This window comes from Neopsephotus bourkii, unplaced genomic scaffold, assembly GCF_033783945.1.
Source record: "Neopsephotus bourkii isolate Nb327-2 ecotype Australia unplaced genomic scaffold, CSIRO-AGI_Nbou_v1 NB_1589, whole genome shotgun sequence".
In the NCBI taxonomy this organism is placed as follows: Eukaryota; Metazoa; Chordata; class Aves; order Psittaciformes; family Psittacidae; genus Neopsephotus; species Neopsephotus bourkii.
This window is the reverse complement of record NW_026902065.1, coordinates 2,602,438-2,674,526: the sequence shown is the minus strand read 5'-3', so window position 1 is coordinate 2,674,526 and position 72,089 is coordinate 2,602,438. Positions and strand designations below refer to the sequence as shown.

At 43.0% G+C, this 72,089-nt stretch overlaps 1 protein-coding gene across 2 annotated transcripts; it reads right to left on the bottom strand.

The window, feature by feature from the left end:
- Positions 1-15,655: 15,655 nt before the first annotated feature.
- Positions 15,656-64,439, bottom strand: NUAK1 (NUAK family kinase 1). 2 transcript variants are annotated; one of them, XM_061371834.1, is made up of 7 exons: positions 64,074-64,439; positions 40,458-40,578; positions 29,449-29,600; positions 28,101-28,166; positions 21,138-21,257; positions 20,701-20,833; positions 15,656-19,672 (listed from the first exon to the last, which is right to left on the bottom strand). In XM_061371834.1, the coding sequence occupies exons 1-7, from the start codon at positions 64,371-64,373 to the stop codon at positions 18,519-18,521; spliced, it is 2,046 nt and encodes a 681-aa protein (XP_061227818.1). In that variant the 5' UTR covers positions 64,374-64,439; the 3' UTR covers positions 15,656-18,518. The 2 variants fall into 2 exon arrangements, with proteins under 2 accessions (XP_061227818.1, XP_061227819.1); XM_061371835.1 differs by lacking the exon at positions 64,074-64,439 and adding an exon at positions 50,838-50,901.
- Positions 64,440-72,089: the final 7,650 nt, after the last annotated feature.

Below are 72,089 nucleotides of genomic sequence, written 5' to 3'. Positions count from 1 at the left end.
TTACATTAAGGAGCAAATATCCCTGCAATATTACAGCCACATTTCCTGGAGTCTTAATTAAGTTGTATTTGTTCAGAGTAATCTTGACAATATAAAATTGAAGTATCACAGTATGTTAGAGATTGGAAGGGACCTCAAAAGATCATCTAGTCCAATCCCCCTGCCGGAGCAGGAACACCTAGATAAGGTTACACAGGAACGTGTCCAGGCGGGTCTTGAATGTCTCCAAAGAAGGAGATTCCACAACCTCCCTGGGCAGCCTGTTCCAGTGTTCCGTCACCCTCACTGAGAAGAAGTTTCTTCTCAGGTTTAAGTGGAACCTCTTGTGTTCCAATTTGTACCCATTTCCCCTTGTCCTTTCATTGTTTGCCACTGAGAAGAGCCTGGCTCCATCCTCGTGACACTCCCCCTTTATATATTTATATACACTAATAAGGTCACCCCTCAATCTCCTCTTCTCCAAACTATAGAGACCCAGCTCCCTCAGTCTTTCCTCATAAGGGAGATGCTCCACTCCCTTAATCATCTTAGTTGCCCTGCGCTGGACTCTCTCCAGCAGGTCCCTGTCCTTCTTAAACTGAGGAGAAGTAAGTTTAGCTTCACTCCCTTATTCATATTCCTTACTAGGTATGTATATGTTGGGGTTTCATATCTTTGTTCACACTAGAGTCTGACTTTACTTGTGTATATTTGTTACATAGCTGTGAAAAGGGGGACTAAAACTTTAGGTGATGAGAGGAAATAAATGCAGAGCTTTCTGCATCCAGAAGATATAGAATTACTGTTTTGGTGCAAATGATGGCAGGAGGTGAGGAGAATTTCTAAGTAATAGTAAGTCACTCAAAGGATCTAAAGTGCAGTGATGCTGGACACCCACAAGTCTGGGGTGGGAGCTACCTACTCCAGCCATATGCAGCCGAGGGCTCACTGTGGGGTCCTGCTGATCAGTATCGCTGGTGTTCTAGGTAAAGCCCTGAGCACTCTTTCTGCTGTTGATAAGAGTTTTCATGAGACACGGGTCCTGAGGCAAACCCCAGAAACGCCTGTGGAGCAGTGGTTCAGCCCTGCATGGCAGTAGGACACCTTAATGATGGCGCACACCAGCCCGAGGCAGAACTTGTTGGGAGGCACTCAGACACTGAACTCCTTGGCCAGGCCTGTGTGCCCCAGGCACTTCCACTGTGACTCCTGGGTCTACCCACAGCCCTCCCCATGTCTGCAGGTACCCCTCGGCACACCAGCCATGGCATTTTGCATGGCCCATGGTGCAGCTCCAAGGAGCCAGCAGCCATCAGCGCTGCGGCAGAGTACCTTATTTAACCTTGGTGAGGGAAACACCAGTGCTTTCCCCTCTCAGCATTTGTTTTCAGTTGCTAATCCAGGAAACACACGTCCTTTCTATTTACTTAGGAAAGAATGAATAATAACCACGTTTCTCCCCAGCTCCTTCCCCCTCTTCTCGCTCCCCACCACCACCCCGCTATTAAAATGGAAACCCCTGTGTTACAGACATTGCCGGGCTGCTAGAGCACTTAAGCAGCACTCTGTGAGCTGCAGCCATTTACTATGTGCGATTGTTTCTGCGAGACTTAATAATTCTACCATTGTTATTATAACACTGTGCACTAATACAAATGAGCTTGTAAATAGGGGTCCAACTAAAATAAAACTATTATAATCACAGCCCAGGCTGTAAATCACAGACTAGTGTATTCTGCTGTGGTTTGAGCCAGAGCCAGGCAATAGTCAAATAATCAAACTGCAGATGTTGGGATAGCAAATCTGCTTAAATTTAAACAGTGGCCAAGCTCCAAACAACAGGGTGGGGGCAGAAAAGGCTCTTTTGTACAATGTAGGAATTCTCAACCCCCCTTCCTTGTTAACTGGGTCTATAAAGTAACCAGACATGTTACCCAATAATAGTGCTGTAGAGCTGTTCCTCAGCAGCTTGCACATACCAGCACTGGCTTGCAGTCACAGGAGCCATGCAAAGTGCCTGCAGAGTGACTGATAATTAGCACTGGCTGCAAGGCTTGCGGGGGTGTCCCTCCCACCAGCCCTACAGCCACTGCCACTGGTGAGATCAAGCCCTCCAAGCCTTCCTGAGGGAGAAGCCCAAGGGTACCAAATAACATCCTGTATCATGAACTTGATCAGTTACCCCAAGAGTCAATGATATGGGATTACAACTTGACCCTCTTTAATTTCTTGAGCTTCTTGCTTTGACTAACTTCACCCCCTTGCCGGTCTCACCCTTGGATGACCCCATTTCCCCATGGTGCAGTCCAGGACACAGCTGCAATTGGGATTCTTGCTCATGGTGGGCACTTACCACCCCATGCCGGGCCAAGGGCTCATGTCCCTGCCCCGAGGCATCCTTGGTCAGGGCACACAGGGAGACCTGGCGACAAGCGGCACACTGAGGGTTTTGTCACTGAGCAAAGCAGCATGCGAGGGGCACTGGGGAGACTGTGGTGCAAATGTGGGGCAGCTGAGGAGCCCTATGAGGCTGTTACGCTCTGCCAGCTGTTTCCACAGCTGTGGGAGATGCAGCGCGGCTGCTTCTCCTCCTAGCCAGAAAGCAGGATCTGTGTCAGTAGTGCTCAGACACAGGCGATGTGTTTTCATTTGGAGAATACATACGCCTTGGCTATTGCCCCATGACATCTGAAACGATGTTATAAGCTTCTTTAGGAAAAGTATACGGTCATTTGTTTCTCTGACAGCCTAAGGCAAACAAGTTGGATGGGTCCCGTTCCTCACCACGTTGTCACATGTGGTCACAGGAGGACTGTTAAATGTGAGAACCTCCTTGATGTAATTTTAACTCACCATGAAGAAAATGTCTATGCTGTTTTTTTAATGTAATATTTAAGTGGCTGCTGGGCAACAAGTCGCAAGAAGGATCAATCACACAAACAGATGCATGTGAATACTTCTTTTAAGCAAGTAGCTCAAGAAATCATTGAGGGCATAAATCAGTGACGTCTCCAGGGGAAAACCAGCAAAATGAGCTCGCCAGCCTCAGATGAAGGCTGGACAGGACACAAACCAGCCATCCTCCCAAAGCTGCTTCTTCCCTGTGGCACTGACACAGCCGCTGTGAATATTAATGTTATTTCCCCAAAACCTTGTGACTAAATTCCACTAGCAGGACAATTTGCCCTTCCTGCTCAGGAAATATTTGCTGTTAAAGTGGCTCAAAGGCAACACGAACCAAGCATGTTCCAGCTCCAAACTGCAGGGACCCCAGAAGGGGATTTTGGTTATGAAAAGCTCATTCACTGATTTGAAACCTTTTCCTTACCGTTTGAGTTACCAACTTGGAAGAACCTTTTCTTTCTTCCATTTTTTCCCATTCTGGGTTCTTTTCAAAGGACAGTGTATCTCCTGGAGATGGAGAACTTTTTTTGGCCTGAATCTCCCTTCTGGAGGGAATACAATGTTAGAAGCAGAAAAATGTGCCACTCCAAGTACGTATTGCAAAATCAACACCTTGGTGTGCACTTCTCACATATCCATTCCGCTGGATCCAAATATCCACAGGTTTTCCTGCTCCTTTTGTCAAGGGCACCGTTTTTTAAAAATGCTATTCTTTCAGTCTCAGACTTACAGTAAGGCCATTGCTCAGAGGAAGCCTGAAGAGAAAGCCCGGTTTCCTTTGATGCATTCCTAAGTGTCTTGGTGAGAGGAATCGTTCTGGCATGCGAATCAACTCTGCTTCCTCTGCTTGTCAGAAAAACAGTGCAACCTTGTATTGCTGATATATGCCATGCTGCACGGGATGCGGTTGATTTCTTCTGCTGCTGGGGCTGCTTTACAGAGATCTGTTTCACAATGTGTGCAGTAACCAGATTAAAATCAATGCTGGAGGTTGTTGTGAACATTAAGCATTAAATAAACTCCAACATTGTACCGTAATTCCTCATGAATGATTAGATCATCCTGCTGGGAATGCTACCATTATACATAAGGCAAATGTCACTGAGTGCCTCATAAATTTAGTATACAAGTACTAAATATATTAGGTCTGATTCTCTGCTGCCTAGCTTCAGTTTATCCTAGTATGAGGTAAAAGAGTTACATCGGCATAAACGTGCAGTGAAACACTGGTTCCCTTCTCATTTTAAGGGATCAGCTGTTTCCACTGACTTTTGTACAACTGACTCTAAGTGGATCCACAGTTGCTCTACTTCAGCTATGCTGTCAGTTGTGGTAGATCATGCAGAGGAGCCAGACCCAGGAAAAAATATAGGCTGGTATTTCTGGCAGAGAAACTGCACCCCTAATAGTGAAGGTAGGTCTAGACTGCAAAGAATAATGTGCTCTGGAGCTGGGCTGACAAAATCAAATTAGCTGGTTTAGATCGAAAACCCCACGGATGCAAGGCAGGTTGGCTTTTGACACAGGATAGCTGGTAAAGTGTAAGTCAAGTCTACCACAGAGCTCACATTGAACAGGAGCTTCACACATGATCCAAACCCCAGATTTTCTCCAGTTCCCTGGCACTTCAACCCATATCAAAACTTCCCTGGGGAAGGGGAAGGTCCATTTGACACCATTTTGGTGTGTTGCTCAGCTCCACTTCCAAATACGGTGACTTTCCCTTGATGTTTCAGATTTTCCATGGGAAGAGTAATTTCCCTCAGAAAGAGCTTCCCTCCACCTCCTGTTTGTCAGGGTGGAAATAAACACCTCCTGCTTTGAAAACATTATTGGGAAACCCTTTACAATCATATCCTATTGTCAACAATACTGCTACTAGAGCAGAATGTGTCCTCTGAAGCTTCCTGGTCCTTGACTCTCTCACTTAAGGATTATTCCACACAATCCCCTTCGGCGTACGTTGTCCAAAGTATTTTTAATGAGGTGTTGACTAATTCCCTCGGGAAACTTTCCTGCAGTCTGACAGGTCTCATTGTTAACATTCTACCCAGCCTTAATTTTCCCTTACTAGACTTCGTCTCAAGCTATTTTCCTCTTTCCTTGGTGTATTTTGCATCTTTCAAATATTTGTAGGCAGTTATCATATCCCCTTTTTAGCTGTCTGTCAGCCAAGTTAAACATAATTAGCTTTTTTAATCTTCCTCCATAAATCCAGCTTGCTTTCTTGAAATCCAGTTCCCTTCTCCTACTTACGTGTCTTTTTGGTATGATGAAACTACATATTTTGTGGTTGTTTTTCACACGCTATCACTGATACCAGCAGGAAGAGACATCAGAAAATCAGACAGTAGATTGGGGATGGTTTCTATTCCAGGTTAACTTTCTGCTCTTCATAATAGTTTCACTGTCGAATAAGTAGGGTTTCTTTTGTGTATTTATATCAATCACTGTTTACAGATGTCAAACCCTGTGCAGTATTTTCAAAGCTAATTGCTGCAAGAGATTAAATAGGAACTTTGTGCACATTTTATGGGCAGACTGGCCACAGTAGAACACTCCTGGAAGATTAATTTACCTGTCAGGAAAATTTGTTACCTGATGGGGAAAAATGATGGTTTTCAAAAACAATTTAACAAATATTATCCAGGACTGGTTTTTGTTTGGCATGAGGGAAGAAAGTGCTCCAAAGTCCCAGTGGCCCAGCACTCACTCTCTGAGCATTGGCTACAGGATGCCAAAACTCCAAGTATGAGATCTGTGCAAATAAGAGGGGAGTATTTCTCAGTATACACATCCCATAGGAGCAGATGGAAACTTAACCAGAGAAATGTTTTGCACACCTATTGACTCTGGCCACAGGCGATATCTATTTACCCATTCAGTCATTGTTTAGTATATAGCCAGATCTTTGGGGAGAAAGGGGCAGGGGGCTAAGTGTACACAGTGGACATGCATTGAGTATTCATATTCTCCAACCATTTTTAAATTTCTCTTTGTGATCAAAAGACATCAAGGACTTAATAACATTTTCCATTTCAGACATGTTCCAGAGGGAGTCTGTCGAAATGCTAGAGAAATTCATCCATATGGAGAGTTTAAAGATGAACTGCCTTCAGGACTTGGGCTGCTCAGTTCTCAAGGTGACTCTGAAAATCTCAGTTTCATGTATCAGCAATAAATGACTGAAACAATTTCCTAAGGAATGCAATTGATTCTTCACCCACTGGAATGCTTGTACCAAGGTTGGTTATTTTCTAAATGATAAGCTGCAATTTAAACTGATGCATGTCATGTCTGGTAAACATAACTTCTGTTTAGCAAAAGGGGCAGATAAGAAGCTAATCCGTTGCTTGCCCTTCATCATATACTAACATCTCCTTCCTTCTTTATATGCTTATAGATTCGTAGATTTTCACTTTGTGTCCCTCAAATACCGTAGCTATGACAAAAATTGTGAGGAGGAATCTGACTAGTCAAAATGCCTTCAGGCAAAGTAGTAACTGAAGCAGAAAAATCCCCGCTGCAAGAAGATCCCTTGAAGCAGGGGTAGAAACGTGCTCAAGTATAGGCCTCCTTCAATATTAATATTCTTCCTGAGGGCAGAAGTCTTTGTTCTCCATGCCTCTTCACAGATTCCCAAGTCTCCCCTAAATGCAGCTGCAGAATGACTGATCAGTGTGGCTCCTGAAGTTTTTAATTTTTGGAATTTAGGCAAAATGCTTTAATTACAATTTGAAGGAAAGCTGAAGAAGAAAAGAGTCTCTTTTTTTTCCAGCAGCTTAGACTGTTTTCACAACTTTTCCTATGAGAATCTGTACTCAAAATCACTTAGACAGCAATTGTGCTATGCAGGTCTCCTGTTTCTCTGGTTTAGCTCACAAGAAGTTCATGAGGAATACAACTGTGGAAAGTTGAGAAAACAATCCAAGTCCAAGCAGATGAAAATTAAAAGAGAGGGAGCTGCTATTGTTATTACAATAGCTAAAAATGTCCTAAACAGCAGACTTCACTCACTGGCAGAAGCAAATCCTAGCTGATTTTCATTTCTTTTCCTGATGATGGCACTTCTTCTGCAAGATCTGCCCAACACCACTCGCCATAGTCATCATGAAAGTGGAACAGAAGCCTGAACGCCACTGTGAGACATCTGGTCTGAGTAATCATGACATCAAAGTTGTGCTTAGCTAAGGCCTGTGGTATAAATGTACATAAAAACTGCACAGCTGTGTGCATGCTATTGTACCCCCACAAGGAGTTCTCAACCTGCAGTGTGCTCCACGCAGACAGCAATGATCAAGAAGTATGGGGGGGCACACGGAAGATGAAGGCTACAGTTTTATTCCTTAGTTCATCTTTATTTAATAAAAATAATATTATAACATTACTCATTTTTATGAATAAGGAGAAAGCTGGATGAGCAGCCAGGAGCAGATGCTCAACTGAAAGACATACATCTGGATGCAGGCAAGCTGCCCTCCCCATCTGCTTTAGCTGGCGTAGCAGAGGCTGTTAGAGTGGCAGGTTACTGGCCTCTGTGGCAGAGGCTGTTAGAGTGCAGGGTCTGAGGTGTCCCTGTGTAACACTCTGTTCTTGTTCTGTTGCTCAGTAAAAAAGATAGCCTTTGTTCGGCCTAACAGGGATTCCCGCTGCAGAAACCCACTGCTTTGTCCCTCCAGCCCCTCCTTCCTTCCCATACTTTGAAAATGAATTGCCTGCCCCAGCAGAAGGTGTAGATTAGGGGAGCTGGTGAGAAAGAACCATGGGACATGATGTCCAGCTAAGAACTGTTCTCTGCAGTTGCCTGTGCAAACCTACAAACCAAATCAGCTTGGAAAAACTGGAGGAAAACCAGTGGTCCTGGTGTTCTGGCCCTCAATTAGCAATGAGCAACAGTGATCACCAAAATCATTCAGCTCAATGTGTGTGTGGAGCAGAAGGTGTTCAGGAGGGACAATGCAGCAGGGATCCAGGGGGTTTTCCTGGGAATGGTGGCACTTTTGGAGCAAGATCTGGGCTTCTGTTGGAGGCTGCTGCCAACATTCCTGACATGTGCCTGTGCTGGGACTTGCTCCATGGCTCAAGGGGTGACAAGGAAAGTCAGGATGGAAAGAGCTGAGGAGAGAGTCCCTGCAATATCCATTTGCTTTGAGCTCTGACTTTGCCTCTTTCCTTCCCTGCAAAGACTGTTTGCTTTACTTTGGCACTTGAAATCAAGCAGGTTAAAGGTCAGCGTTATTATTTTTGTTGGGGTTTTAAGAAGTGTAAACTGTAGCCTAAGGAGATTACCTATGCCATTTTGGAAAGACAAATCTGCATATAAACCCCACTCATTTTAGATGTAGGTGAGGATGACCTGTCCACTACAGCAGGGAAGATTTTATGGGCTATAAAACCAAAAAATGACAGAGACACTGGAGGTACTGGAACAACCTCACCAGCTTTTCTCACTAAGCTTGCTAATGGAATTCCTTCTGATTTTATAATTATATAAAAGAAGACCAGGGCTGCCATTATAGTCATGCCAAAGTATTCATTCCTTATGCAATAACTCCTATAATGATCCTACCAGAAACAGGAAGATTTTCTTCTGGGGCAAAGGGATAGGGTAGACCTTTGAGAGGCTATCAGCAGGAAAAGGAATAAAATACAACATCAAAATCCCTGGGGTTTTGCCGGTAACTTGAACAAGAGCAGAGCGAGGCTTATGCTGAATGCTTCTGAAAATCTCAGCTTTGATTTGTTAATGACCATTTGCATGATGGACTACTGCAAGCCATTTATCTGCGGAAATAAATACTCAAAATAGAAGAAAACAGGACATAGCCAGGCAAGATGTGGTTTGTACCAAAGCTTCAGATTTGCTGAAAGACACATACATAATATTCCTTAGAGTTATCTTTTTCTGGAAAACCACTGCTGAAGAGTTTTTGCCAGCCTCTTTTTGTTCATGTAAAAAAATAATACTGAAAACTGACCTTTGTGGATTTTCCTGGGTAGCATTTCACTGTCAGATAGAAAGCCATACCCCTGAGTCAGCAAGGAATGGGCAGGCCTACCTTTAAACATGTGAAAGTTATTTATAAGAGCAATTTACTGAATCAGGCCTCATATGAGAGAGATAAGGGGGGAAGATTTCATAAAAGGACTAAACTACAGGAAATTCCCCAGCAGAGCTATATTTAAAATGACACATATGCCCCCTTCCCACCCTCCCTTTACAATGAATTTATTAGTTGTAGCAAAACTCTTCTTTATAAAAGTGGTGGTGGTTTGCCAGAAGATGGACTTCATGTGGTTGCTGCCAATCTGGTCGTAGACTTATGTTAAGGGAGAGTATGAAATCCAAGCAAACACTCCAAATATCAGTACAGAACAGATTACTGGAAGTCTTTGCTATGCTAATAGCAAGTTGGACTCACAATTTCCTGAATACTGGCAAAGTCAAAGAAGCAACCACCAAGGCATGCAAGGCAGATTGAGTGCCTGCATCTGCTGTCTCCTCATAGGAACCACTCATTCTCTAAAACCCAAACCTTGCTAGGGTGTCCCAAGTGGACACTTGGGAGCTGTGGTACCTAAAACTTCTATAAACTCCTCGCCTGAACCTACATTGAATTAGCCCAACACAAGAACACATCTGTCTAACAAAAACTTGTTCTGCTGAAAGACAATGCCTGTAATTACTGGTAAGAAGACCACATTTGGTTATTTTTTGCAATTCTTCCCCATCCCTCAAAGCAAGCAGAAATAACCTTCCAACAATAGTCTATTTCTCCTTGGCTTGATCGGAACAAAGGCTTTCTATTCACATGCATGTGAAAGAGAGAGTGGGCATTTTTGTGGTGAAAGATCAAATCTCTCTTCTGAAATTTGCAGTGGATAAGGCTAATTGTAGCAGCTCTGAGGATTCGACTGTCCTTCCAGCCAACTAAATGCTTGTTTGGAGTGTTTAACAGGAGCGAAGAGTATATATATCACATCAGAGGACTGAATTAATCTAGAGCCTCCTGATGCTTCCAACACATTTCCTACCAGTGAGAAGTTAGTAGATCTGGGAATATATCACATGAACATGCAACATTCAATACAGGCAGCATGGGCAAGCTTGCATAAACCATGTAATTCCTGTTTCATTTCTCAGACTGACTTGAGCATTGTTTCTGTAATAGGAGGACCTTGCTTCAGCTTTTGACCAGGGCTTCTCCAGAAGTAATGGTTTAAGGGGGGAAGACATATAAACCCAATGCTGGAATTCTTGTCTCAGCAGTACCAGCTTCACCAAATGAAAAGCCAGATATCTCTGTGGTCAAGGGCTACAGTTTTCATTAAGGTGTAGTGAATGTGTTGACAAAAACAGCTTTTCTGCTGTGCAGAGCAATCAGGTTCTCTCACAACACGTGCGGTTTTGGAAGCATTTTTAGAGGCGGCCTCTGTATCAGGAGTGATTTTGCAGGTGTTGGGGGCCATGCTTATGTCAGAGGGCAAAATATGCAGATCTCCCTTTCTTTGCATGGCAGAACTTGAACAAAAGATGTCCCTGACAGCTCCATTCAAGCACATTATGGGATCTGACCCTTCTCTTGTGCTACAGTTGTCTTTGTAACAGGACTCCCTGGAGGGGCTTTCAGAGCTCTCCCTCTGCCTGTTCTCAAGCAGGATCCTATCCTCCATGCAATATTGCAGTTCTGCTGAAGCTGGTGACAAGGTACAAACTTGCAGCTCTTGCGGGCAAACCCAACTGCTTGTACTTGCAATGGGAAAAGTGATCAGGGAGGCTCCAGTAAATCTGCTTCAGTTTTAGAGTGGAACACCAGGAGGAAATTGGTTTATTCACTTATCTCCAGTGCAAGAAAAGGCTGTCCCTCTGCCCTTTCACCAAGAGGAAAAGTAGCCTCTACTCTGCCTCACTTTCAGTAATCTTCAATAGTTCTTTCTTCCAGAGTTACCTACCTAAGCCATTGCCAAATCAGGGCCTTAGAAAATAGAATTTTGGTGCTGGTAAAGTATGGTAACCACTGAAGTGATTTCTTCATAGACCAAGTGAATTTGTTCATGTACTACCTATTTGGGCTGTTTGTGCCTTCTCTATTAATGTCAAAGGAGGGTAACTTGTGTGTCCATCCAGGTATGGATTGATCTGTATGCTATTGCCACCAATCTGGTGGGATACACTGGGTTAAGACCACATTAGAAATATGACCAAAAGGCACTACTTCACTTCCCTAAGGAAATGGAAGATTTATTGAACTATACACAAGCTCTAGGTTGCTAGGAGCTTTGCAAGTGTCTTGTTTGTAAAGTGCTGAGGCTTGCTGTCCTCGAAGCAGTATCCCAAGTCATCCAATCCCAGGCAGCTCAAACTGGCTTCTCAGAAACATGTATTTCTAAAACCACATTTGAAAACCCAGAACTCTTCATACGAGGAAATCAATGATGAGCATGTGGGATCGGAAAACATTCCCACTGAATCCAACCAGAATTCCACGATAATATTAACATGCTTGTCCAGGATGGGTCAATATCATTTTGCACTATGTGGGGATACTTGACCATTGCCCATTGAGGCAACTTGACTGTTGCCTCTTTCCACTCTGACACCATTTTTTCCTGGGAGCACAAGGGGATTAACTACCTTGGGGTTTCTAAGGGATGGAGCTGACCGAACATTCCTTGTGGCACTGAGTTGTATGGGAATTTAGCAAATCTCTCTTCTCAGGCAGCAGATCCCTCATCTCAAGAAATCATCCGATTAAACTGTCAAGCTCTGGGACGTGCGGATGAAGAGAACACCAGAGTTTGAAGGAACATTTAAAGAAATATTTCTGATAATTCCCAGTGCAGCCGGGATGATGACACACACTCTGGTCCTAGCACAGTTGCCTGGCAGGGAGCTAGGGCTTTATATGTAAATATAAACACATATTTACATATTTCCACCATCTGGTAAGAATCTGTTTTCCCTTTGGTTCTATTTAAAGTATGTCTTGTCCTATTATCTCTGAGGCTGTAATTAGGAGGGGTCTCTTAATGAACTCTATATACTGCAGAGCCACAAGACAAACTCTTGCTCCTGCCTGGGTTTTCAGCCAGTTCTACAGCTGTTCCTTGCTTGTATTTCTGAGCGCAACAGCGTCTCCCCAGCTGATGAAAAAGGCACAGTTCTCTAAGTGGTTTCCCACTAGGTAGGTCATAATCTCACCACGATCTTCCAGGGATGCATATTCAGTTGGTCTAACCCATTTGTCCTGGCAGCCCAGCTTTGTAATCATTCCTAGGCATGGTGCATCCTTCAGAGAGAGCTATTTGCTCAAGGTCTTATCCACAGTTTCTGCATCCAGGAAGATGCTGCAAAAGCATCATAGCTGGAGAACTAGACTAAGCCTTCAGCATATAAAGCAGAGGTGACAACACAGACAGGGTTAGTGCTGCAAAAGCACAGTTCAACCCACCATCCTGACAGGATAATATGCAGTCTACAGGGCAAAACTAAAACAGGGCAGCAAACAAGATTTGGATTACATGAGAGACTGAAGGACATTACTCATGTTAAATAAAAACAGATAAAATGAAAGGGGAAAAGGCAAGATGAAAACTTCAAGGCAGGTTGATGCTAATGCTTCCACATGGTCTCTGAACAGCAAAGGCTTCAGGCTGGGTGTGCATTGTGAGAAAGCTCAGGCCTGAGTTTTCAGAGGAGCTCAGTGACTAAAACCCCTAAGTTCATGCTGGCAGTAGAGCTGTTTTGCTGAATGAAGAAGTAAGGTGATGTCCTGACCTGCAAGGGCACCTATGGCCAACAGGACTGATTTCCTTATTTACATGGAAGTCATCTACCTTATCCCTTCATGGCCTGGTGTACTTCTTCTCAGTGTGCGCTCTAAGCCCAGCCATGAATCAGGTTGAGGAGGCTTCTGGTGATGCATGAAATCCTCTTGTAAATTGTTTTTCCAAGGAACAGTTAAGCACCAGTGCAAATACATACAATGTCCTTAAAAGTGCAGGGTTCTGTATGGCGAATCAAAGGGTTTTCTGCACCGATGAAATTCCAGGAAATAGGGGGCAGGGAGCAAGAGCTAAAGAGAGATGGCCAGAAAGAAAATGTTCAGATCATTTATCCAAAAAAGTTGCTTCTCCAGCCAAATTACTCAGTCATTTATGAGAAAGATGTCTTGGTTTGGCAAAGAGGAAAAGACAGCTCCACCAGACAACAGTAATAATAATGATAAACACGCCTTAGTTGAACACTAAAAACCATTAATCCAGAGAAAACATGACTTGCTCTCTTCCATAGTAAAACTTCCGGTTGAAACCCTGAAGCCAGTAACCCTGGGACAGGTACCAGAGAGCCTGGACTGACGCTAGCAAACACCAGAGTTTCTCTTGGCTCAACAGAAGCATGTCTGCACATTTATCTCCAGAAGCATCTCATTAAAATGAGATGTGAATCACAGAGATAAGTGATTAACTGAAGAGATAAGCTTATCACATATACTGAATTTACATGAGTATTGGACTTCTGCCTTCATCAGACTGCTTATGACTTACCCTCTAGCTATAACTGAGGCTCTGGTGTTGCGAAGATTATTATTACTCATCCTTATGGAGTCAGTAGCAAATTTAGCTGTAAATACATTTGTCTGCAGTAGCTAAAAATGCCATCTCTTCACCTCAATTTAGCGTCTTACTTTCACAGTCCCTGAAGTCTCTAAATGGAGACCAGTCTCCTCTGTGAGAAGAGTCACACGAATCAAACACAACCTTCTGTGGCTAGAAATAGTGCTGAATCCCTTCGCTCTGAACTTGGCTTCTCATGCCAGCGCTAGGGGCTGGCTGTGGGCTTCATCTCTGAGGTGGTGACAGCACTGGCAGAGATCTGCCTCACGCTGTATCAGCACAAGTTCTCTCCCTCTCCACCAGTGACTTGGGGCTGGCGATCTTCAAGGAGTCTACAAGTTTTTGTGCTGGCCTCCAAGTGCTTTACTCATATATGGAAGTATCACTCACCATCAGGCAGTGCTGCTCAGTGAGCTGGCCCCTGGACTTCAGGGATCCCTGGTTATTATCATACAGCATGTATACACAGCCTTTGCAGCATCAGAAATCAAGATTATCAACTTTTAGAGGCAAAGAAAGGGAATGAACAAGACTGTGGCTCTATAAAAAACCACGACTACTTTTGTCACTCAACCATGTAGCTCCCAAGGCTCTTGTCTTGCTTCCTTGCTCCTGCCTTGCCCAGTCTGTAAGAATTTAACAGCTCCTGAGAAACAGTGGAATCCCCATGGTGCAAACTGGAAAGAAGACCAGGTCTGCCTACAGACTTACTATGTGACTTCAGCTAAGGCGTATCACCATACACTTATCTCCTTTAATAAATAGGAAAACGAGACGCCCTCCTCCCCACCCCACAGCATGCACTTTGAGAGCTGTACAAACATGTGCGTAATTACTCAGTGCTTGCCACATACACGCGCCATACCCAGACATCCAGAACTTTCTTCCTAAAAGTCACTATTTTTAAAACAAAACAAATGGTTTGCCCCCAACTTTGCTTTTTTTTCCTACTGTGTTAAAAAGAACAAAAAAAAAAAAGTTGTTTCATAATTGCTATTACAGAAGAGGCTTGCATTACAGTTTCCAGCACCCACACAGTTAAGACCTCATTCACCTCAGGTACAAGAACCCATGTGCTGACTTTGAATATATACCTTACAATTTCCGACTCAATTAACATACAGCAGCTAATCATTCCCTTTGTAATATATTAGTGGCTGTTTGCCTTTCTGCATCGTTGGCTTTTCCCCTTTATTCCCACTGGTTTGAAAGCGGTTGTCATGAATAAATCTAGCACCTACAGCCACGGCTTCCTGCTTTAGAAAGCTCAAGAGAGAGAAAATTAATTAGAAAAATGAAAGCCTTTTTTGCATGATATCCAAACCTTGGATCCTAATCCAAACCGCCTGTAATTTAAAAAGCAGAATATACACCACAGGTATCTTGGCTGGCTGCACCAAGGCTGAAGTTTAATGGTGTCTTGCTCAGAGCCAACGTTAGGACATTGCCAACCATTTACTTTAATTTAACGAGTCCCCAGCACACACAGCATACCTAACACCCAGTTTCCCTTATGATGCCCACCCCTTTTCCAAGAAAAACAACCTAAAGCCTTCTGGTTATCAAGGGGACTCCAAAAAAAAAAAAAAAGAAATTGACTCCCTTTTTCCCTCTCACCAGCTGATTATGCTGGCTGTTCTGAGCCATCTGACTGCGATCATCCCACGTTTGACAGTGGCCACTAGTCTTCTTTGCCCAAATAACCCCTAATTTATACCAACAGGAACATCAACATTGTCAATAAACTGTCCCTTTCCCTTCCAGAGAGGGGAAAGGACTGTGACCATTTATCCCTGGGCTACAGATGAGTTGTGCCATGCAGGGTCAGCCAGCCTGCTCTGTCTCACCTGCACAGCACACCTAGCCCACAAACCTCATCCTTCTCCAGCAGAAAAAACCCCAGTTGGCTATCCTTTTCCACCAAATACTTCTATAGCTGAAAGCTCTTGTGTGTTCTGCAGTGCCAAACGCTTCGTAGCACGGGAGTCTGTGGCCACCCACAGTATATTCAAATGCACAAACGAGCCAAGAAGCTTTGCATAAACAACTTGGTACAATGTGCTGAGATGCTGCTGTATTTCTGCATGACAAGCTCATTACCATTTGGCCTCAGCTTATGCTGATGTACAGTGGAAAAGAAAAGGGAGAGAGACTCTTCACAGTTACATTAATTTCCTTTTATTTAATAAAAAACAGTATCAGATTAAAAATACAAACACTTCGGGTGATTATCCAGCGTTTTCCCCTGTGTGCCTCATAGAGCTCAAACCAACCAAGGATTGGGAGGAAAAAAAAGAACAAAAACAAACAAAAAAAATAACACCAAACAATTTTGGCCGGAGCTGTAAAATAATGTTGCACCAATTAAATTACACCAAATATATTATTATACCTTTGAAATGGCTTTCAGACCAATAAATAAAAAAAAAAGAGACAAATTCAAATAAAAAAGTCAACTTTGTATTACAAAAAAATTAAATAAAAATCACAACACTAATAATAACAATGTGCAGTCAAGTTTGTTTTCTTTTTTCTTCTCTGCTAGGAATGATAACATGCCAGTAAACATGTAACATGCCAGTAACATGCCAGTAAATCCCTACGTAACATTTCCAGTTTGGCAGCAAGCAGTCACTCACTCATTCACATTTGTACACAAAGAAGCAGGCCTGGGCAAAAGCCTCAGGAGGTAGGAGCCTTTGGTGCTCCTCACTTCCCGGCCACGGCTGGCTGAGTTCCCTTCCCTTCATCCTAAAACCTCTCTAAATGCATTCACCAGATCTGCAGGGAAGGTGTCAATCAGCGCAACCCCACCAAAGTGATGCTCCATCATGCCAACAGGACAGCACTGATTTACACTAGCTGAGGATCTGGCTCTCATGGTCTTGGTCACCAGTTAAATGCCGTGGCTGCAAAGCAAATCATCCTTGTTTCAGACAGGCCATGGAGACTACATCCAGTTGTTTTAAAATGCACCACAGCAAACTTGTTAACTTAATACACTGCAAAATGGGGTGTTGATATGGGACGGGCTAAAAGAGCACATGCAGGGCCTGTGAGAAAATAGGACAGCTGAGTATCATACAGAGAGGTACACATCTGTAGAGAAAAGACCCGCAGTTGCCCTTCCTGAGCCAAAGTCCAATTGACTGCATGACAGTACGTCTCTCATAAATTTCATGGTATTGATGCTGTTTATTCCAGGGCCAAATTTGGTCCAGTGTTTCACAATTAGTAAAGGTACTCCATAGAGGCAGTTTCACTGATTTAAGGAGCTCATCTTTATGCTAGGCAGCCCAGCTGATTTTTAGGAGGCACCAGCAGACTTAAGTACCATGATATGCCGAATGAGGAATCTGCAAGTAAAATAGCTCCTTGCCCTAGACACCAGTCATTTATGGGGTTATCCCCAGCTCCCAGGGAGTCCCCAGAGGAACTCTATTCTGTTTCCTTGTGTCACTTAGGATTTGGGACACAGTGGGCCAAATTCTGCTTCCAGTTACAGGGTAGGAGTGAGAACAGAGCTTGCCCCTGGGCATATGTGTAGACATAAGTTTTGCAGCTGTGGATCATTTGACATCATAGGCTGAAACCTGCCACTGACTCACACCAGTACACCTCCAAGAAAGCCAGGGGCTATGTGCTCATGGAAATGAGACTGAAATGGGCCTTAAGATTCCAGTTTGCCCAGGCCTGTCAAACACACAGTGCCTTTCTGACATAGGCTTACATTCAGGTAATCCAGTAGACCCATGTGGTACCTTTATGGGAGTTGAAGCCTTCAGTCTGGATAGTGAGTTGTTTGAGAACACAAACCCATATCCTACTTATTTTTTTTTTCAAACTGGTATCATTGCACACGCAGTACCAGCTACACTATACAGAGAGAGGCCCACAGTTTAATGCTATGTTATCAAATCTACCATTATCATTTCATCGCTCAACTCTTTCCGTTCCATTACTACTAACTAGAAACATTTTCATTTGGAAAAAGGCATCTTCCCACTAACTTTCTGACCTCTATCCATTTCCTACATGCTACAATCTTTTCTTTACCTAACATCCTGGTTGCAAACTACCTGTTACCCTCAAATACTGTAAGGTGGTACCTTGCTGACAGCAACTGAACTCTAGATTGGAGGGTCAGTTAACCCTTAAGACCCTTTGTTAGATCCATCTTTGTCTGGGCATTCATCTGGCTGGCCATTTTGAGAGGCACAGACTGAACAGAGAGGCTGAAATGCCTTAAAAGGCCATTTAGCAGCTGATAACATACATCCATTCCTTCCAGTTCCCATTAACATTTCTGTGACTGTTTTTGCTGGTAGGAGTGGTAGTTGCAAACAATCTGAGGGCCTCCTGCTTGCTGAAGAGGGAGGGATCAGATCTGAAAGCCTGTTCCACTGCTTGTCCACATACACGTTGTGAGGTTATTCTAGGGTGAGTCTCTCAAATTATCTGTCTCAGAAAGCATTCAGAACCTCTCATGCCACCCTGGTGGAAGGGACCGTGGTGACCACCTAGCCAGGCCTCCTGCATAATGCTAGCCAAAGGCTCCCAATGTGCAATGACTGTATCCAGACAAATAACTTCAGGGAGAAACAACGGCTTTCTAAAAGACATTCAAATTTGACTTGAAGAATTCAGCTCATCTCTTGATAAAGCTAATCTAGTATCAATTACAAACCTCCCAGAACATGTGCCGCTCACTTCCAGTTTTAATTCTGTCTAGCCTTGACTTTGAGCTATGAAGTCTTGATGCTTTTGTCTGCTAGATCCTGATGTGCTTTCACCAAGTATACAAAGACCAAAGGTTTTTCTCTGGTCAGGTAGGTAATTTGAGGACACAACATTAGAGAAGTGTGAGATGGCTTTGGGGCTACTTTACTAGGAGTTCAGCTAAGATACAGCCAACTCCTTTGAAGCAAAATCTACCACTGTCAGCAGATCAGTGACCTGGCTTACTCCATCACAAAGGTACACAGAAATCTCTCTTCCCTCTTTTCATCTTCCCTCTGCTAGTTGAGTTTGTTGCAGATCTCTAGGGCTTTCTTGTAGACCTGAGTCACATCATCCATATCTGCGAGAAGGGAAAAACTGCTGTCCCCCAGACGGTTGCGATAACGCTTTAGATACTGTGGCCGTGGTCGGTTCTGAATTCCTTCGAAGTCTTGGATCTGGAGGAAATTTTCAGCAGAGACACAGCTCCGTATCCTCTGTCTGTTTGGCCTGTTCTCTTGCAAATCCAGCAAATCAAAGGAGTCACTGGACAAAATACTGTCATCACTAATCACGCTAGAGGGGCGACTGTAACTTCGAGGTAATACATCTCCAGGCAGGACCACCTCTTCCATAGCCTCCAGCGTTGGTGTATCAGGGCTAATCAAAGCAGATTCAGTGCTGCTGGTAGAATACTTGCTGTTATGTTTTAAGATGCCCTTACGCCTGCAGGAATGGCTATAAGACCCATTTCTGGATGACTCAGTGACCCCTGGAGAAGTGTCACTATTTACTGTCTCATCATTATTGTCCAAGAGTTCAGAAGATTCACTTCGTTCTGGAGAAGAGTAATAGCCAGACTCCCTCTGCTGAGTCTTCTTTAATATTCCTTTTTTTGGCATTAGTGAAGACTGCTTAGTGCCGTATTTACCCACTACCTCTCCCTCCACAACACTTTTAATGGCTATGCCAGTCCTACACAACTCTTGCTCCAGTTTAAAAGCAGAGGGTAACACTGGGCTGACCACTCCTTCAATGAAACCTGCACTGTGAGATCGATGTTCGCTGTTGCTCCTTTTCTTCAGGATGCCTTTAGGTCTCTTGGAGGTGGGTTTGGATGTATTTTCAGTTCCTCCTTCCTGGATGGACTGTGCAATGTCATTTTCCTTTTTTGACTTTTTCAGAGACCTTTGTCTCTCTAGTGTGACTTCAGGACCTTTGGGCTTAGAAAGGCACTTCATTTTGGTATCAGTCTCTGGTTGGAGGCCAGTAGAACGGTGATGCCAATCAATGAACCTTGCTAACAACGGGGACTCGGAGTCCCTCATGGCATCACAGTTGCAAACACTACTCTTATAGCCCCAGTTCACCCACCAGTGGTTGGCAATGTCTTCAATGGTTGCTCGACGTTCAGGGTTCACCATCAGCATCCATCTGATAAGACCACGAGCATCTATGGACAAAGAATGGAATATAACATATTAAGGTATGGACATTCTTAGTTCCGCAAGTTTAAAATCTAAGTGTGAAGCCAATCAAATGAGCAACAATAATGCTTCTTACAACAGGAAAAGGGAAAGAGGGCAAAGCTTTGGCCATCAGTCAACACCAGAAAATGGATTTGAATACTAGTTCTTATCAGAAGAATATGATTCACCCCAAGAAATGTACACTGGGTTATCAAATTAATACTCATACTGTATTAGTCAGTGATTAGTTCCATATTACTGAAAGAAGTCAGCAACCTATTGACTTTAATAATTGCAAATCTTAGAGGAAAACAAAGGGGAATAGGGATAGCGTAAATGATCTACACATTACTGCTTTCACACTTACTTTTTCCATAAACACTGTAGTCTTCTGTATATTTTAAAGGTATATTTTCAAATGATACAATATTTGTTTAAATATAACATATATACAAATTTTTAAGGCTGTACGGAGTCATTATAATCATGGACTTACTTGATGCTATTCTGTCAGGTGACTGCTTAATGTGTTAACCTCCAAGTAAAAGTAAATGTGAACACAGTGGCATCAATTCAGATTTTGGCTTGCCTTCTTGAATAAGAGACTGCATTGCTCTAACCATTCATGTTCTCTCTGCTAGTGATATACCACAGTGTAGCTAGCGAGGACTGATCTGTACCAGTATGTTGTATCAGTTTACAGCTTGTCTGAACAATTCCACTTGCAATAGCTAACAGACGTTTTCCACTATCATAGATCTGGTTAAAAGAGCCTGTTACAGCTTCCTCAAGGCAATAAAATCTATCTGCTACAAAACTTTAATTTCAAAAGGGCTTTTGGTAAATGCTGCACCCAGATAGAAATTGATAGCGAACAAAACCAATGGAGGAATGAGGTATTTTTTTTTCTTCGTCACTCTAATGACACCAAAACATGTCAGAAGGGGCCAGGCAAACCCTCCATTATGAACTCCTGTCAGCTCAATACGTTGCCCTCACTCCTTTTTTGTACCTGAGGTCTGTGTTGGCTCACGATACTCTCCACTGCTGATCTGCCTGATGAGATTTTTGTGATCGAAGCCATCAAAGGGCATTGTTCCATAAACCAGAGTGTAAAGCAATACACCAAGGGCCCAGCTGTCAACCTGAAATACAGAGGCAACCCATGTGAAGCCCAGGAAAGCTGATCCCCACCCTTCTCCTTGCCATTATCACCACAACAGCAGCATCACATCCAGCTGTGCCTACTAATGGGCAAACCTGTATCTAACATCTGACTAACCACAGACAAAGCACATGAAAGCAAATGAAGGGAGCTTGAGAACTCACAGTATAGGAGAGACCCAACCAAACCCACATGTGAAATAACACTAGCATTAAGACTAAACCTCAAGAACACCATCACCAAAGACATCCCCATACCACCACAGAAAAAGGGACCCTTCTTACCTCTGGGCCTCTGTAAGGTCGTCCATTAACTATTTCAGGGGAAGCATACAGTGGGCTTCCACAAAAGGTCTGCAGAAACTTGTCTTTGTGGTAAAGGTTGGAGAGACCAAAATCAGCAATCTGCAAAAAGAATTGCACAAGGCATCTGTAGTATTAATGTTATCTTAACGCAACAGAAAATCCTTTATCAGGAAAGACTTAGCTATATTTGTCCCTGCTGGAGGGCAGGGATCTCGACATGGAAAATCTCTCAGGTTCTATGGTCAACCCATTATTCTATGATTTTTTTACTTTTCTCTCTAAAGATCCTCCAGAGAAGGAGAAGGGTCCCTAGGTTAAATCCCCCAGATTAGGAACAAGAATGCTTTGGTTCCATTCCCAGACAGGTCACTGAGTGACTACACAACCATCAGTCAGTAATTTTATCCTGGATGAACTGCATATACTTGCAAAGACAATATTATACTGGGAGGCACTGGGCCTGCTGGCTACTGACTGCTCTTCACCTTCTACAGTCAGTAGGAAAGGAAAGAAAAGCAGAAAGTACTACCGTTCTTACCACACGCATGCAAGCCAAGAGCCAAGACCTTTAAATCCAACAGGAGGAGTGAAACACAAGTGTGACAGGAAACTGAGCTTTACAGAAGAAAGTGGTTTTTGAAATTATCTGGAATTTAGCTACAGTTGAAGGGGGAAAAGTGGGGAACTCTCTGAATCTTCCAGATTCAGGGACTCCAGCTGAGGAATCTGAGCTGTTAAGCACGTGAGATGTCTATCATGAGATAATAAACACAAGTCTGGTTCCTAACTGGAAACAATAGGCCCAAATCCGGCTTTCCCAACACAAACAAAACTTCCCCTGAGACTTTGGGAATTTTTCCTATGTAGGAATTGCAGGATCAGGTCCAAACATTTTGTTTACTTCAATTCTCTGGTTTTGTTCTTACAAAACAAAGGCTGAGGATAGCAACACTACTCCCACAACCTCTGCATTTCCTTTGTTTCTCTAGCACAAGGCAACATATCTCAATTTTTATCTTCTTTAAAACCCAAACACTTCTGATTCCCAGAGATACTTTTATTACTGCTCACTATTGACATAAGGTGTACATAAAAGACTAGCATTAAAAGCCCAGGCATTAAAGAAGTATTATAGCTGTAAGAGACAGGACTTCTCTCTGGGTTTTCTTCACCTTATTTGGTCTTTTATACCAGAAAGATATTAAATTCGAGAAATTATCACAAGATAAATATCAAGAAAATACAAATCGAACAGAAAAGGATTTACCAGCAGCATCATTCATTCCTGCTTTCTAAAATGCACCTCATCAGTGCCTCTAATACCTGTTTTAATTGCAATGTCTAGTGAACTCTTGGGAGACATAAAGTCTTTGTCTCTACTATCTAAACTCCTATAGACACACCTAAAAAATGTCACAGTTGAGACCAAAATGAACAAAGCTGGTGATGTATGGAGAGAAGTTCCCAATTTTCTTTCTCTAACCCAAAACAGAAATACTTTCATATTACAAATAAAAACATTTTAAAAAACTATCACTTTCACAGAATTTTTAAAGTCATAGACCAAATATGAGATTTCATGTTTTGCCTTATTTTATTTTGATGTTCTGCAGGTGTTCCACTGACAATTTGGACTCATGCTATCCTGCTCAAAGAGCATCTGACTCGTTTTCATTAAAGTTAATGTATCTCCCCATGTCCATTCATAGTTTGCATTCACTCAGTCCCTGAGACAGTGTATTATCAACCCGCAACAGAAAATTCAACCCTTAAATAAATGTGGTTTGTAAAAATCTTCATTGTATGGCTGGAATGTCATTGAAAACAGCTGGTGTACAATTGCAGTCTGCAAACATATTCTCATGGCTCAGATTGCACTTAATTGCCCTAAATTCCACTTTCTTATCAAATCACCCTGCCTGGCTTGCAGGAAGTTGGTTTTAAGCCTTATGAAGTGTGCCCTGTCAATCAGGGGAAGAATGGGATCATCTGAAGTGTTAAAAATTCCTGCTGGTCACAGAGTTTTATTTTAGTTCAGGATGCAGCTAAGACAAGGACAAACACTACACAGTGTGATTCCTTAAGAAAATACATTCCCTTAACACCATGGAATGTATAAAATGCGTGTGGATGTGCATGAATATATATATAGGGACACACATACCATTGTTCACACTAAGAAACTCTCAGACTTGGGCATTCATGTTTTCATTTTGACCATTCCGGAAAAGAGTATTTATGTTACAGTCCACTCCCATACTCACAGACTGATGTTTATCAGCTTTTCCCATTAAAACTGTCATGCCCCCCAAAACAAGATTAATAGAAGCCAACATTACTTCATGTTCTTGGCACTTAAATAGACCTAAGGCATCAAGTCAAAAAAACTTCCTAAATTAGGAGGAGCAAGGAAATTGACTTTTATTCCACTCGCTTCAGGAGGTGTATGTTTCATATTTACTGTTAACTATGATAAACCAGATGTAGTTTACCGTTTAAGTGTGGACTATAAATTCCATGCAGTTCACACTCATGGAAATTGTCAGTTTTATCCCACTTAAGAATCTGTCCCTCTGTACTGTAGACAGAGAAATAATTAGGTCTCTTAAAGCAAATGAAACGTATGTGCAGTCAGTGAGACTTCCAGCAAGGTAAATCCCAATTACATATACTTACTCTGTAAATATGAAACCCTCATGGGTTTTTAGTGGTTAGTCTGCTTGGTGTCCCCTTACCAGCCCAAGAGAAAGCGCAGTTACTAGGATTATGTTACTATTATACTTGCATTTTTCTCTCATTCTATCAATTTGGGGTTGATCATACAGTTTACGTCAACGTCTGCTAGACATCTCTTTTAGGTGCAATTCCTAGCCCAGGATCCTCCACAGCCCTGCTGTGAACAATGAGGCCCCCTTCATTGTGCCAGGTTACATGACAGAGGTATCCTTGTGGATAGGTTGGGAAACAAGGCAGGGACACAGTATTTGGATAGGCCAACGTGAAGCACTAATTCCCTGGCTGCAGCACTGGGCAGCAGTTTCTCTCCACCTCCCTGCATGCAGTTTTGGAGAGAGCTGAAGGGCTTGGGGATGTGAGGTCCTCATCATGCCAAATTGCATGAGCTATGGGTGAATGGAGGCAGCTACATCCTCACCCCACAGCTATTTCTTCTAGTAAGTTCATACCTACAATGAACCAAAATCTAGTATCTTCAGTCCTTTTTAAAACTAATGAAGAGAAAAAAGCACTACAAGAAGGCTTTCTGAAGACCACCAAAGGCAGATGCCTAAAGCCATCACGAATCTCTTCCCAAAAAGGGCTTTCTAACTCACCAACTCAGGGAAGCAATTTGGAGCTACTTTAGCCCTAGTGCTTGTCTGACCCTGCCACCTCCAGCTGTGTTAGGATTATGAACAATGATATCCTTTCGATGGGATGAAAATGACAGAGGCTGCTGTGCCACTGCAGGGTGGGGGCAGTAGCTGTACCCACCCCAGGGCAAGAAGGGGCAGCTCCGAGTTACCTGAGCTGGAGGATCAGTCACCAAGTGCAGAACAGAGTAAATTCTAAGGTGAACTGTGCTGTCAGCAGCTGGCACGTGAATGTGAGGAAGGAGAGGCTTGTACATGCTGCAGAAACCCTTACTTCATTGCCACATTATTTCTTTAAAGAACATGGCACCATGAGTAAGGTAAGAAAGCAAAGAACGCTCTTCTGCCCTAAAAGGCTGCAGTGTTTTAGGAAGGTTTAGCTCTAGGATTGTGCCCCAGTACTGACTTCCACAAACAGGGCAAGTCCCAGGAGAAGCATTCACACTCAGGGTTTCTGCTACACAGTTGGGTGCGTATCTGGGGAGCAAGACAATTTACTGTTTGATTAATTGGCTGGATGAATTCCTTGTACCCCATGGATCTGTGTGCATGTTCAGCCTCACAAGTGTTTAGAAGTCACTTTATTCACTTGTGTTTTGCTGCATTTAGGGGTTTCCAGTAATAGTTTGCAGGAAATATTACCACAAACACCAAGTCCCTGAAAAAACATAATTATATACCACAGAGCAGATTACTTTCTTCCCCTTATCACCTTCCACCTCTGGCCTGTGGACCTGCAGAACTCTTCAAATGCATAATTTTATGTCAGCTTCCAGACATTGGTGTTTCCGAGTTGCTGTACTCCAACATGACTCCATTTCCAAAGACTTTTTTTCTCACTACCATAACTCCATACACTTCTTCCTCATGACCTTCATATAATTAGCTAAGATTTAAGAATGGTTTCCAAGTTAGCATAGTATCATGTAAAATAGCTTGGGGCCATTTTCAGTCAGATAATAATTTCTAATGGATTACATGTTCCCTTCATTTCCTGTTCCAAAAGTATTACTTAAGTCACTATACACGGATCTAATTTTACAACATCTTATTTTTTCCTCACATTGCTATGACATGTTTGTGTATAGTCTAATGTACAGATCACTGGTTTCTTCAGAAACATGTATTTAATTGCAGATTGCACTCAAAACCAAAGGGATTCCTTTCATTTTCTCATTCTTAAAATCAAATTGCCAATGTTGTAAGTGCTTTGTAATCCACTGAATGAAATATAAATAATGGGACGGTACAGATAAGACTATCACTCCATTTCTAAAAAATGCCTTCCACTGAGTATTTGAAGCCATCAGTCAATACCAAACCCCAAAATGCATATTTCTTTTCTGCCTGAATAAACCATATACAAATACTGTCAGAATGAATACCTGATAATTTTACTCCTAATAAATAATTTACTATTCCATATGTGTTTCCTTGCCAACGGTTACTGTTTGGTGAAACAAAAAGAAGGAAGTAACATGGAAACGCCAGTTAACATACTCAGATCCTCAGTATCAGTGAAGTATTGGCAGTGTGCTTAACATCAAGTATTCAAAGCTGATCTTAGTCATGAGGTGTAAAAAACAGACAGCAGGGAGAAAAAGGAAAACAATACAAAAAGTCATCTCTTTAAGTAATCCAAATTCAAGCACTACTGATAGCAAGATGCACATGAAATACCAACTGCTTCCCAAGTCCTGTTTGGTTTCCAGCTTCATGAGACCCTTTGCAGAAACAGTTGTTAGAGGACAGCAAGGGAGCTTGCAGCCACCTACCCATGCCATTGCAGCCTTGCCCTCTCAAAGGTGTACCTTACAGTTGTCAGAGGAGAACCTAAGGAAAGGCTGGAAATACACAAAATACCTACAAGGCAGCTTAAACACAGTGGTTCAGGAAATAAAAGCCTTCAAGAAAAAGATGCCCAAATGACTGGATGCCCAAATGACTGGAAGGCATGTGGGCAGTCATGGCTATCTGAATTTCTTTCACAGCGGTGCCACACATTAGGGCAGCTGAAATGTATCTGTGGTTCTGAAGTCCGTGGGTCAGCTTCATGGCCTGGACCCAAACACAAAGCTACCTGTCCCTGCCCCATCCTCCCGCTCTACCCGTAGGATGATTAGACTCCCATAAAGAAGAGTGGGGAGGGAGTGGAGCCTTCTAACAAAGCACAGCTCCCTGGAGGCCTGGGAAAGTGATTGGTTTTGCATATGAGGACCACAGCGCGGAGATCCAGCCCACCGCAGCTAGCAAATTCCCCAAATTCCTCTTTTCTCTCAAGAATTCTCTGATTAGCTGGGAAGACAGCTTGGCGTGTAATGCGGAAAGAAAGGTCATTTTGCCTGCGGAAGTCTGTTTCGTATACAATGTCCTAGAAAGGCTACTTTTTTGTTTTCAGCGCTGCTGAGAACAGCTCAGGCTGCTGCAGCCAGTGTCCCGGCAGGGACAGGAGCAGGGAGGTTTGCTCTAACACTGGATGCTAACAGCAAAACGTCCAAGTATTGCATTGGATGGGCCTTCTGTAAAAGACTATTTTTAGAAACCACATATTTATGTGCCTTTAATCCACTAGTTGATCCAAGTTAGCTTCTGTCATCAGCATTACACAGATGGCAGCTACCATATGTTACTTTCCATTTCCATTGCACATCAGCTTAAAATGAAGACAATCTCTCCTGCATGCAGCGCAGAAGGCAGTGTTTGCAGCCGCATGTCTTTCAGTGAAGACAAAATGAAGATCCAGGCTATTTAGGTATCTGGCTATGCAGTGAGCTCCCTGATTACTTTGTTAATTAAAAAAAGGATGCCCAAGCATCAGCAGAAACTCCTCAGCATCCTTCCCTCTGCCTATAGATGAGTACACCGAGCCATCACATCTGGCTACACAGGGAGGAACAAAGAGGAAAGTGAAAGAGGTTCAGCTACCTGGAAACTACACTTATCTCTGTGTTATTTCTTTGTGCTACAGCTATTAAGAGAAAAAGACGACGAAGGGAAAAAAAGTCATTCCCATGCTTTCACTAGGGAGAAATGACATGGAAATGACATCACTGGCATCACTATCCAAAGCATACGTTTGTGTCTGGAGTTCCAAGGCCATTTCCTAATGAAGCACATGTGCTTTACTAGGTTTATTTTGAAACTCTATTTGCTTATTTTCCAGCCATGATCAAAAGGACATTCAGAGTGTTCTGTAGGAGGCACTTGAACCCTGTAGACCAGAAAAGTTTCTTCCTAGCCCCAGCAGCAGCCAGTAATAATATCATTCGTACAATAAACCTGACTACATGAAATGCTCTGCTATTTCCTACCAGTAAATAGATACTGCTCCGGGAATCGTGGACCTTGGGTGGCAGGACAGGGCCACTTCCCCCAGGTCACGCAAAGCTTTATTTAGCGTCTATGACCAGTGACCAGTGGTGCTCTTTCCCCAGCTTCCAAACCCCTGAGCCTCTTGCCAGAATCTGTTGCTTAGTAGTTGTTGCCATAACACTGGCTCTTCTAATTCTTTGGTTAAAAATGTTACAAAACATACAAAGCCATTCTGAGAAGCTGAGAAAAAGAATCTTACCTTAATATTAAAATTGTCATCAAGAAGGATGTTTTCCAATTTTAGGTCCCTGTGGACAACACCATTCTGAAAAAAAGGAAAAAAAAATAGGGGAGAACATGAGAAAATATTGGGCAAATTAAAGGTGAGCTGTCAGGGTGGTCTTTGCATCTACATTTCAGGACTGATTTCACTGTCATAACACTCACGGCCCAGTGACTAGTGACAGGCAATGCATTAGTCACTTGGTGTGTGGTTAAGGGAAGAATGACTGGAATCTGTCCTCCCACAAAGCCTCTAGAACAGCAGGGGGGTAGGGGAATGAAGGGCTGGGGGGTGTCTTTTTGGAACTTAATTCCAGCCTGAATCTTGCCCCCACTGCGTGAAAGCAATATATTCTTCCCAGGCACCAGAAAACAATATCTGTCAATGACGTTAGTCCTTACAAAAGCCCTCATTCCTCCAATGTGCAGCCATGTGGATTGTGGGGTTATAATCCTAAAGGACTGTATATGTTAAGGATGGCAGTGGACAAGCTGGGTTTAGGTCAGAGCCTTCTTTAAAGAAATTTGGGAAAGATGAACTGCACAGGAAAGAGAGCTGCAGCTTTTCAGCACTATAGTGAGGACTTTGAAAACCTCTCTTGTTGATCAGAATTCAAGTGGAGATTAAAGTGTTTAAGAATTCAAATAAAAAATGGTGCTAGCTGCTCAGTGCCTTTAGCCTCATGCAAGTTTTTGCTCTATGCAGTTGATTCAAAAGCAGGGACAAAAGGTCCACGATGACAGTCAGATACGTTGGGTTTAATTGCTTAATTTGTCATTCTAGTGTGTACCATGATGGATAAAGTCATTAGCAAAGCATCTTTCTAGTTCTCCTGCCACATCTGGAGAAGTTCCTTTCACCTATCCAAAATGAGCATATGCTAAAGCTCATATATGAACACCGTTCTCTTGGCTTTTTTCTTTCGTATATTTTATCTCCTAAAGTTGTTCACATGTATGTTCAAACTGCAAACTATCATTCATTGAATTTATTAATATTGTAGAAGTCCTATAGGATGCCTTTTCTAGTTAATGATGTTAATAGTTTTTTTAATGTCACAAGAATTATTTTAAAGGCAAAAAAGCAACGTAGGGCTAATGTAAGGGAGTGGCTCTTATCTGACATAACACAGGAAAACATCCTTAGTCTTTAAAAACAGGAAGCAAACAAGTGCAGCACTTTTAACGAAGATCTCCTGCCAAACTGATATAATCATATGCTGTGATATTTAATAATGAATGCTGTTGCCTCAGACAAACTTTGAAATATGTAAGTCACTAGCAGCCTTCAAACAACATGTTTTACTATCAGATCCTTTGCTCACCTTGTGGCAGTAATGTACAGCAGAGACTATTTGTCGAAAGAAGTGTCTTGTCTCTCTCTCGCTTAATCGCCGCCTCTCACTGATGTAATCATACAACTCTCCTTTGCTTGCATACTCCATGATGATCACAATCTTATCTTTATTTTCAAACACTGCACAGGATAAAAGAAAAGAAAAAATATCACAGTTGATTCAATATGCTTGAAAACTGACACGTTAAAAAGTGAAGAAGACTCGGGGTGACTGAGCATATCTTGTACCATCACTGCAGCCTGGAGAGATGCACTACCAACACCACCACAAAAACCAAGTTCCAAAGCTAATTTTTTCCAGAAGATTACGTTTCAGACCAAGAAAAGGAAGTTGAGGCTATCTTCACTTTCCTGTGGCTATATTAAAGAAGCTCTTTGCCTTTATAATATGGGATCACAGGGTGCCAAAATCAACTTGATCCTAATGAAGTAGATACTTGTGCCAGTGACACCTCAATACTAATCCCTGCTCCCAGTGGGACTACCTCTTACCAGTAGTCCTCTTGAGGCCAGAGGACAGAAGGAAACAGGAGCTCTCATAATTTGGAAAGGGTTAATAGAAGGCATAATAAAGTCAGTCTTCAATGACTGGTTCATACAGGGTTACCTGTACATAACCCAATACTTTATTTGCTTATAATGACATTGGTTGGCTTTCACCTACTGTCAAAACCCAAAAAAGTGAACTGATGTGATCTTCCAGCTCAGCTCTGTGCAGTATCATGGTGGGCATGGACACTTGAACTAGCAGAGGCTGCAATGTTTCTGGAGCTGAGCAACTCTTGTCAGTATGGTTCTTCACCCCATCTCATGCACCCAACTCATCCTCAAGCTTACTTATCTCCTGCCACCACCACATGTCCCATTGAATGCTGTAGATATGTCTTTGCCACTTGCGCAAAGCCAGCAACAATGTGCAACTCCCACGTAAGCAACAAAAGGAACATTCATCCATTACACATCACAATTTGACTGTTCTTTGGGCCTGAGGGTACTCTGTGTCACATGCTGTCAAGGTCCTCACTGGGAGTTGCAGATAACTAAACACTTAATCTAGTAAAGCAGGCTGTGAGTAGTCTCAAATTGCCATAGTGCCCTGGCTGCTAAACAGTTTTTCCCTTCTGACATTGAAAATCCACTGAGACCCACTGGAAACTTCCTGCACGTACCATAAATAACCACTGCCCATACTAAAATATGGTCATTTTCCTTTTCATTTTATCTGTGGCAGCAGCCTGCTGAGGCTAGGTCACGTTGGCAGCAAAGCATCTGCAAATTAATGAGGTTACAGCAGTTATTACAAATGGTTGTTAGTTTTGACCAGTCCTACTGGAATGATGCCTTCCTCTATCTCTTTAGCAAAGTTCAGTCAGTAGTTCTTAGTGGGGCTTTTATTTAAAAAAAACCACCAACAAATAACAAAACCAACATAAAAATAACCACCAAACCCAACTTCAGCTTTTGCAGTGAAATGTGAAGCTGCCTCTCTCAACACACAGATACTTGCTGTTCTTAGGCTTTGTGTCATGTCTTCTCACACCTTGTCACTCAACTCTACAAGCCACAGCCTCTGCAGTTCCCTCTAACACCCGTGAACACCAGCCAAACAGTTATGATAAAAGCAAAAGTGAACAGCCAGATAAAATTGGCTGCTGACTTGTCTGCTGGCCTCACTGTACCCCAAAGTAGAGGCTCCTGCCAGTGATTACATCCTATGTGCATCCTCATTAGCAATAAACTTTGGAAACTGGAAGAGCCACCTCTGGATGGATTATACTTATAGTATCCTCTCCAAGAATGACAGACTGATATTGTCTGGGAAAAACTGAACATGCCCTATGTCATATAGGGAAGTGCAGTGAATGTATTACCAATAAAGGAGCAAGGCACACATTCATTTCTCTAAGCTTGGAAGGGCTAGTTACACACAGGGCTGTTTGGGAAGGCAAAAAGAAATAGTTTCAGAAAGCTTACACAGATCACTAATAATGCTCTTATTTAGGAGATCTGATTTAAAAAAAAAAAAGCTGATTTGATGAGTTAGGGTTATATCATGCACATATAGATGAAGTTGCTACATGGCACCACTGACCTCAGTGGACTTTCATAGTGGTGCACGCTTTAAGCAGTACCAGCTGAGGACCACCATGAGCTCAAGGGGACAATCTGCCTCGCCAGAGGTGCACAGATGAGGGTATGGGGGTGAAAGGGACCTTGGCTCTTCCCACCCAGGCCCCTAACCACTGATGCCCTATCAGTGCTAATGATGACAGTAACAGCAGCATCAGCCCTGATACGATGGAGCATTCTTCCAGCCTGTGCTTTAATCAAAGTTTTGCCTCCATCACTCAGTCATAAGAGCTTTTTCAAGTCATCCTTGATGTTCTGAAGTTTTAAATGCAAAATCTATTTTTTTTCTGGTCTTAAAATTAGCATGTTATACAACTCCTGATCCAGACATATTTTCTTGCATTTCTACAGAAATGAAGTGGAAAGACATTTGGTTTGGAGGAATGTGCATTTAGAGGTACTTTCTATTTCAAATTTTCTCTTATGCCCTCTAGGAAATTGAATTTAAGAAAGGAGAAATTGCTGTTCCAAATGTTGAATTTTTGTCACAGAACAGCACTAGAATCAATGAGAACAGAAGCATCCTGGTAACTTGTATTCAGGTTTCAGTTTACTAGCACTCTCAGGACAGATTGGAACGTTCTTTTTCTTCATGAAGAAGCATGGGGAGGACACTACCCGTGGACTCAGATGACATTACAGAGGTCTCCTCAGCATCATCATAGCTGAATGATTACAGAATTAAACACCTATTTATTTCTTCACCAACCAGCAGAGGTGAACAGACAATCTTCTTTTTTCTCCAGGGAGGTGGAAGGTATATTTACAACTGCATCATCTCAGTTCAGAGCACCTCTATTGCTCACCTGAATCTCAAGAGGCGACCTGCAGTTCCTGTAGAGACGGAATTGAACAGTGGACAAAAATATCTTAAATGAGAGCTGCCACTGAAGGAGAAGGGAGTGAAAAGGCAGTGGGATTTATGTCTATAGACACACACAATCTTAAAGAGGAATTCAGTGGTCAAAACTATCAAGCACGTGACAGTGATATTCTGGCAGGTCTCAGACCATCAGCCACGTACACCTCAAATTTTCACAGTAGCAGTTAGGATTTCAGGCAGGTTTCACACAGACACTTCTGAATTTCCCTTCTGAGCACAGCACATAGTTTTATAAACACAGGCTTCAAGAAAGCATTGTGGCCAACAGCTGGGGGAAGAGAGGAGGGCATCAATTAAAGACTGGATTGACTTACTGCAATTAATAATGAGGTAATAAATATACTGCCCTGTTAACACCTGGGCTGTAACCTGCGAGCTGATGATGGACGGATTGCCTCCATATAGCTTCTGGGCCTGCTTGGCTCACTCTTTGGGTTGCTTTTTTTGCAGATGATTTATTACCTGCCATCCTACTGGATATTCATTCCGAAACTCACCCTCACCTAGAAGTATGCCTGAACCCTGGCTGTACCTACTACTGACAGAGAAGCACAGCTTCAGCAGGATGCTGCACCCCAGGAGCATCCCACAGCTTGCTACTGATGGGACAGCTGTGTCATACAAGCCTGCTCCTCAACCTGGACTAAGGTCAAGGGAAGGAGTGGGTTATGTATAAGAAAGATGAGGCTGATCTTGCTTCTTTCAAATCATCGATACTCTGCAAACAGCTGGCCAAATAAGATGAGTGGAGAACTGTCAGTATCAACACCCAGAAATGGTAGCAGGAGAGATGGTTTGTCAATCACAAATCAAGAGATAGGGGTTGCTTAGATACAAGGCATGAGCTCCACGTATTAGAGGAGACAGCAGCAGGAGAAATGCTTGCTACAAGCTGTGTGTCATTGATTTCTGAGCCACTGTGTTTATTTCCATGACTCTGCAAGCTGGATTACACTAAGCAGCAAGACCTCAATATGGTGGGAGGGCCACTGCACCACCTCAGCCATAGTGGTATCAAGTGGTGCAGGCCAGTGGTTTCAAAATGACAGCATTCCTTTGCAGACATGCAGGACGAAGTATTAACTTCTGAGACAGCTACACTTCCACCTGGCCACAGGGAAGAAGACATGGACAGATCTGTGGAAGCACATCAGGAACCAAGGAGTAGGCACAGGATGTGCCACGAGGTGCAAAGAACAACATGTCTATTCCCAGGAGATGAGCAAGAGTATTGTTAATGTACTAAAATGTGGGTCTCAGCAGTGTGGAGAAACAGCATTTTCAAGTGGGCTACAAGCTTGCTTGGGCTTAGTTTCTTCACCCCAAGAGCCTCAACAGAGACTAAGAGCAGCACCCTACCCAAGCAGCAATGGGTGCTTAAGATGCAGTGGTCAAAGAAAGATTTCTTGCAGCGTTTCTTTAAGCTCCCCCCTTAAACAAATGTGTTTGTTTGTTTATTTAAAGGGGAAAAAAAGACAGAAAGAAATTTCTGTACTTCTAGGCTGATAATTGAAACCAAATCTGCTGGCTTCAGAGCTCATTGAAGTATACATATGTGAAACTGGGAAAGAACTTCACTTCTCACTACCAAAGACATATCTGAGTCAAAGTACATTTTGTAACATCAACAATCTGTCTCTTTCACAGGCTGTTCTACTATAGCAATAATTCTTGGATATAATCTCTCCACTTATTTATATTTAGAGGCTGTGAAATGATGAACTCAGCTTCTATCTACAGCTTTCCGTTTTCCAGTGTTGGTTGTGTAGGGACCTCTTGCCAATCAGCATTCTTCTCTTCAACCCTACTGCTAAATCCTTACATTTAGCTACACCAAAGTTACTTCCACTGGAACTCTACAGTATGAGTTTGAGACTGGATGAATATACTCACTATCCTATCCCTCTTAAAATGCTAAATGGACTTCACCTTGAAAGTGTTGGAAGCCCGCATGGGCTTGCAAGCATGGGTCAGAAAGATTTAATAGTATGTTGTATACCTCTCTATTAGGACAGTTCACTTTGGACTCACTACCAAATTCAAAGAGCAAAACAAAGCAGAAGACTTTGCCCTCCCTCCAAGCTTGCAGGATGCTAAAGTCAGAGCGAGTGCCTGCTGAGGGGGGTGGATTTCCCCACATACACACGGTGGACTACCTCCTTGTGGGCTGTTTCCATTTGGTTTACATGTAACCTCAGGGTAAGGATTTTAGTTTGTTAGTTTAAGAGGGGCGGCCAATCTCTTCGCACTGGAACCATCTGAATTCTCTTCATGCCTTTGCTCTCTATCAGAGCAATCTCCTAAATTAGTTCCAGTATGTTGACATTCCTTCCATCTGGTGTCTTTCCATTCAGTGGTATTTTTATTACTCTCCTAACAGCCGCAGACAGAAGTACCTTTCCACTGCTACAAAATGCTCTTTTATTAAAGGTCAGCCAAATCAAAAGAACAAGCAAGTTTGTTTTTAATTTTGGAGATGCAGACTAAAATAACCTTTTCATTCAGAAAAGTCATGTTTGACCCAATTACCTCACTCCTGTAATAAGGCTCGAATTATTCTTCAAAAAGACATGCGAGGATTGAAAAGTGGGGATTTTTACCTTGGAAATCCAGCCCGATGCATCTTCTGTGTTCTTGACTGCTTTGAAAGCTTTACAGCCCCTTGGTGTATTTTTTAGTTTGTTGTTTGGGATTTTTTATTATTATTATCTTGTGACTGCTTTTTTTTAATAGTGCATACAGCAGACATTAAAACATCGAGTGTCCAGTGTAGAAAACCATGTGTTTTCTATATAAGCATATATATAGAATATGCTTAAGTAATATAGTGTACATATGCTTAATTACAATTGAAGATAGTGAGATATAAAGTATCTGTTTTAAAGCTACACTTGTGTTAAACTGTTTTCCTGAATTACGGCCTTCTCTTCTGCATATCTTCTTAAATTAAAGGAATGCAGTTAAGATCCTGCAATAATCATTTTAAATCAGACAGCATGCTAGAATTTACTCCCCAGTAAGGAGATTAAATCAGAATGAGAACCATTATCCTTGCTGAGGTTGTTTCTCGGGGAATAAGACTGGGGATATGGCAGATTTTGACAGTATACTCTTTATAAAAGAAAGAAAAATGACAGTTGCTAATTCAGCCACAATAACACGCTACACTAATTGTCTTTTATTTCAGCAAAGAATTAAAGAACTAATTCCCCCTTTTTTTTTTCCAAATGATGATTACAAACTGCTGAGGAACTTCAGACAAGCAAACATTTACATTGCAGTGGGAGGACTGTGTAAATAGAAAGATAAAAATAAATTTCATCATTGCTTGCAATCATTTTGGCATCTGAATTGGACCTGCCAGTGATCTCACACATTTCAGTTTAAGTCATGTCTAACAAAGCATTGATTCATGTCCCTGAATGACAGGAAATTCATAAAGGTGGGGCATGGTAACTAAAGAGTTAAGTTTGTTTTCACTTGTTTCATTACTATCGCCAGACTCTTGAAATATTACTTTATGTTCTTGGACGTTATCAACTGAAAACAATGGCAATAAAGCACTCAAAGGTCAAAAGCCTACATAATTAGAGGAAATCAATTAGAAATGTGGTTAAATAGTGTCACTGCTGAAGTACTTTTTCTTGGCTAAGTAATAAAAAAAATCATTCCAGCTTTCCAACTTTCATCGTTCTTGTTTAAAGCCCAGCTTTCCATGTGACGCCTTAAGGGACTTTTGACTTTTTCAGGTGTTTTGACCACAGAAAGGATGAAGTCATTAGGCACCAAAGTTTGTTTTGATTATGCCTGAAAACCAGGAGATAGCAGAGGCTGGGACAGAGGCCGGGATCGCCTCTCCAGCACATAACTCTGCTCTGCCCATGCTCAAACCTGCCAATGGTGTGAGCTGCCATCTCAGTTCGCAGCTGCCTGGCCCATTCAGGGATGCACATCGCAGATGATGGCAGAGGACACTTGCCTGAGCTGGCACTGCTGGAGGGGACACAGTTTGTTAGCAATGGCTCAAGTCCATGCACCTTGCCAGCTGCCACCCAGGCAGAATACTGGTAATGCCGCTGCTTTAGGTGATGACATGGTGACTTGATTGACACAGTTCAAGAAGCTCTTCACTGGAGGCAAGCCTACCAAGCGTGCACTGGCTTTTTGTTGCATGAAATCTGGCAAAGTGTAAGAGTGAACATGTATTTTCCAAGTAAGTATCCTGAAACACTATGCCACCGCTGTTACACTTGGATCTTCGTCCACTGCTTTTGGGATCTGAAAATACTGAAGAGCTGAACCAGTTTCCTCATTAACCAAATCATGCGACTCAAGTCATTGTGGACTGGTACATACATGATGGAGAATCTATGCTTTAAAAAAAGAGGGAGGGAGGAAGTTTCTCTTACATGGGAAATCCATTTTTTTGTGTGTTGTTGCTGCAAAGGGTCCAGTGCTCTTCTAAGCATCCTGGCCCAAATCCAGAAAAGCACTTCAGCACATGCTTTCCTTCCATTACTCATTCACATTAATGCCATCATGTTCCACGGGCACCAAATTGTAATCCTAATATTTACCCGTTTCTCAAGGAATATCTTCATTAAACTATTTCTACAAACATGTTAGCTAATGACATGTTCATTTTTAAGGGCATTTTGAAAATAGGTGGACTTTTCTGTATGGTTATGCTGATCAACGACAACTCTTCTAGCATGGAACCACTCACATAGCTACAGTATTTCACACTACAAAGACTCAAGAGCTCACTCTTTGAATGTACCAAGTGTAACCTCACTCTCATGATTGGTCCAACACATGTTTAAATGTTTGCAGAATCAGGCCTGATGCTCTTTCCCTGGTTTAAGTTGTATAAAGTATTGCCAGATGAGATAGATTTTGCACTCAGGCTACCCCTGGAAAAATATGTTAGCTCTCAAAGGCTTTATTATCAAATCCTGAAGTTTTCAAGGCAAAAAAGAAATAGGGCGGGGGACAGACAGAGAGATGAATGGAGAGAGGCATTATTCTAGAAATTAAAATTTATGTGCTGAAATCAGAACACTGCTAGCAAGGCCAGCTTCGTTTATCCAGTCCCTTTCAAGGAGTTTAAAGTCACTTGAAAGAGCACTTCCCTCAGAGCCGCACTCGACAGATTGCCAATTACAGCCCTGCTGAGAGGATGGAATTTCTTTGGAGTCACAACTGTACATATGCCCTCGCAGTAACAGGCAAGGTACGTTTGATTAGGTTACAAAAAAATACACCTAAACTGGAAAGCTCTGTTTCCACACATTTGAATTTGCTCAGTATGGTGAAAAAAGATAAGCTTCTGTTTACATCAAGTTGACAAATTCAGAGGTTAATTACTTTTAAGCACGCAGGTCAAAAGGATACCTAAACAAGGATTCTACTTAAGGAAAACACATGTTTGTAAATGAAATACAAAGAGCTTTCAAAGATACTACAGGGAGATACAGCATTGTCCATGCTATGTAGATCTGTGCAGCCTGGCACCTACAGAAAGCACTGTCACAGATGCAGTGGCAGTCTGAAAATCTACAGTGAAAATCAGTGAGAGAGGAGAAAATTACCTGTGTGGTGGCTTTGGTTTAAAAGTTAAGCATCTGATCTATGTTAATCAGCTAGACTCCATCTACAGCCAAGAGGAACCTCTAGCATGTCATTTATCCTACCTATGTGAAAAATATCTCCCACGAGGGAGCAAACGACCCTCTGTAGATGCTTATCTCTCTTGACTAGAGAGGGACACTAGACTTCTAGTGTACAACCACTGCCTAAATGTTGGATGGCTTAAATTTGGTGAGATTAAGCCCATTCCTGAGCACTGACTAACCTCAACATTTTGTGTCAGAAGATAGCAATATTATCACTCTATGCATCACTCAAGAGAAACAGCCACATGTTTAAAATATGACTTCAAGAGAATACAAATACTTCAGTCCTAGATGTAGTCCCTTAGCTTCGCTACAAGTATGCTTCAACTTAAAATGAAGCACACACTTAAGGATCCCTGAGCTCACATCTTTATCTCCGACTTGTACATAGCCACTCCTCTGGATTCAGCTGCACAACCACGTCTTCCCACTGCTACAATATCTAAGTTGCAGCATTGGCTGCTAAAGGCCAAATACTGACTTGGACTGCTTGGAAAGGCTGGATGAGCTGTATAACTGCTATAGCTCCACTCTATGTAACTCCTTCTAATGGACTACAGCCCAATCAAGAAGCTGACTTCCACTGCCCATCCCTTCAGGCCAGGAATTAAACATCAGAATCCACAAAAAGCTGCTCTGCTTTCTAGAAAAAGGAAACAAACCAGTAACAGAATGGAAAACTTCCCAGAATGAGAGAACAAGCCTCCAGGTTTGCTGCCACAAAGCAGTGCTGCAAGCAGATGGATTACAAGAGGACCACATTACCTGCAATAAGCACTCGCCCTCCTGCAGACAGGATGAGCCCTACATCGTGAAACTTAACTGGCTCTGCTGCAGAAGCACCGCTCCTCCCTCCATGGGGCCAAAGGGGAAAACTTTGCTCCCACAGGACTTCATTGTCTGCTTCTTAGAAATGCTGTAATCTTTCTAACTTTTACAAATGTTTTAACTCAGGAAAAACTATTTAAATTAAGGACGAGAAGGGCAATGGTCAAAGCACTGCAGCATGCTTAATCTTCCTTCTTTTTGAGTTCCCGTGAACATTTGAAATAACTTTTGTTCCATTTGCAACCCACATGCTGACACAGCATCCCTCCCCTTTTCTGTTCCCAGATCCTGTTATAAGTTTATTCAATAAAAAGACAGATATTCATCTCTTTTCAAGTACAAGAACATGCTTTTGAATAACTCAATATGTGATACTGTAACAGTACGCCAAGCCAGCCCTTGTTTTAATCAGTCGTACCAACTCTCAGAGTGGAGTTGCCATATACATATCATCACCTTGCATGTTTACCTCATAAGTATGTAAATACAAAGGGCTAAATTCAGGCTGCCCGTTCTGCATGCACGGGATAATGTGATCCACAGGGACAAGGCTACCTGACCCTGATCCCTCCGAACCTCTGGAATCCACACCCCACGTCCACCATGCAGCTGCCCTCGTTGCACCAACAGACCTCTTGGCTGGTGTCTTTTATCACGTACCCATCCTGAACACCTCAGCTAGAGCTGGGATGTTACTTGAGGAAGGAAGGAAGGAAGGAAGGAAGGAGGAGGAGATTTTACTATAGAGTGACACTCTATAAATACATAAACAAACAAACAGGCAAATGAGGGGTGAATGCCCCCCGCTTCCTGCTCCTTGCTGTAGGACCAGTGAGAAGCTTCCGGAGAAAGGAATTAGCAAGTTTCTCGGCTGTGTCCCAGGAAGAAAGGAGTTAGAGGGGGAAACAGGATAAGTAAACAGGAATGATAAGCCAGTGACTAGACTTACAGGAAAGCGGGCAGAGGTGGATAGGAAGCGGATGCTGGGATTCAGGGGGAAAAGCAACCATGACAGAACCAGCAAGACTCACTGGCAGGTAAAGGGGGCCCAAAGGTCTACAGCAGACAAGACTGGTCTTGTGCAGTCCAGGGAAAATAAAGCATACAAGGTCTGGTTTAGGGGCTGGGGACATAAATGGACACCAGGCTAGTGCGTGAGGGTGAAATTAAACTGAACTGTCCAATGGGACCAAGGAGATGAGGTGATACATGCAACGATTTCCCACCTGCCATGGACACAGCGCTTAAGCCACACATGAAGCTGTTCCTCCAGGCAAAGGGCTATGTATCTATGAAACACTGGTGGTTCAGCACGAATGTAGCACTCAAAACAGTCGCTTTGGTAAGGGATGGGTTACACTAGGTTAGGGGTTTGCTTGGTGCATGATCTCAAGAAACAGCAACATCAGGTCTGCAAGGAACATAACAGAGCAGTCAGGGAAGAGAATCGCATTCACTAACCTTCATATATGGTGATGATATGAGGGTGGCTGAGGGATGACATGATCTCAATCTCCCGTCTGATGTGAACCATATCTTGTTCATCCTTAATTTTGTCCTTACGAATGGATTTTATTGCAACCTATAAATTCAGGAAACCATGCATTATTCTTGGAACTGAACAAATGCATATAATCCATTAAGGAGAATTCAAAAAATAAATACAGATGTTAGATGTTGGCAGAATGTGGAATGACCAAAACAAAGCTTTAAAATACAAATCTCCATGCCCCAGCTCCTTCATTTTAAACCAATAAATACATGCTCATTACAGAAATGAGTGACATGAAATTTTAGGGTCTTCAGGTCCTAAGACTTCACTAAGGGAGAACGCAGCATCTTTTGGAAGGATCCCTGTGTTAGCTTAAGCACTTTCCATCCAAGGCAAATGGCAAATCTCCCAAAAGATTTTGATGGGAAATACATTTGCTTAAACATGACTGCATCCGACAATTTCAAGCAGAAGCTTTGGAAGCAATTTTTCTGAAATAAGGTTGAGATCTCTGATGGAACAGAGACAAGGAAACCAGGATACCAATTACAACTTTATACTTGTCCCTGTTAATACACAGAGGATCACATTAGCACAGGGTTGCTCCACGGTTCTCTAAAGCAAGCAAACCACTCTGGAGTTATGTCTTACTTAAAAATCAGAAGAAATAAATCTTTGAAATTCACATCTAAACTCGTCCTCATGTAAACCCAATGCTTTGGGTCCTACACAGCACTTATGTAATCACTGCAAAACCATATCCTTCCTGCCTCCTTCCTCAATCAGCAACCTTTTTTTCAAGCACATCGTGTGACTGGGTATCTTTCCAAAAGGCAGGGTGGGAACAGGGGAAGTGATAGCTGAACTTGCAATATAAATTAAAATCATAACAGCCCTTGTGAGTGTGTGCATGTGTGGTGCCTGTGAAAAAAGGGCTTATCTGAACAACACCATAAATAATTGCGGAGGTCAGCTCTTGCCCTGTAAGAAATGCAAAGCCAACACTGAGAGAAGCTGGTGGGATGGGGAAGGTGAGCGCATTGTGCATACTGAATGGCAGCATGGCCTTCATTATATTCAGTATTTACCCTGCTTTATTTCTGTAAGCAAGAGTTGAAGGAATATATTAGCGGCTAGTTTAAATCAATACATCTTTGAAAGGCATCACTGGCCTGCTGAGATGACCACCCTTTTACGGGTAAACAAAACTTTTGCCATTCTATGCAGCCAACTACTGGGGACTTCTCCCGGGAAAACATATGTAAATCTGTGATTTATGTGATTTCCTTAGTTCCTTAAGAACAACATAATTTTACTGCCTACTTCAGTAATTGCAAGTGGCACGGCTGGTATTGCTTTCATTATATGAGGTAGTATCAAGGATACTGAAGAAAGTACAAAAAATGTAAAATATTATAAAATAGAAATGTACATAAACAGGAGCTAGCTTAAAAGATCAGGTTTCCTACAAAGCCTTCAACTCTGAAAAGCAACATTGTTCAAAAAGCATTAAGCACAGGCCTGGTCCCCTTCAACTCCCAAGGACTTCAGGACATACTTAAAATTAAGGTAACGCTCAAGAGCTAGCCTTCTTTGGGACAACAGAACGAAAAGCAGAATTCCAAGGACAAAACAATTTGCATGTTAAAACCTAAACAATTCTTTTCTTCCTCTTGACCCAAGCATTTGGGATAGACATTTAAAAATTACCAACATAACTACGGTCGTATCTACTTGGCACGTGTTTCTAGAAAAGGTAATAAAATAGATTTTAATTGTATAAGTGATCAAGATAATCTCCAAGTACTTCTAGAGATGGAGAAGGCAACTAACACTAAAAACGAGGCTGGATTTTTTCCCCTTCCCATGTTTGCACTGGGAAAGGCTGCAAATGCAAATACACCCTGTATACAAGAAGAATGTGGGTGGCTCTTGGAGCAGCATGTGCATTCCTGCAAAAAAATAAATAGAGACATGGGTAAGAACACGTTCTCTATTAAAAGACAGTCTTGTACTTGGCTCTGAGGAAGACTGTAAGAAGGGTTTCATTGTCAAATATACAACAGGGAGCAAATTCTTCACCATTCATGACTGGTAAACTAATAACAGCACCCCAGAGGGCATGCCAATCTTCTACTAACTTGACTCTGCTTCACAGACAGGACTCTTGTACATTTACACTTAATTACTGCAAATGGCCTTTGTGGAATAATTACATATATGAAAACATACATTTTTTTATACAAAAATGTAAATATTTGTTTAGATTAATCTTCAAATGCAAAGAGATGTGTTGCCTGGGAACATATTTTTCAACAGCACCAGAGAGTTTACAGCCTCACAACCCACACTAAAAAGTGCTTAAGGCATGTAGAAGCCTTACTTTATACAGGCCATTCCCAAAATTTTCAGCAACTTTTGAAGATTGCACTTAAACTCTCCTGAAAACATCACTTCCCAGTTGCAGAGGTAGAATTCAGCAGGAATCATCAGTGACATCCAGGCTGCAAGACCTCAGGTTTTTAACATTCAAGACTTTCCCTTCCCTCCCTCAGCTACTTCAGATCACAGTGACCAGCGCTTGGAAACAAGGAAAAGTCAATTGGCATGTGTGAACTATCTCCAGTGGTGTCAATGGAGCCAGGGCAGCTGGTTCCTCTGAGGCATCCGTCTGCCTCCACTCAGACCATCCCCTGAGATCCTGGCAAACAGCAAGACTGCTGTGGAGGAGTCAGTGCACCTTAGTCAGGGCACAGCATGTTACCAGTACAAGCACTCTGTAGGAGGAAGGCTTCAGACACTTCAGGCATGTACTAATGAAAGAATGTAACTGTCTATTTGCATAGCACACGAGCATGCTCAAAGCAGAGTGCAGCCATTTATTAATTAAACCCTGGGAGGCTTTCAGGAGATGAAGAAATGGAATTGAAAGCTGATATAACTGCTAAAGGAAACATGGCCAGTAGCATCTCAGAAATTGCTGCCTGCCTCCCCCTCCCAAATCGTGTAACACACGACAGGACTGCCTGGCTCAACAAATTATTTGATTAATAAAGGCTGATTTCTGATACCTTTGCCTATGTCCAATTGCTATTTTTCCCCCTCAGAAAGAGCCTCAGGGAAGTGAAAAGTTTGAAAGCATCTCAATAAATACTTTTCACTCCACGCTGTCTGCCTGGTGGCCTGCACAATCCCCAAGTCAACAGGATCCACATATCAAAGCTTCTCAAGAGTGCACAGCCTTGCTGGTGACCTGGTCTGAAAGGCTAAACAGCAAGTGATTGCTACCAGCGGACTGTCACTGTCAGAGGTGGCATCCCAAAGCAGGATTAGTGGAACAGCAGGACAGTGCTGATTCCAGCTCTTCCTCTCTAAGAAAGGGATTTCTGGCAGCCAAGTCTCTTTCACCTGTTTCCATCTGCTCAGACCTTAACTTACTTGGGCTTAAGTCTACTGATATGAAAAAAAACAACACAAGCAAGAAAGCAGTCCAGTTTGGTCAGGGTTTTTTTGAAGTATTTCATGGAAACATTACTAGTCATTACCATAATTTAGGTATTTATTATATATTACACTGCTTTCATCTCTCTGAGCAACGTCAGATCCTTAGCTGTATGTTACGGTATCAGGCTGTAAACCAAGTTTCTCTTCCAGGTATTCTAAAGTATCCATAATGGAATTTCTTTCATTAAATGTATTTTAATTCAGAAATGTATTCCCAAAAATACATTTTCAAAGTGCACTTATGCTTTTATACCAGGCAGATCTGGCTCCAATTTTCCAAACTCCACTTGCAGGACTGCTGCCAGATATGGTACATGATGAACCTGAGCAACTTAAGCCTAATGAGAAACAATCCCAATCGAGAAATACCTTATGAAAGAACTTGTTTGTTCATTCTTCAGGTCTTTTTCTTTCTTCCTTGCCTGCTTACCTTCCTTGCTTTCCCTGAAAGCAACAGCTCCACTGTGTACAACATTTAAATTTATTAACGGTCACAGCCCATGAATCAAGAGCAGGGCAAACGCAACATGCTTTTTTATATCAGCTACATTAACTACTCCAAATATTCCAGCTCAGGATCTGCAGAGAAAGTGCTGTTAGTCCCTTTGGTACTCTCACAACACTGTACTTATACTTCTACCACACTTTCTCAATATATTTTACTGGTTTTAAGACTTAGATAATTTAATTATACTATTTTTATTAACTTTACTAGTGGAAGAATTTGTATTTTTCCTAGCTTCTTGTCTTAATGAGAATTTCAGATAACTCCAAGACCTTGCACTCAGACAGAGTAACATATCAGATTCTTAATAATGAAATCTAAACCCTTTCACCCCAACAAAACAGGTTCAACTTCACCCAAAACCCCTGCAGACACACTATCCAATCTGGAAAAACACTTTAGCACATGCCTAACTTCACACATGTGAGCAGGCTGTTGACTTTTGTGGGACAGCTCGCACATGTGAAGTTATGCGCATAAGCACCTAGGTCACAGCTCAAAACTTGGCCATACAAAGGTCTCTCTGGGGATCAATACTGGCTGTATGCACCAGTAAAATCCTTGGTATGTATTCTTCAGCTCTGATGGCAACATGGTCCCACACATGGGGCTAAAGGGGGAGAAAGGTGCACAAGAGATGGACTGAAACCACCTCCACCTGCACGGCCGGGTTCTGGTACCATCCTCTGCTCAGAAGCAGGGACAGAGGATGGCCTCTTCAAAACATATAGCACAGGGTTGAGAAAGCAGGGTGGGTATGAACCTCTAATATTGCCAGGCATTTCCAAATGCTCTGCACAAGCATAGTTCAGAAACACTGCTGCTCTGCCTTCCAGAAGCAGACAGGAAAGAGGGAGAACAGCTTTTGGCTTCCCATCCCTCAATGAGTCAGCTTGCAGAGTTTGCTGGGCAGAAGAGTGGAGAAATAAGCTGCTCTCTTCAAGGCTGCAGTAAATTACCTGTCTCCTTTTGCTGGAAAGAGGATTTATATTCACCCTCTGTGCTGGTGTAGAGAGATTACTAAGTGTTTTCCAACACACTTCATTCTTCTTTGCTTTTGTTTGGTATGAATAATTTGAATTGAACTATAACTACTTCAAAAGGATGACGGTTGCAGAGGATTCTGTACATTCAGTCCTATCTGTGAGAGAAATGTCTCTCCTCCTTTAATGAGCTTCTCGGCTGCTGGGCAGAGCAAAACGGGTGGAATTTTCTTTTTACAGAGGCAGATCAAAACCATCATGTAGAGAAAAATCTCTCAAAGCCTAAACAACTGGCAAAGGGTATGACAGGCGGTAGGTGCCCATTTCCATATCAAATCCCTGTCTCTGCTGAGTCACTGCTGGCATTACCATTCATGGGATGAGCAACAAAGCTGTATTTTCATCAAAGCATAAAGCTGTTTCTCTTGATTTCAACCAAGGAAGTCGGTTCATGCGTTTGTTTCCATTTAATGAACCTACATTTGCCTCATTTCCAGCTGAGATGTGGCAAGATTAGCCGCAGTGCAGAAAGTGACAGATTTTTAAGTCAGTCGGTGCTGTAACTGACGCTGACCACCTGAATGCCACAAACCACTGAACCCTCTCCAGCTATTTCTGCATGCAGTACATTCAGTACTGAAAACAATATTACACTCTTTATTATCTATCAGGGCTATTTTTAGGGCTGTGGTGAGATATGAGCGAACTGCTTCTTTCCACCGTGTGGGCTGTGACTTTCAAGCTGGTTCCAGCTCTTGTGCATACCACCAGTGCTTGGAGCAAATTCCAGTTGGCTCTTGCAATACTATAGTGGAGCATCAGAAAAGTGGTATCAGGACAGAGTGCAGTCTCCAAGAAAGGGAAACCAGCTTGCTGCTACTAAGAGATGTTTCAGGAATGCAGCTTGAAGAAAATTATTACAAACTATTTTCTTGGGGTGAAGAGGGAGGGGAGGGTTAAATACACATAAACCTCTCCTTTCCGAAAGCTGTGAAATGAAGCCATCCCCACCCAGCAATGGGAAGTGGGTGAGCCCAGCCAGTTTCACAGCTCTGCTTCCTTTCTTTGAGACTAAGGTGGGAAGTGCAACGTGCCAAGTGCCAACATGGGCGGGGAGGTAAAGAATAGGTGGATCAACCTATTCTAGGGGAGGAGAGAAAGTGAGAGCAGAGGATGTTTGGGGGTGGGGAGAGAAAAGGCACATTGTTCTTTCTCCGGGTCCACTAAGCTGAGCGAGAAAGAATAACGTCTGGCACTGTATTATGTTTTTTCCAGGGGAGTCTCTGCCTATGGCTCTTGGCCCAGACATCACCAACACAAGAGGAAGAGAAACAAAGCTCTGAAATTGGGTGGTCCCTGAGGTTGCTGCAATCAAATGATAAGGAGAAGGATGCTGATAATGCAGTTGCATTGAAATGGCACTTCCAGAGACTGCACAAAGGAGAGAAAGGAAAGGCAAGGGATGGGCTGAATAACTGTCTATCTGGTCTCTGGACCTTCCAGGTGGGAAGAAGAAGCCATGGATGGATACCCCTACAGGAAAGCTGGCATCCAAATGGTTCTGCAAAGGTATTCCCACCTCTTCTTGTAAGCATCTTCCACATTTGCTGGGGAAAAAAAAAAAAAAAAAAGCTATCTTTGAGACTCCAGTCCCTGGCCAAATGCAGTAATAGAGAGAATCACACAGGGCATGCAATTCTAAGAACAAGCTTTGCACGGTCATAGAAAACACTTCATGCACTCACTGAACAGCTGAATAAAAGGCCATTGTGAGTTTAAGCAAAATTAGCGCCTGGCCTTGTGCATGTTGCTAACACATCTCCAAGAGAGAAGGAGCAAGGTCGACACAGTGCCGCTGTTTTGGAGAGTGTTACTTTTCAGATCCAAAACGCCAGATCATTTCCATGGTGATACTGCCTGGGAGACAAGCATGCCAAAAAATCCTTACTAATTAATCAATGGCCCAACTCTCTTGTTTTGATATGTTGGCAAACTACGCAACAATCAGGGGTGTTGCTCGGAGCGGTAACTGGTGCCATCTGCATCCAGCGAGACTCTGATGATTTAAATCTCAGAGCTTCTGCCCATTACTCTTGTTCCATTGCATGTTTGTTCATTCATGTCATGGATGTTACCAAGGACAAAACGCTGTTTCTGTTGTTGAGAACTAGCAGCTGCACACATAAAGGGCAAGGACACATGTGCCACGATGCACCTTTCAAGTTCATTTGCTTTTAAGAGGCAAGGGTATACTTTACAGCTGCCTCACTCTGTATGGTAAAAGCATATAGCAAACACCTGCACCTCTCTGATTCATTCCCCTTTCCCCAATGTATCATATAAAAAAGATCCTATTTCTAAAACCAAAGCTGATTTACTGCCACTCTATCACTCACTACCTGTATAGAAACTCAGTCCTGCACCAAGGCATTAAAAGTTTCAAGTCAGTGCCAGCTCCTCTTGGAGAACCAGGGTACAACTACCTTGGTTTTAATTGTCCTCTTCTTATTCTGCTGAACATAGTTCCTATTATCATCTCAAAAACAATGATTCATCAAATGAAGAGGAATTAACTAATCACAAACACTCAGCAAAGGGGTTATGTCTTCTTTCTAGTTCCCCCTTTATTCACAAAGGAAAATGTCTGTGGAACCAAGTTTTAATAAACAGTAGAAGGCACCAAATGAACACATTTATGTTGTACATATACAAAGTGGGTGCCAGGAGGAACATGTACAACACCCTTCCTCTACTTCTTTCCTCACCCCCGTATACAGTGCCTGTTAACAGGATTTGTGAGCACATTTCCTGAGTAACTACTGCCTTACTGGAAAATTTACATCCCTTCATTGTTTGGTACCCCTACCCTCAGCTATGTCTATAAAGCCTGGCATATTTGTACCATGCGTCTCTGGCAGACCTTTCTTCATTTAGAGCTGAGAATCCTGGCCTTGAGTCACCCTTACTACCAGATAGAACTTACAGCTCTATATTAATCATTCCACGGCTGATTTACCACCAGGAATAAAAAAAGTCATTCATCTGGTTTATTCCAATAGCATCTAAAAACACATGCTAGCAATCTGGTTATTGATTTTTTATAATGGGGCAGTGAATCTTGAACACAGGGAGAAGGGAGGGCTAGAGAACTCAGAAATGGAGAGTCCACTGGTACATGTCAGAAACCTCCCAAAAAACTTCTCCTTTCCCAAAATAAAAGGATTTCATACAACATTACTGAAGTCCTACGTTGTAGGAATGTTCAGTTTTAGAAAGATCCTACAAGAAATCACCAATTGCAGCAATAACACAGTGTTTCCCATAGTGTCACCTCAAGTTGCCCCTTCTCTCCAATCCCCACTGTCCCAATAGCCCACTACTGCAAATCTGGTTTCATGCCAATCCTCCCTGACACACAGTGAAACAAGTTTGTCCTGGTAGCAGCAGAGATCGCAAAAGATTTGCTAAGAAGCAGAGACCTGACAAGACAAGGTTATTGAAGATGTTTGTAGTCATGGCCTGCCAGGACTGGATCCCAAGGCTGGCATCCTGAGAGAGTCCCTGTCATGTGCAGACTTCACCTTCCTAGAGAAAAGAGTAGAACTGCTTACATTTTTCCTAATTGACTTCTAAATGTAACTCCATAGCCTTCTGGATATCCAAAGACACAATATCTAACACTTTAAAACATTTATAACACAGCCTGCAAAAAAAAAAAAAAAAAAAAAAAAAAAAAAAAGGAGCTGCTTATGATCTAATTCTGAAGGCCTAAAGAAAAGATAAAAAATGGTCAAGTTGAAGTTTTGGGGCCATCATGCACAGATGGATGGAAGACCATCTCTTTTCCAAAGTCTAATAACTCACAAATATCCTATCCAACTACGTTGAAGCTTTCAAGGGAAGTTCATGTTTTGGCCCATAAGAAATTATATCTGGAAAGAAAGTGGGGTAGGGGATTTCCCCAAGGCAATGGAGGATCACAAGTGTAATTAATAGGAAAAAAAAAGTGCTTTACAACCTCAACTATGGATCTTTCCTCTTAATAGATGTTAACCAGCACTAAATGCCACATCCACTGAAAAGATGAAAACTGCATTTAGAGTTAACTTCTGGTGAAGTTGCCAAGCAGATGTTTATTTTTGGCTTCCACATTTACTAAAGCCAAATGCTATACTGAACTGGGATTTCACAAAGTCTAACTGCTTCTCTTCCAGGTTACAATTTTGTTGGAACCCGAAAGGAAAAAAAAAAAAAAAGAACAGGAGAAGGGGAAAAAAGGCAGGGGAGGAAAAAAAAAAAAAAAGCTGATTTTACTTTTAAGTAGGAAAAATCCTGGTAGCATCCATTTCTAACATGTCTGTTTATATCATAGTTTAAATAAGGTTAGAACTGTGCAATCATTATCGGTCAGTTTCCAAACACAGCACACAGCTCCATCCAACACATGTGCAAAAGAGGAAAAGTCACTGGAAGCGAATCCTGTGTCGGTCCCTCTTCTAACTTCTGCAAGTCTGTGCACAGACTGTTTAGCACTAATTAAATTACTGGCAAGTCAAGTCCAAGAGGAGTGAAAGTATTCACAAGCCCCAAGTTTACAGTTCTCGGTGTTACATGGGTATTAGAGATTCCCCCTCCAAAACCTGGAAGATAGATTTCACATTAATTTTGAAGCTTGATCTCACAGCTACCACAGCTGCTGATGCAGTACAAAATGCTAACCTGGGCAGCAGAGAGGAACTTTAATTCAGAGTTGGTTTTTTCATTGTGATTAAGCAGTGAACCACAGTGAAGTAATCCTCCAGAGTAGGAGTGCACATTGTTCAAGGCACTGATTTGGGGATGAAATGCAAAACCAAAGTCCTGGCTACTTCATTAGAACAAACCCTTTATGACTTCCTTAAGAAGAGCGGTATAAAGCCCTAGTGCCTGGATCTAGTTCCAGTTTGAAAATTACAGTCTCCTGTAATTCCTACCAATAATTTCAATTGGAAATGGGGTTATTCACACCCTCTAAGCAACTGCAAACTGTTGCAATGTGCTGCTGAGTAACTGCTAAATAATGGTAACTTCAGCAGTTACCAGAGTCCCTAAAGTGATTTTGCACATTTAAGTGAAAGGTGCTAGATCAGTGCAAGGCTGTAATTCCCATTAAAAGAGGAAGGGGGTTAGACATTGTTTGAACTCCTCCTTAAAACTAGTTTTTCTCCAAGAAGCCACCTGACAGTGCATTTTCATTCACTGGTACATCCTGCTTGAAGGAGATGTGGGTAAATACACGTGACTGTTTACTCTCTCTCTTTCACTGAAGTTTCTGTGAGTTCAAAGAAGCCTCAGAACCACTCTCAAGCTTTGCACACCTTCACAATGCCTCCTCTGCCAGAAATGTGAGGTCAGCTGGTACTGTGTGGATCTTCTAATTTTGCTCTCCTGGTCCTGTAGTCCTTTGAAGAAAAAAGGAAGTGCTACTTCACCATGAGAATTACAATAGTACAAGGAAAACTGTGGAAGAAACGTCCATACCTTCAGGCACCACAATGCTCATAAAAACTCAACATTATACTGCTTAAGCATCTCAAATTCTTAATTAACCCAGTGGAATTTTGAAATGTGGAGAGATTTTAAACTCAAGTTTATATAGTTTAGGCTTTCAGATTAACACTGATGAGCAGGGATTTGTTGCACACGGATGTGGGCCACAGAGATTGTATCACAGAAGTTACACAGATGTGTTTGAACAGCACAGTTGGAACAGTTAGTGGCACAGACCTATCAGAAGCACCTATATCTAGCATATTTTTCTAAACTGATTTAAGGTGGATCAAAATATAAACACCACTTTCTGGTAGAAATCTAGTGAACCATAAAGCCACATCCTATCTGGAAAAATACTTGGCAAACAAGAAGATTGGCAATCATGTATCAAAGCCTCACCCAGGTTATTTCACTCCAGGGCTTGTAGATCACTTTGCAATATTAAACTTGTTTTTGTAAAAGAACTACTTCAGTATTACATTGTTCTGCCTGGACATTACCTATTTAATGGTTCCTTTTTTGGAAGGGACCGTCCTAGAATTTATGACAGATCGTGGTGGAATTGCTACAGAGGGAGGAAAGGAGTTTGCTAACATTTCTTCCCCATCCGCCTCTGATATCCGAGAAATATTTATATCCCTGAAGGTAGAGGAACCTCCTGTTGCTCCCTTCTATTTATTGAAAGTAAATTACCAGGGCCACCCTAATATCTCAGTGGAGAGAGTAACACAGGAACAGGAACACTCTTGCTCCCTGCAGTCAGCTGGGCTTGGAGTAGATGTGAGAGGGTGAGGAATGAATTATGCTTTCCTACAATTAAGTGGCTGGCGATCAAGCAATTCTGCAGCCTTAAACACATAATTCAAGCTTTCCCTGCTAGACAGGGAGCTCACAACTGCAGGCAGTCGTTCTTAGCAGTTACAGGGAGGGTTAACTTTGGAGGGGAGAAACAGCAAAGCAATCTTTTTTCTAGATGGAAAGCTTTTGGCTAAGAACTCACCCAGACCCTGTGATCTCCAGAACTGTTGCCCCCTTCTTCAACACGCACAAACACCTTTTTTGGCACGTGTTTTGGCTGGAGTCAGCTGAACAAGGGAGAGTTAGCACTCAGATTTCTGGGATCCCCTTGCCAAAAGCTAAGCTGTTAGGTAGTGCAACAGCAGCAGCACAGGCTTCCCACTTCACCCTGCCAGTGACCTTCGCACAGACTTGGACATACCCCCTTCCTCAGAGTAAGGAGCAATTCCCTCTCACACTGCTCGATCCAGAAATTCATCTCAGCAAATACCACAAATCATGTCAGACCGAGCAGGACTGTTAAACCAGTGCTGCGCAATGTGAATTGCTGTCCACAAGGGACTGGAGCAAAAGACTGCCTAACCCACTTTGTTTAACTTTTTACTTAAACAATCCTGAAAGGGGAAGCTGCATTGCTACTCTGGAAATCACAACTTTAATCTCATTTGAACCACGCATTCCTCAGCTAAACTGCAGAAATAATTTAAGAACCAGCTCCCAAATAAGACATTTTTCAACATTTCCTACATTTCCTGGAAATATATTCCCTCCGATGCTGTGAAGTAAAAGCAGGCTTATTAACATAACCAGGTTAAAGTTCTTCCAGTAGCCCTAATACACTCTAATGTCAGGCTAATTTTATGCATTTCACCAGCTCTGCATCTTCACATTCCTCATGCAACACCACTGGAACATTGATCATTCCCATCTCAACCCCACAACCCATTTGCACATACTGCATTGCCCGTGGCAGGAATCAATAGTGCTTCGTTGAAAATAGAGCAAGCTTTGTTTCCCCTTAACAGTAACGGCTTCCTTAAGTTTGCTTTAATAAGCATGCCACAGCTCAGAGGTGCCAACATTTACTGGGTTGTTTAAACATTGTTTAGAGTTTTGCTGGGCAGATAAGAAGAATAACTTGGGTGTACAGTAAAACAAAGACATAGCTGTTTGTGCCAAACATTCAGTTTATGGCAATACTTCATAGGAATTATTCCCCATAACAACCGAACTGTCATATCCTACAACTACATCCCAGGCAACCTCCCAACTGAGCTCACTATGGCTGCTGTCTGATGTGCTCTACATACAAACACCCAGAACTACCCAGATGTTCTCTATGTAAAACATTTGGTTTGAAACACGCAGCGCTTCTTTCCAAAAAGCCATTACATTTGTTTAATGCACTCACACAGTTCAACTAAAATATCCTGGAGCAGACATTTGACTGCAACTCTACTCTACAAGCCCCATCTGCAAAGAGAAAAAAAAAGAAAAAATAAATGAGAATGCTTTACATGATTTATGCTGTCTTTATGATCAGCCAGTTCATAAAATACAAGCTCTGCTCTACAGACAATAACACAAATCGCTTTCAAGTGTATTGTTTAGTCCTTGCCTGTGTTAAACAAATATTTCAACTGAAACAAAGGGCCGATCTCTACTCTGTTTTACAACAGTGTTAATGTAACTGAGAGCAGCGTTTTACCCACGGACATCACAGGGGATGTGATTTTTTTTGTTGTTTTATGCTCGGAGTGAGTGAGTAATGACATCCAATAATGATAACCAGTTACATTCACGGCTGCAGAGTTTTCCTTTCATCCAAGAAAGGCTGGAAGGAGGTTAAAGTACAGCATGAAATCCTTCCCCCCACTGAATTCCTCGCGAGCAATGCACAACCCACAACGAGGCATTTCACAGGTCCCATTAGACCACGTTTTCATCATGAAATGCCAGACAGGATGGGAGAATACATTTGTTTTATCGAAACACAGAGGCAGGTAGAAAACTCTCAAGCTGTACACCAAAAAACCCCCCCGTTGCTGAAAAAGATGGCTAGCCCCTGGCTTGGGTGTAAATGCACTGCACAGTCTAGCCAAAGGTCCTTATTCCTCCCAGATTGTCAAGACACAACAGTGACCAAGCAGTGATCAGCGGCTGGTACACAGTAGTGACCAGGCTCCAAGACACAACAGATGGCTACCTATGGAAAGTCAGTACCACCAATTCAAAGTGTGACTACAGGCATGAAAAAGGACACTGATCTCACAAGCGACCTTCCTGAGATGGTTACACCTATACAAGGAACAATTTGCCTCAGTGCAGTGCTGGGGCTGTGGTTGACCCTGTCTCTTTCTCCCCACGGCTACAGACTTTCCAGATGAACCTCAAGGAAACCACTCACCCCCTGGGCATCTGAAGCACACCTAGCTCATGCAGGAGATGGAGCTTTAACACACAGATAACCATTTCATTATTTCAGCTCATTTAGGCACCCTGAAGAGAATAAAGGGGACAATCCGAACCATTCTATGACAAGGGGCCTGAAGGGTGCTATGCCTCATGTACAGGCCTAGAGTCTTCCCAGGAGAGCAGTGTGTGGAAGCCTCTCAGTTGTATCCCTGCACAGGCCAGCCAAGCCTGTATTTCCTCCAGCAGGCATCTTACAGGCATTTTTGTCTTGCCCTGGAGCACAGTTACATCATGCTCCAGGCCACATAGCCTTAGAGCATGCACCATCCAGGAAGGATGAGCTTTTCCCTCTTCTCTCAAAGGCTTTTTTTCAACCCCCACACCAACACAATCCACAGCATGACCCTGCCAAAACCACTGTGCCAGGTGCCCCCAGGCATCCCTGGCCACCTGAAGGACTGGGTGGCTTTCTCTCCTCCTTCCTGAGCCAAACTCCACTGGGGAAGCTTTGAGATTCAATTTGAGCAGAGTGTTATGGCAAAAATATACAATAAATGACAGCTCCAAACACATGCCTCAAAAGCTGTTTCTTTAACAAATGCTTTGCCATCTTCCCCTGTCAGACCTGTGCGTAAAAGATTTCATCTTTCTGCATCAATGACAAAAATGACAGTGATAAAAAATGGCTAAAAATGTAACAAAATACCATTGAACAAAGGAACATTTGTCTAGTTACCACATGACTCAAACAGGTATTTTTATCCAACCCTCATCGCTAACCTTAGTGATCAAAAAACATTCACGCTCAATTTTAAAGTAATACCTGTGGCTCAAATAAAGGGAAATATCATTCACCATCAGGTGTTTCATGGAGATTAGAAATAATAGCAGAGATGAAATGCCTTTTCGTGCATGGGAAACATGATATGGAGGCTTTGAGCACTCCATCAGCAACAGGACCCAAACAGTTCCGATTTACCCATCAATGGCTAAATTTAGTCTCCAAACTTGGCATGGTATCTTTCCACAGGAACAATTCATTTCCTCTTTTTCTTTCCTCTTTTTTAAGCCTAGTATCCCTCAACTGGTGTCTTTATTCCAAGGCAGTGGTGCTTGAGTCCAAATATGCTGACTCAGCTCCTCGGCACAGTAAGACCTTTGCATAATTGCAAGTCCCTCAAGCTGCCAGACCTCAGAACAAAGACACTTGGCTTCTCCAGCCTCTCTGCTTAAGTCGTCCCACATGCCAGCCGCTGGGTCAGGTTAGCCAAGGAGCTCTGGGATTACCACAGGCCCCCACTTCCCGGGAAGGCAAGGCAAGGCAACAGGGACACAATGGCTGACCAAGCAGTGCTTTGCCACAGAGGCTGACAGCCTCACGCAAGGTGCAGGAGACCCTCCCCTGCACCAGGCTGGCATCCCATGGAATCCAATTGCATGCCAGAGGTGTGGCTGATGCGAGCTGAGGAATGCTGACACAAGGAGAAGGGAAGGCCAAGGAGGCAACCAGAAATTAAGTTACATTAGTCACACGTTAACCTAAGCAACCTCAACTGTCTTCTTAACACTTGCAAACCACAAGACCTGAGTTTATTCTGCGATTCTACATTCGCCTACAACTAGCCAGGACAGTTTCAAACATGCCAGCCATGCCAGTCCCTTTTCCCATAGCTGCTGTGTGGCTGGGTTGCTTTGGGTTTTTTTTTTAATGAAAGGAACCACCCATTAAAGTATTTTATTTTCCTCCACTGGTGAAAGCAGAGCCTGAAAAGTTACGCTTGAGCAGGTCCCAGGCCTTGCATCCCATCATGGGCCAGTGGCTGCTTTAAGGAATAATGCCTCTTAAACCACCAGAGCTAGGAGCAAAGACCACCCGTCTTTGGAGTGTTAGGGAGCACTAAACATTTGCTCCATGCAGTAGTTTAACAGACTGAATTGAGGGCTGGTCCACGGTCTTTAGTTCAAAAGATAAAAAATACTGAACTGAAATGAATGTACTAAAATGGTACAAGAGCAAGGGACGGCTATAACCTTGCCACTTGCCTCTTTCCCCCTTTGCAACACACAGCAAAGGTTACAGGAGGGTTCTCCACATCTACTGAACATCTGGCATTTTTGGTATGGGTCCAGGATGTTTGATGGGTATGGCCAGACATGAAGTTATCGCACCCAGCCCTGTAGCGTTCAAAGGTCTAGGATCCCCTAATTTATACAACATACTCTGTTGCCTGCAAAGACACGGTGATACATATATTCTGTTTAAAAGCAGATACTTCTCAAATCATAACTTGCAGATGCTCGAAGTCTTTCATGTGGGTAAGACAAATGAGAGCCATAGAGACTGATTTTGTAGCCAGGGAGTACAGGAAGCAACAGCAGGAGAACACTATTGAAAGCCTGGATACACTTATGGCTTTAATGAATTGGTCATCAAATATAACAACACACATATGCAGTTTTTACCTTGCTTTGTAGTTCACTCCCCACCCCCCTCAGCTATCTAGCAAAGTGGAAATTATTTTGAGTTCAGTTTATTAAATGGACACACATGGTACTCACATCTGCTGGAAGATATCTGAGGGAGAAATACTGATAAATATAATTTGCATATTCAATCAGAGACCTTTTCATCTGAGACACTTCCTCTGACATGCCAACTATCCCAAGTACATCAACCCATCAGGCTAATGGCAAGAGTTTTTCTATAAAGTGGCCGGTGCATGCCTGGGCAGTTTATGGACAAATCCTGACTTACATAGGAAGCAAGAAGAGGCAAGTTCAATAACTTCTGTGGGTCAGATTCCCACACCAACATGCCCACCATTAACATGCAAACCATCAAAACTGTATGCCAGAGGCAGAAACTGGCAGCCTTCATCCCTCCTCACGATCATCTTGCACAACAGTGTCCTGCTGAAAGGAACATGGTACAGTAAGAGAATATGCTTTGGCATCATCATCCTGCTTCACAGAGATATAAGGTACATAAGCATGGTACAGGAGGAAGAGACTCAAGACAGGTAGATGCCCACATCAAAGCAAAGATCAGCCAATGTCTGAATCCCTGGAACACAAGGCTTGTAAATATGTCCCATATGTTCTGCATTTGGATTACCATGGCTGTACACACATTGACCTGCTGATGTTCAAGGTTTATATACCTGGAACTGGTTTCATGTTCTGCATTCTTCCTTGGCACTGTCATGGCCACCGCATCCTTCCTCACAGTTCCTCACTCCAGCAAAGACTTCCTAGTTATTTATTTACCAGACAAAACACAGACTAACTACGATTACAGTTCTGTAAAGAATAAACAATTGCTCACAAGAACTGCACATTCCACACGGTTTTATTCAACATGTATGACCCCAAACTACAATATATACAATAATTGCCTCCACATGGCAAACCCACATTGTGGTTCTTAAAAAATAATACTAATTTTTAGAACACATGCCACCAAAAAATGCAGTATATTTTAGCCATATCTAATGAAAGACTTTGTAAAGCAATTTCCATTCTGTTGTGTTCTCCAGCATATGGTCTATGAAACCACTTGTAATAACGCTTAGGCATTTTATAGTATTTTTAGCTGAAGGCTGCATTATAAACATTGGCTCAAATTCTGTTGTGCATTTCCCATTTAGATAGATCGCACTCGGTACACAGCAGGCCAAAATGTGTCCCATTAATTAGTCTAACTTCCCTATACTAAGTCGTATCTCTTCAGAAAAGGATATACTGAGGCACAGGGAAGTTAACTGATCTGCCCAAAGCTGTTCAATGAAGGGAAAAGGGAAGGGGAGAAAGAAGCAGTCTCTTGGAAACTTTTCATTCTTCACCTATAAGAAAGCCCAGCATCACTGAAGACATGATGTCCTCTCAAAGCTCAGAAAGAACACCCTGTTCTTTAATTTGGTAAAAGATTTGACATGACAAGCTAACGCATTCAGATGACCCCTGACTGGCTAGTCATTAATTCAGACTTTAATACCACTGAACTATACTCCCCTGAACAAATCTGCTTCGCCAACAAGAATTCCCAGTGCAGAAAACAAGTATTTTGTACTAGTGCCTTCCCCCTAATGATCTGCTTGCTGAAATCAGTTATTTTTGTCTGCAATCCTTTATGTTTAGGTCTTCTTTGGCATTTCAGCTACACAAATGTTTATCTGAAGACAGTAGCAGTACAAGTCCTCTGTAAGTAGTACTTACAACCAGGTAGTAATTCATCTTATAATAAGCCCACAATATTCACTGTGAATTACATCAGATGAAATCCAGTGTTTTTTTCTTTTCCCTTTTGAAACCAAAGTCTCAGAACACATCTAAAAATTAAGGGTGGTACAAATAACAAATTAGCAGCAAAACTGTTTCAGGCCCACATTATCTTTCCAACTTCTATTCATTCTGTAACTAGAATTTGCATGCATGCTTTGGCACAACTTTTACAGAGGATGACCTGAGTTTCACTAACATGCCTTCAGCACCATGAAAACATTGTTCAGATTTAATCACATTATGAGTCCCCAAAAGAACTCAGTATGCACACCTTAAGTAATTCAGGTTTTGGCAGTCTGTTTTGCAAGAATGTCTCTTCCACTGAGGAACCTCTGACCCCACATACGTGTGCTGTGGCAGAAGATGTGTATGCAGCACCTCACCACAGGCTGCACAGGTTCTGCTGGCAGCTACCAGCTCAGAAGCAGGGAGCGAGGCAGCACTCCCTGTGCGGGTCACAGTGCTGGCATGCAGAACAAAGCGAGAGGCAGCAGCACAAGTGGAGTACAAAGGGGCTGGGAACAGAGACCCAAGCTGAATGTCACCGAGGGACAAAGACCCACGGTAAAGAGAGTGCCCAGGAGGCAGGACAGACCAAGCTCTGCAGGAGGAGGCTGTCATCCTGAGGACCCTGATGTTATACACTCCACATGTCTGGAAAAATCAGGTATTAGATTGTGCACTCAAAACTAGCTGATACTTCTGATGATTTTGGCTTCAATTGGCAAGTTTTTCTTTCTCATGTATAAGACAGGGTAGTGATACAAGCCATTGTTACTATTATTCAAGTGTATTATCATAGCTGTGGAAGCCACATTCACGAATCAGGATCCTGCTGTGCAAAGTACTGTACATGCACTTTACATCACAGCAGTGTTGTGTAGATACTTCCACTGGTGTCTGCAACACAGGAAGATATCTTAATAAGAACAACAAAGAATCTAAAAAAAAATCCCAACCAGTTCTGCATCAGATTTGGACATTATACTGGAGAAGATGCATACTGAGTGATCAAGACAAAAATCAGTATTAACTAGTGACCCAGCTGCTAACTGAAGCAAAAGTTGTCAGGAAAAAGTTGAAATACAACATGTCATTAAAGAAAAGGGAATTCACATGCATAAGAGGGAAGAGAGAGATACCAGCAAAAGTAGACAAGAGAATTGGGACAAATGTCCCACCTGGCTTTCACTGTACTCAGTGACCCATGAGCATGGTTTTCTCTTGTTATTTGGAATCCCTGAAAACCACACCACAAACAAACAAATGGTTGTGTGGCCAACAAGGCCTCAATTACTGACATGAGCTGTCATTGTTGGTATTCATGTTTTGGTTTTGTCATGATACAGAGAAATACAATCAGCAAAACAAAGGTCCTCCTTTCATGTAGTCTCTTGTTGTTTCAGGGTTTCCAAGCCCCCTGTGCAACTCTCCAAAAGGATCATGAAGCAGAGCTGTCTTAAAGCAAAGATTTTCACTAGAGTTGTAAATAAAATATTTCTGTTGCTCAGAAGTTTGGTGGGTTTTTTACATGATTTTAACAGATTTTTACAGAAAGTAATTTAATTTGGCAACATCCTTCTACCTACTCTTCTATGCAGAAGAGATAAAGAACACACACCACCACACACAACATGCCTGCACTGATATGCACTGCATGCCTGTTTTTCATGTTGGGCTGCAGCTTGTCATCAGTTCCCAAATAATTAACTTTCTGGAGGAACAGCTGGAGGAGAATAGTGCTTCCTCCACCTGCTGGTGAGGAGGAAGAAAAGATGTCCTGGCGCTCAGGCAGAGAGAAGGAGGTGAAGGCGGACTGGAGGCCCCCTGCAGCTATTCCCTATCTCCTCTGAAGTGCAGCTTAAGGAGAGAAAGGGAGAAAAAGTTCCTGGCTTTTGCAAATGGCAAAATGTCTCCTAAGCACAGTGGCTAACCAAAAGGAAGTGGAGATAATACAGGGTGCTTCATGAGAGGTTGTAAGAAACCAGCAACATTATCAGGCTCCAGGTCCGCAGCAGCAGGGAGAGCAAACAACTCCCAGCAAAGCACCTCACAGGAGGGCACCCACAGGGAGCTGTAACAGCCAGGGTATGGAACTGCTGGGTTAAACTCTGCTGGGAGTGCTCCAGGTTTATCTGGTGTCTAACAGGGTTTATCTGATGTCTTCCATGTTTTAAAGAGCTACATGCTCCTCTATTAACATTAATTTAATACTAACACACTGTTGTATCCAGGCATCGCTTTCTGTATAATGGTAGGAAAAGACAGATAGCAAGACTGAAAATGCCTATTCATTATAAGGAGTATTTACCCCAGTGGAATCATTTACTTGAAGAATCCAGCAGCACCTACCAGCTTCATGTATCATGGATGGGATCAGCCAGAGGTGGTCAATACACAGCTTATCTAAGGCTGACATAAGTGTAACTGTGGATTTCTTGGCTAACAAACAGTGAATACATAGCACAAAAAGCTCAGTTCTTTGGTTTAACATGTGCAAGATGACAAGTGGAGAAAACACCCACAGAAATGTCAGCATGAGCATTACTTCACAGGCTTGCGATATCATCTCTTCATCCTTACACTTACTAACAGGTGCCTTAATTTAAAATACTGTAAGCTACACAGTGTATACTGAGCCAGTATTAATGAAGGAAATCTTACTGGCAATATCAGGCACCTCATTCGTCATGTAGCGGGCCATATTTTAACTGCTTCATGCAGCATGCAATGCTGTCTGCAGTCACTGTGGTAACTAATACACAAATTCACATAAGTTGTTTCCAATAACAAACTAAATGTATCATACTATCTACCTCAGAGCTTTCTGGCAGGAAGCTTTATGATCACTTTCCACTGAATTAAGAGGAAAGACAAAGAAACTATGATGATTTGAACAAACATGCAACCTGTTAATAAGTGCCAAAGACTACTTTTATTCAAGTCAAAATAAATCCTGCTATTGATTTCCAGTGGCACAAGACTAATGCATATGTGCACGTTGGATCAGTCTTCTCACCTTGGTTTTACTTCATTAACACAGATCTGCTAAGTTCTATTTCACTCCTGAGCTCTCCATTTATACAGATGACACCAAAACTGAAGTTTGTGCCTGGCTAATTATACAGGAAATCTTCAGGAAATGCCATACAGCTAAACAGATTGTTGACAGACAAGAGAAGCAGAAAGGCCAAATAGAATTGCTTGGACAAGGCTTATAACTGGGAACACAATGCCACTGCCAAGGTCCAGCTCTGCAATCTGTTACCATGCAGCTTGAAATACCTGTTTACCACTGAGTAAAGACAAAAATACTAGCTAAACCAGTAGCAGAATAGGAAGCAAATGAACTGGGCTAGAGCAACCTTGGGTCTCTCTCTTGCTACCTAGCTGCAAGTTGCAGAGATGATTTGCACTGGATGTGGTACAAGAGGGTGACAAATAACTTGGTCGCCTGTGTGCATCCCCTGCTGGGCATCCAGTGCAGCCTGCTCACCAACACTGCAAATGCTGCCCACTAACAAGAACTGCAGAGAGGAAAGAGGAGAGAAAGGTGGTGGTGAAGGGGAACCAAAGGAAAACTCTGCCCCTTTCTGATCATTCATCCTTGTCAGTGCTCTCATCTCACCCACGGAAAGCGATCAGTGCTCACCGCCAACAGCCAGACAGGGGAACTGTTAGAAAACAAGCAGCATTTTCCATTCACTTTGGTCTGGCTGGATTCCTGACAACTAGCTTTTACTCTGTAAGCAGACAAAACGTGGGTATTTTACATACACTCACAGATGTTAAAGGTCAAACACACATGTTGCACCAGAACTCACCTGCAGACTAGTTAATAATTATAAAGGGCCACACGCCAAGTCTTGTATTACTCCAGTATAAAATTCACAGCCCGGAAAGGATTTGTTTAGCTTCTACATGCCAGCTGATAGAGTGTAACATTTCTACGGTATTCTGATTTTCACCCTCTCCATTTCAAGATGGCATTAGCCATACACATTCACTTCAGACTGTACCATCTAAGTACTCTTAGCTGTGGAGCTGAAGCACTTGACGGCAAAATACAGAAAGACCTGGTGTGCTGTTAACTTGGAGGAGATATACATCTATGCTACCTCCTTTCCTCCTGTGAGGGCCCTTCCCAAATCTGCATCTCATATTTACAATAGTCACTTTTGCTTTAATTTATGAAGTCTTTTGAAAAAAAGGGGTTTTTAACATATTTGCTTATTTACTATGTTTGGTAGTGCAACTCAAAACTAACATACTTACAAAATAGCAGTTAGCATATAACCTAGCCCTGGAGCTTTTGTTAGCCTTGAATTGTAAAACAGCCAAGACAGCAAACTTTAAAAATCATGGACTTGGAGTGAGCATGTGCAGAGATGTCCATCTCTGGTTTCTCTTTAGCCAGCCCCCAAATGAGCTAATAAACTGAAAGCATACATGATATGACTCTACAACTTGGCTGAAACACGCATTTTCACTGTAGACACAAAGATATTTAGTTCCAAAGTAAAACATCCCTTACTGGCATCTGCAATTTCATTTTCTGTTTTACAGCGGCTCCTGCCTCTGGGTGCGTGTTGAGCTTCCAGGCAACAGAAAGGGAAAGATACATGAGGCAAAACCTATACCATCACTAGGGAAATGCCTTGCTTTTAAATGAAGTCTAGTAAAAACTCAATTAGTCTTTTTCAAACGAGAAGCAATGCTAAGACCTCTTTAGAAAACCATCTATTTCTCTGGGCGATCTTTAAAGCAACACCTGCCTCTCATTCGCTCACCCTCTGTGAACAGTTACGTATTTCAGTGAAGGAAAAATGACAATAAGCCTAACATGTACATTTCTTCAGTTGCATTTCTGCACCCTGCTGGAGCACTGTACCAATGAGGAAATGCTGAAGCTGAGTTACTGCTTGGACAACCTCCGGGCTGCTTGAAGTCTCTAGCCAGCCGGCACCGCTGAGCAGTGAAAGGGATCATAAAGACCAATGGGGCTGGGTTGCAGTCCCTGCAATTTTTTTAGGTGTCAGCAAAGTTCAGGTCACAAGAGGATGACTGAATCACGGCATTTTTAATGGGAGAACCAATGTCTTCCCTTCTGATGTTACTTTGGTTAGCTGGGGCATGTGACAGGTTCCACTGAATCACTGGGGAAAGATAACTTGGTCACAGTGGTCCCACATGTAAAAACAGAACAAAAACTATAAGCCACCCTATTATTCCAATAATTACGCATCCTTTTAAAACATACTGATGAGTTACTACAACACTACACCACTCCCCTCCCGCCCTCCCCCCCCAAAAAAAGCCACTAAGTTTCTCTATAGGATCTGGACTCCAAACAAAGCCCTGGCTGGACCCAAGCGGCTGTGGACACGGGTGGGATGCTCACACGCTCCCCGTGGTTGCCGCCTCACCGAGACACATACAGGGACAGGTCCCAGAGGGACTGCACGCAGTCCGCTCCATCCTGAAGTACGTGTTGGAAAGAAAAATATACACGCATGCACATCTATATATAAGAAAACGGCAAAGAGGAGCTCCTCCGGCTGCCTTACCACTCTGCCAGAAAACCTCTCAATGGCCCGCTTGACTTTGCCATAGGTGCCTTTGCCCAAGGTCTCCTGCAGCTCGTAGCGATGCTTCAGGTTGTGCTTGTGGTGATGCCGCTTCACCCCCTGCTGCTTCCTCGCCGCCGTTACCTCCGGAGACGGAGCCTCCCCGAGCGGCTCCTCCATGGCCGCTGCTGCCGCCGCTGCCTCACCGCCGCCGGCCGGCCCGGAGCCGCAGGAGGAGCCGCGGGGCTGCACGGGGCTGCTGCAGCTGCTGCCGCAGGCGGCCGCCTCGGCGCCCTCCATGTCCGGAGGCGACGGGCGCGGGATGCGAGCGCCCCGCCGGCCTCAAAGCTTCTGCCTCAGCCCCGCTCCCGCGCCGGCACCATGGGGCGCGGCGGGGCGGGGCGCGGAGGCAGCAGCGCCCCGCGCTCTCCTCCCCTTCCCCGCCGCCCGCCCCGGCGGCAGCAGCAGCGGCACAGCCGTTGGGGCGGACCCTCCGCTCCGCCCCGCCTCAGCTGGGCCGCCCCCAGCGCCGCTGCCCGGGAGGGGCAGGCCGGACCGGCGGGGGCGCTGTCCGACGGCGACCTTCTTTGTGCTCTGAGGGGCTGGGGTTCCGCGGACAGGCTGCCGGCCCGCTGGAAAGCGGCTCCTCAGCGGGTCTGGCCCTCGGCGTGGCAGTGAGGGAAGGGCGGCCTGCCCCCAGCCCAGGCTTGCTCCGCGGTTGAGCCCCCCGGCCTCTGAGGGCAGGGCTGAGGCGAGACTGAGGGTCGGCCCGGCTTTGTGGTTGCACCTGCAGAGCCTGGGTGTAAGTGTGGGTATGGGGTTAGCGGGCAGGGGCCTGCACCGCATTTGGGTTTGGGAGGTTTTTCAAGAAACCGTCTAATTTTCCCCGTTTGCCAAGCAGGCGAGGGTTTCCTGTAGGGTTTCCATGGAATTGGAACTGGTGGAAAAACACGGGCACACCCGGCTGCTGCTGATCCTTGGCATGGGCTGGTGTGGTTTGCCTGCTCCAGGAGGTTTTAGGCTGTATGGAAGCTGCCTGAGTACAAGTCCTGCAGTGATTGCCATGCAAATCTAGAGCAGAGGGACCCCATTACCATTACCCCAGGACTGCCAAGACCCCCACTAAACGATGTCACTGAGGACCTCATCTACACTTGCATAGGGTGGAATCATTTTGGCATGCTCCAGTGTGGCTAGTTTGCTTGACCAATGCAAAGACCTTCATGTGTGATTCCTGGCTTGGTGTGTCCTCCCCACTGACTGATTGTGAGCTCTGCAAGGATAATACACAGACTTTCTCAAATCCTGGGTTCACCTTCATGGTCACAGTGACGTCAAGACACAGAGTTTCAGTAACTCCCTGCTCCTTGCTACTGGAGTGTTAACACAGAAATTAGTCCATGTGCTCAGCTGATTTGACTGGTTGGCTGCTGCAAAGGCTCAGGCTTGTCAGAGATAGCTAACTTGGGAGCATCAAGGTGATGGGGTGATACCCAGCTGTGTCATTTGGTTCCTCCAGTTCACCAGGCTAGTGTGTAATGATGGACTTCCCCAAGATTTCTTTGCAATAGTGAACACACTGCTCTGAGGTTGCAGCCTCAGCCCCTCTGACTTGATGAACTTGAAAACTCTCTGTAATTACCACCTCCACAGCTTCGTTTTAGCATCAGCAGAAGTGCTCCACTGGCTCAAGGCAAGTCTGCCTAGTGCAGTTCCTGGAAGGAGCCAGCACCACAGGGCACAGGTTGAGGATGACAGAACAAATCCTGCAGTGATGAGAAGTAAAACCTTCTGTGATGAGTTCTTGAACTCTGGGACCCTGATACTGGCTTAAGCCCTGGAGCATGGAATTCCACATCTCTTTCATGGAGTGCACTGCAGACTGGCTATTCCAAAGCAGAAAGGGTAAAGGAAGCTTCACTCTGTTACTATAAAAAAGAAAGAGCACCTTGTCCTCCTGTAGGCCCTTCCTTCATTTTAACTTTGGAAAGGACAACAATTCTGTAGTATTGTAGGGTAATAAGACTACATAGGTAGCTTTCATGTTCTTCTTGTTTTATGTTATGAAGCACTATTGCATTCCCACCATCCAGCACAGAATAAAACAATGCCTGGGCTACCTGGACATGCAGGAGACGGAGATCTGCTACTGCATCAGCTGCCTTCTGTGCCCTCAGTTTGAAACCCACTTGTGTAGCTCTTCTCAAACTGGGGGAATGCCCCAAGAAACACCCACATGAAGCAATGAAGGGCAGACCTGCTGGAGGCAGGGATTGGTACAGGGATGGAATGGGGATGCAGCAGCACCAAGAGGCAGAAGGGAGCTAGGAAAAGGGCTGGTAACACGGAGAACAGGAGAGGTGCCCTTGACTGCTGGGAGAAGTAAAAAATCGTCCTGGCATGCGTTCACCACAGTGCAACTTCACTTAAATAGATTAAATCAGAGTCTCAATGTTGCTGAGTGCCAAGGGTACAGCAGTCTGTCAGGATGACAGTAACAACTGCCCGACAGTTTTGCATGTCCAGAGCAATCCTAGTCCCACCAAGATGAGAGGAGCCTGTGTCCTGCTCTGGTCTGCACTAGCTGCCTGTGCACTGGACTGTGTGAGCAGCTCAGAAAGGGCTTGGTCCTCCCAGAGGCAGCAGGGAAGAGTGTCCAGCTGCAGCTGTCTGGAAGTTGCCTTCAGGCTGGAACTATAGCCTATATCCAGGTCCTTTATACTTCTTGAATAGCCGAAAAACATGAATGCTAGTGATGAAAATAGGTTTCATTCTGTTATACTCCTGAGTGTTGTTAATGTTCGCAAAAGTGTTCTCTTCTAGATGCATGGAAGGAGACAAGACAGTTCAATAAGGAAATATGTCATGAATTATTGCTATATGTTGTGTTTGGAGAGATATAAGGCATAATAAAACACCGAAAGCTCCAAATTGAAAAATGCCAATTTTGCAATGGGATATAAGCACAGGTACCATGGAGCATTACAAAAAACACTTCTCCTTTTTAAAGTTCCATGCTCCTAAATGTGCAGCCAGAGGGCATTAACCAAATTAAATATGTAAATTAAAACTGGACACAAGAAACTTTCTGTGCTCATTGGTAATAGCAATGGGAATTAAAAATAATTATAAATATAGCAGTACAATATGATTGAGTTTGTCGCTCATATAGAGATATTTCTTTTTAATTTTTAGCATATTTGCAGTCAGTATTGTCAGTACAGGAATAAAAATCTCTAGAGCAAATAATACACCAGTGTCCTTCACAACAAGTATGAGAATACCAAGAAGTAAAAATAGCAGAAGAAAGATGAGACGATGTTAGAATGGAAATAGAAAATCTTAAATACTGACTTTAGTAGGCAATTTGCATTGTTCTAGCTGTTCCTGTCAGTGTAAAACATGCGGTGTTTCATCCTTTCTGAAATAAACATTTGGTGAGAATTTCAGCTCTCTGAGCTTACAGACATCACTAGGGAATTCTTCATTTCTGACAGTATTATTTTACGTAAATGCTTTTCCATATTCACAAAAAGGAATTATCTTCCCATTGAAACCAGCAGACTCCTGCTAGACAGCTCCAAAGGAAATAGGATTAGGCTCTAATTTGCAAAATGGCATTGGGGCATATGTTGTACCAAATCTGAGCTATACAGATAATCACAATAACAATAAAGCCACTGATTTCAGCAGGCTGACCTTCTTGAAGTCAGTGTTAGTTGGAAAACAATCTATAAAGATTGCAACATTGGGATTATAAATTCATCCCAAAATTCTGTATATTGCAGTGTAACCTGGTGAGATGGTATAATTTATACACAAACAGACTCTTCAGTGGTTGTGAAGTGTTCAACAGTGTTGTTGAACACTTGGCTTCCAGGGGGCTATTGGAGAACTGGAACACGTTTCACTGTAATGTAGAGGAAAGAGAAGAAATGAATACTAAAGGGATTCCTGGATGTAAGGGTCCATACTCTCTGATATTAATGTCCTGCTCTTTTAAGTTTCTGCTCTCTGCTGAACTCATGTCTGTATGTGGAGAAACATAGAAGCATAGACTTAATTAAGTTGCTTTGCTCATGCTTGATGATCAAGCTGAGCATAGGTGTACACATTTGCTGGGCCAAGCTGAAGTGCTCAGCATTGTCCAGTCTGCAAATCTGAAGATGATATAACTGCAAATATTTAGAAGGTGCTGGCAGGCGAAACCAGAGGCCATTCTCTCAATTGAACTTTCTCCTCTGTATAAGTACCTGCTGAGAGAGAGCTTTTTGTTCCGCTGAAGTGAGAGCATGTTAATGTGTTCCACTCAATGATAGGGATTATCCTTTAGAAAGAGGCAGCTGGCAGAGGCGGCTGCTTTCCTGCAGCAGGTATCTGCATATTATCTGCTCTGGCAGATCACACCCAGTTCTTGAAATTGCATGCTTTATGAAAATTACAGAAGTCACGCAAGTTCAGGATTAAGACTGTAATGCTGATTTTCTCTGTAGTGAGCCATATAAAAACTTTACCTTGACAAGCAGTTGTCTTTTGAGGTTTGTCTTGTTTGCATCGCACAGATGTCAGTTCACTATTAAAAGAATACTTCAATCAAGTAATGAATACCCACACCCTGGATTGGGATCCAGGGCTCAGATTCAGGGGTCATAACTTCCATCTAAACTCTTGTTATTTGCTTGCCTCAAGGCTTCTCAAGGTATCTGTGCAATAGGTGTCATTAAGCCTTCTGAATCTGGATCCTGGACCCACTACAGAGCTTTATGGGCAATGAAGAAGTTGAGGAATACTTTTAAGTCTGTTAGAGGACTCTGGAATTTAGGCTAGGGCTCTTTATAAGACTTTCAATAGGAGAGGAGCCATATGTCCATAAAACATCTTTTAAAATTCCATTTCCAAGCCTCAAGCCTTTCTTTCAAGCCTTTCTTTCAGTAGCTTCCACTGAGAATTTAGACAATGAACATGCTATCAGTTTTTGCTGTAGTACTGGTTATTTCTTTTACTGCTTGTTGTGTTTTATTGGAATATCCATAGAACAGAGGGTACCAGTTGCCTGCTGAATTTACATCTCCAGATCTGAAAGTTCATTTTCATATTTACATATGCATGTGTGTGCCTGTATGCTTATGTCAAATGATTTTACCTATGTAAAATCTGCTTTTCTATACCCAACAGTTCTGTGTGGTACTTGAACTCCTCACTGCTGTTGCTAAACTAGGGCACACAGGACCTCTGGGAAGTGAGGAGAAACAAGTGGAACCACATGGGAGAGAAAGCTGGAATGTAGGGTCTAAGGCTCAGGGTCTCTTCTGTGGCAGGGTTCCCAAAAGGATTGAGAACACACAATTCCTTCGTCTGTTGCTTTTCTATTTCTTGTTCACCTTAGATACTCTTTCAGTAAAACTCAGTGATGGTGTGTTTATTATGCTATTTATATATTATTTTATTAAATAAATGAGCCATCCGATCTAATCTACCAGCTCCGCCCCCCTGCACATTAATGCTTTTGGGACTGAAGTCCACATGTATCAGCAGGCTGTAATGAGTAAAAACCAACACTGCAGTTTCCATCATCGTGAGCAGGGAGTTGCGGCAGACCACAGTTGCTGGATTGCGCATCTAACCAAAATAAACTGCAAAAAAATGAAGTGAAAAAAGAAATCAAGTCACTCAGCAGCAAGCTCCTCTCCTGTCATCACTTCCTTCTTTACCTTTGGTTCCCTCCCTTCCGAAACCTGTGGGGTATTTGCCCTTATTTTGAGAGACTGACTGACTGAGTGCATCACTTTCAACCATCAGCGTGTTATACCACGTGCAGGCAGCCAGGTCTCTGCCTGGCCCTTTTTGTCCACTGCTGTCTCCCACGCATGGAACAACTGTTGTTGGAGCAGCATATACATGCATGTCTTCTCCAAAGCACCAGGGAGACCTCATCTCTGAAGCATGACTGAAGGGACGCTCCCTGGCCACCATTTCACAGCGCTCCTTACCCCAGCTCCCCCAGCTCAATGGTGCATACAGGCAAGGTGCCTTGACTTTGGTTTTCGGTGCTGCAGCCCCAAGCTCTAATTCGGTAAACATGCGTAGACTTTGGTAGTGCCTGTGGGTTGTGGTGGAAAAGGGTGGAGCTGTGTGGCAGTGGCTTGGGTTGGGGCCGGGAGGCAGCAGAATGAAGAAGGGGGAAGTGAAATGCAGCCAAGGTGCTGACGGCCTGGGGGGCATCCTGCTGAGGGCTGCTGCCCACCCCGGGAATTCCAGGGGCCTTCACTCAAAGAGGCTTGTATGGGAATGTAACGGGGAAGTGTGAACTTTTGCCATTGTGACCCCTTCATCCTGGATGACTCATGGATGAGATGGGGCAGATATGTACCTTCAGGACTATGGGATTTCCTGCCCAGTCTGATCGACTCGAGATACAGCACAGCCACTGGGTAGATCCTACAAAGAGTGGTGCTTTAGCCTCCGTTGTGGCTTTTGTGTGGCGTTCATCGCGCTGATGCCTGTGATGAAGAAAACCAAAAGTATGTTTTGCACAAGATGTTTGTTTTGATGTTGAGATCTGTGTCTAGATTGTATCGCTCTTTTCATGCAGCTATTGGATGTTTTCTTGGAAATGCTAGAGTAAGGCTACTGCAATAATACAGGGGTAAAAAAGTGTATTTGTTTTCTTAAATACATATATTTTTAGAGTGAAGAAGGTTAAGCACTAGATGTTATGATAAAACTCATGCTGCATGTGGCATCAATGAGTTACTGGACGTTCATGACTTTGGATGCACTCATCTAAACAAGCCTTTTCCTAAGGCTACCAGAGATATCTGGGATAATGACAGCAAATCCTGCCCGGTTACTGAAAATGGACCCCACGACACTCAGAACATAACATGTGCTGCATTATGATAGGTATATGATGTACCTCATCAGAAAGAATAGTATTTGTTATATTCAACTGGAAATACACATCTCTTCCCTGGGTACAACCCTGGCTTGGCAGTGTGGGTTTGCAGTTCATGTCTAGAGGAGGAGAGGGCACCGTGTGCCACCTTACTCCTGTTGGGAGACAAATCTGTGGGGAATAGATGGCAACATGGCTCTCTATTCCCTCTTTCCCACTTGTGCTGCAGGTAACTGGCAACCTCCTTCCCTCCATAGACAAAGAGAAGCAAGAGCTGAATCATGCTTTCCTGAAAAGCAGCCCTTTCCTCTCCTGAAGGTGGACAACTCCGCCCCTTGCCATAAGCACCGTACTAGGGATGCAGTCTGGCTCTGAGAATTTGCTTCCTGCTCCTCACCTCCTTCTAAATTCCCACTCAAACACTGGAATTCAGCACAGTGTGCATCAGGGCTTCATAGCTGTAAGACCTGCTGTATTTTTCCTTCAGTGATCATTAGTTTGTCAAAATCAAAACAATACTGAATTAGAAATAGACTTAGCATGGAGGCTGCCAGCTTCCTTTAGTGTTACTTTGTTTACTTTCCATTTTTCTGCAGCCACTTCCTGGCTTCAGAAAATAGTGTTGCCTATGACTTGTAAATAAAATTAGGTCAAATAATAAAAACTGTTAATGGCAACATAATAATTCTATGGCAAGTGATTAGAAAGCTATAAACAGAATGTTACGACTTTAGGATGTGTATCAATGATGCAGCATGGCTTTTACAGGAAAAGGACATACCCAGAAATCTGGGGCAGCAAACTACAAAGAGCAGTTAAATGGGAAATGAATCTGTTTGCGTATAGATACCCAAGAACCAAATATAGTTTTCCATTAGATCTTTTTCAAATCCAATCCTTTATGCTTGTTTGCTAGCAGAGAGAACTCTCTAAATCAATAGCAAATTGGCTAAGCGACAGACTTGATCAAAGCCTCATTATGCATGAAAATTTCATTTCAGTGGCTAGGGAATTGTGAGGGGGGAGGCTTTGTGGCTCTCTGTGTTTCCTTTGTGCTTCTTATGGTGTATAAAGGGAATTGCAAATTTCCAAAATCCCCATAGCGCCATAGGGAAGCAGAG

Excerpts from the sequence above, each read along its gene's own strand:
- NUAK1 (XM_061371834.1), bottom strand. The coding sequence starts at position 64,373 with ATGGAGGGCGCCGAGGCGGCCGCCTGCGGCAGCAGCTGCAGCAGCCCC. Across the intron at positions 40,579-64,073 it reads AGAGGTTTTCTGGCAGAGTG|GTTGCAATAAAATCCATTCG; the intron begins GTAAGGCAGCCG and ends CTGAATTTATAG. Across the intron at positions 28,167-29,448 it reads CTGTACATTACTGCCACAAG|AATGGTGTTGTCCACAGGGA; the intron begins GTGAGCAAAGGA and ends CCTTTTTTTCAG.